General features: G+C 44.7%; 4 protein-coding genes across 5 annotated transcripts in view; all 4 read right to left on the reverse strand.

Annotated features, from left to right (window-relative positions):
* Positions 1 to 5,747: 5,747 nt before the first annotated feature.
* LOC139050011 (uncharacterized) lies at positions 5,748 to 15,459 on the reverse strand. The gene is made up of 4 exons (XM_070526082.1): positions 15,264 to 15,459; positions 13,324 to 13,400; positions 10,722 to 10,848; positions 5,748 to 5,942 (listed from the first exon to the last, which is right to left on the reverse strand). The coding sequence occupies exons 1-4, from the start codon at positions 15,383 to 15,385 to the stop codon at positions 5,909 to 5,911; spliced, it is 360 nt and encodes a 119-aa protein (XP_070382183.1). The 5' UTR covers positions 15,386 to 15,459; the 3' UTR covers positions 5,748 to 5,908.
* A 16,591-nt stretch (positions 15,460 to 32,050) lies between these two features.
* Positions 32,051 to 40,306, reverse strand: LOC139050010 (uncharacterized). The gene is made up of 5 exons (XM_070526080.1): positions 40,176 to 40,306; positions 38,229 to 38,305; positions 35,587 to 35,713; positions 34,460 to 34,628; positions 32,051 to 32,267 (listed from the first exon to the last, which is right to left on the reverse strand). The coding sequence occupies exons 1-5, from the start codon at positions 40,295 to 40,297 to the stop codon at positions 32,190 to 32,192; spliced, it is 573 nt and encodes a 190-aa protein (XP_070382181.1). The 5' UTR covers positions 40,298 to 40,306; the 3' UTR covers positions 32,051 to 32,189.
* Positions 40,307 to 52,383: 12,077 nt separating this feature from the next.
* Positions 52,384 to 63,068, reverse strand: LOC135921381 (uncharacterized). The gene is made up of 4 exons (XM_070526081.1): positions 62,833 to 63,068; positions 62,333 to 62,409; positions 59,896 to 59,956; positions 52,384 to 52,663 (listed from the first exon to the last, which is right to left on the reverse strand). The coding sequence occupies exons 1-4, from the start codon at positions 62,952 to 62,954 to the stop codon at positions 52,510 to 52,512; spliced, it is 414 nt and encodes a 137-aa protein (XP_070382182.1). The 5' UTR covers positions 62,955 to 63,068; the 3' UTR covers positions 52,384 to 52,509.
* Positions 63,069 to 68,971: 5,903 nt separating this feature from the next.
* LOC135921393 (zinc finger protein 256-like) overlaps positions 68,972 to 71,579 on the reverse strand; it is a 112,878-nt gene continuing 110,270 nt past the window's right edge. For both annotated transcript variants that reach the window (XM_070526026.1, XM_070526027.1), the window contains one exon: positions 68,972 to 70,995. In XM_070526026.1, coding sequence (XP_070382127.1) covers positions 70,497 to 70,995 — 499 coding nt within the window. In that variant the 3' untranslated portion in view covers positions 68,972 to 70,496. The remainder of the gene's footprint in view (positions 70,996 to 71,579) is intronic.

Here is a 71,579-nt window from a genome sequence, read left to right on the forward strand (position 1 = left end):
GTTACGAGAAAGTGTTTGATTCGGTTGAATCCTCAGCACTCATGGAGGCATTGCGGAATCAAGGTGTAGACGAGCCGTACGTAAAAATACTGAAAGATATCTATGGCGGCTCTACAGCCACCGTAGACCTCCATAAAGAAAGCAACAAAATCCCAATAAAGAAAGGCGTCAGGCGGGGAGATACGATCTCTCCAATGCTGTTTACAGGAGGTATTCAGAGACCTGGATTGGGAAGAATTGGGGATAAGAGTTAATGGAGAATACCTTAGTAATTTGAGATTCGCTGATGATATTGCCTTGCTTACTAACTCAGGGGACCAAAAGCATGCTCACTGACCTGAAGAGGCAAAGCAGAAGGGTGGGTGTATAAGCGAAAAGTGTATAACAGCTGTGTCTTACCAGTACTCACGTGCGGGCAGAAGAAACCTGGAGGCTTACGAAAAGGGTTCTGCTGAAATTGAGGACGACGCAACGAGCTATGGAAAGAAGAATGATGGGTGTAACGTTAAGGGATAAGAAAAGAGCAGATTGGGTGAGGACACAAACGCGGGTAAATGACATCATAGTTGAAATCAAGAAAAAGAAATGGGCATGGGCTGGACATGTAATGAGGAGGGAAGATAACCGATGGTCATTAAGGGTTACGAGCTGGATTCCAAGGGAAGGGAAACGTAGCAGGGGGTGGCAGAAAGTTAAGTGGGCGGATGAGGTTAAGAAGTTTGCAGGGACGACATGGCCACAATTTGTACATGAACGGTGCAGTAATAAGTATGAGAGAGGCCTTTGCCCTGCGGTGGGCTTAACCAGGCTGATGATCATGGTGATGATGATTGTAAGCTGGTGATCGGAATACCTCCAAGATTACAAGACTGGTTAGCGTCTCCTACTCCTGTTTGCCAATAAAGAAGAACAGGAGGTCTCCGCTGACCATCTTTAGCACCCCATAGCCCGCGCCTTGGGTGTAAGCCAAAGAATTGCCAGCAACAAAAGGAGAAAGTATTCTAGCTTGGTTTTCACTTTTATTGTATTTTGCGTCATCGAAACGGGGAAACTCTTTCGGTCGATAGACAGAGTTGGTAAGCCTCCATTGGTGCGTCAAGTTATTTGGAGAGTTGCGGTAGTGAAGGAGAAGATGGGGTTCTCATAGCCTTGTATATTGTTTAGATTGCAATGAATATGAGACGTTGGAGGACCTAACATGTAAGAATGCATACGTGAGCCGTACAAACAAATACGAAGATAGGAGTTGTTATGAGTAAAATAAAGCGTGTCAGAAAAATTCCGAAATTAAATAAGGGGAGGTGAAAATGCCAACGCCGAATTTCCTCGGATGGGTCACCCGCGATGTACGGAAAATCCAAGGCAATAACGTGCAGGGCCTCCACCGAAGGGCTTTAAAAGGCCCCGGCACTGTTCTTATCATCTTAACTGTACTAATCACCTTTCTTTCGGACGCGTCTAAGCCGCGCACGATGAGGGAACGAAGGGTCCAACCCCCATCTGCTGGACACTTTGGTGTCACGGCACACCAAACACCTGCCGACAAATGAAACCTGTTGAGGCAACTGTATGAAAATGCAGTGTTATGTAAACACAGCGGAAAGGAGATTGCAATGTAATGTAATGGAACACTTTTCCTAGTTCTTGAATACTTTCGAGGTGAGGTGACTGCGTGCCATTTGACTATTCATAATTCCAGCTTTCCAAGATGCCATCAGGGAATTTACCTCGCGGTTGCTTTACATGATTCGCCGACGAAGGAATATGCATATTTTCTGGCGCATTTTTTAACACTTGGAGGCATTTCGTGAACATGCGCAATTGCCATGGTATTAATTTTTGTGAACTGATGGTCTGCTACTCGCCTCTTTATCTTATATCGCACAAATAGATAGCACGTCTGGGAACGCCTACTTCCTGTTAGTTGAGGAGGCGATTAACTTTACTGTCCTGTCCTTTATAGCATCTTTTTATGGTGCTTTGAAGTAACCTACCCAGTGAGGCCCAATCAATAAGCAATGGTCATTTGTTGGTACTTTTTATAGCTTTCACTAGAAAAAAAATTATTTCTTGATATCAACGCCCCTAAATAGTAACGTAACGATTCACATACCGAAGCGAAATCCCGTTTCGTGCGTTATTACGAGATTGAATATGCTTGCCACATCTCCTTGCGTAGTGCAGAAAACTGCACAAAACCTACGTAACCACCTCCTTTCCTTCCTTGTCTCCCTCCCCCCCCATATTGCCTCTTGCCACAGTGCGCTAAAGTGTTCTGCTGTCGGTGCCAAATGAGACGTGAACAGCCGAGCGCGTTTCCGAAGCGTAACTCAAAGTTCAGTGTTGACCCGCCGTGGTTGCTCAGTGGCTATGGTGTTGGGCTGCTGAGCACGAGGTCGCGGGATTGAATCCCGGCCACGGCGGCTGCATTTCGATGGAGGCGAAATGCGAAAACACCCGTGTACTTGGATTTAGGTGCACATTAAAGAACCCCAGGTGGTCGAAATTTCCGGAGTCCTCCACTACGGCATGCCTCATAATCAGGAAGTGATTTTGGCACGTAAAACCCCATAATTTAATTTTGTAAAGTTCAGTGTGCACGAACTGCCAATCATGAGCATTGACAGATACATTAGGTTTGACCTCAACAGGCGATGATGCTCGCTTTATGTCGCGATATTTTCTCTTCTGTTTAGTTCCTCTTTAATTTCAAACACAGGAAACACAAATCAAAGAAACCAGATGCGAAAATATCGAGGTATAGGGCGAGCACCATCGCATAGTCCAGTAATACCGGTTGTTCGAGCCTGTCGATGGTGATAACTATCCGACAGCGCCAGCATTACCTTTAGTTATGCTTCGGTCATGGGATCCACTGCTCGTATTTCGTTTGATAGAGATAGTACATCGGCAAGTAATGTAATGCGAGTCAGCACACATACAGTTCACCTAAATAAGAGGTTTTTACAATGGAACTGTTACCAGCTCGCTGGTTTTTCTTGACGTTCTCAGCTTCGCCGAGCTGGGGGAGTGATTGCTGAGAGAGAGTGAAAGCAGAGTATAAGAAATAGCTTCGTGCAGCATAGCGACGCGACGAAGGTCGGTGGAGTCTAGAGAGGGCGAAGGAGCTGGTGCGGTGGGGAGACAGGTGGCGTGACGTCTTTGCTCTTAGATTTAAAGAAAACGAAAAAAAAAAAACCGCGCGCTCGCTTCGGTTCCACGCTTCGCCGTGCTCCCTCACGGGTCGCAGAGTCAAGCGTTTTTCCTTTCTTTCGATCACTATTATCATCGCTTCGGCTGATTTCAAAAAGCTACCAGGTACACGGCGTCGGCGCTAGCATGCATCAGAGCTAAGGGGCGGCGCTGCAGCGTCTGGCAGACGACACCGACGCATATGGCGTCTCAACAAATCGCTTCTGTTGTGGCGGGAGCCTGAAATGGCGCGCCGTCCCAACCGAAACCTCCAACAGAGGAAGACGGCATCAATTTTTCTGCAGCCTTACCTTCCCTCCGCTTGGCTGGTCTTTGATGCTTGCAATAGCAAAGCTACGCACAAGTTTTGTGTACTGTCGACAAAAGTTCCGCTAAGACGCGGTTTATTCTTTGATATTTCAACGTTGAAGTGACGGTGAAAAACACAGTAGCAAGAACGGCGAGTGACGAGACCAACTCTTTATTGAGCGAAACGATGCACACAAAAGTTACACTCGGGCGGAATGATAGCAGCGAGCGCATGCATCAACCATCGGAAAACTCATCTGCGGCTCAAGCGAGTTGGTTATTCATAAATGTTTAGTCGAAGATTCCAGGCTAATCGCATGGGCTCAAGCGCCTTACAATATGTGTAACGCTATTCTGGTCACTGGCAGTGGCAACAGTCCATACACTGGCAATTGTCGTAGCAATGATTAGTCGTAGGTAGGAGTTATCCGGTCTTCACGAAACACCTCTACCAGATGTCACGTTGTAGTGATGATGAACAACAGTCAGAAGAAGCGTGAGTCATTAAGAACTTTTTATTGGGCAAACCGGAACCAACAAAACAAGTTACATTCGGGCAGAAAAATAGTGCCGGCACATGAGTCGATCGTTGAACAAATGATTTGCGATTAACGCGAGTATCGGCTATTCTCACTTTTTTCGTAAAGGATTCCATCCTTATCATTGGCGCTCGCGTGTCTTCCAGAATGCACAACTGTATTCGCGTTGTGCGTGCAATATTACAAAGCGCTCCACTATTGCAGAATGTTGCGATACATGCTGGTGCCTCATGCCCTGAGCTGTAATTTAACAATTGTTATCTCAATTGTCCTGTCATTGCTCGCAGGGATACGTTTGTCACATCAGGCTAAAAAATTCCACAGCCATAACTAGAGTGGAGCGCAAGTCGAAACAGACGACGTTTGAGTGAATAACAAGCTGCACTTTAAAACTGACGGAAGTTCTACTTCAATACAACAATAATTAATATATTAGGAGTGAAAGAACATATATAGTTGAGCTCAACATGATTTGAGTCTAATACACTCTCACTGTTGTCATCAGCATGATAAAGAACTAAAATCTTCGGTATGAATACATGAGCCAGAGAACCAAAACATTACCTGCATTCAACAATTTCTAAGGGAAATAAATTGTCCCGCGCCTGTATCCATTACTGTAAGAGCAGTATCTGGAAGGCAGCAGGGCCTAAGGAACTCAATTCTTAGCAGAGATTCGGTGTTAGTTGACAAGAACACACTGCCTCCTTTTTAACATGGTTCCTCATGTGTGGTACTCCCTTCTATTCGCCCAACAGAATCATTAAAAGGAAGATTCGATAAAGCTTGTTTACTTGTACAGTGTGAAAACACTTGCACAAAACTAAACGAGGTGTCAAGGATGTTGTGCGCACATTCAACCCTATAGTTACAAAAAACAAATTTGCAGCCGATTAGGATTTGTCTAGAAATGAGTTTGCTAAAGCTACGTTTTCGAACAACACAGTTCTGCAAACAGTGAGCTCTAGCCAGAATCTGCAGTATACTTCGACGTTCATGCGTCCCCAATTCTGCTGGAGACGACGTTTTGTCTCGTAATTTTGAAAACATCAAGCGGCATCCTTTACTTGCATTTCACTCAGCAGTTTTAAACGTACAAAGAAGCCGTATCTCCACACGACGCGTTCGGTTAGTTTCTCGCCCCTGTGGGAGAATGTCAGCATTATTTTCTTGCGCAGCTTCAATGTAACGTTTCCATGCAAAACACGTGGGTGATTTACTTCTCTTGCGCGCTAGTCACACTGTTATGACTGCCCACCCGTATGCGTTACGAGATGTGCAATAAGTTGAGATGCATCTATAAACAGATCTCTGCACAATTTGCACCTAATATTCTTGCAGAGATGTGCGTCGAGGTTTTCTTTCATTGGGGACCGAAATCCACACTGCTTGCAATTGTACACCATTTTACCCTCGTGAACGCTTTTGTGGTGTCTTAGGAGATTTGAGCGGCGCTTGTAGGAGAGATTACATATCTCGCAAACATGAGGTCTGTCGTTACTGTGTGATTGGATATGACTCTTAAGGTCCTCTTTGCGTGTGAATTGTTTATTACAATTTTGGCAGATGTGGGGTTTCACTCCTGTGTGAATCTGTTGATGTTTATAGAAACTCCCCCTATGCGCGAATGATTTCTTGCATATTTCGCATTTGAAGGGTCTCTCGCCTGTATGCGTGCGGTAATGTTCAGTTAGACTAAAAGCTCCGCTTAGCAATTTACCACATGTTTCGCATTTGTGGCTCGACCTCTTGACAGATGATGGATCACGTGCTCCGAAAATAGGTGCTGTATCGCGCGTGTGTTCGTCGGGTTGCCCGTGTGATATGTCCCGTCTGCTGGAAACCTTCCCGCTGACACCGCAGGACACTCACTGTCCCCTTTCTCCAGTTCCCGTAGCATTCCTGCAAGGATATGGACAAATTAGCTCAAAATGGCCGACTCTTTTTAGAGGACGACAAAAACACATTTTGACCGATTGAGAGTTTCACAAAATAAATGGCGCGTTCACGGTAAGGCCACTCGCTCGATTTTAGCGCTAAGTAGCCGAATTGATATTTAACGCTTTATCTGGGCTCTGGACTGTCGGAAATTGATCACTGGTGCTTTCGGTGGCCTGTGATGCTAAATTGGAAATTAAGAACTTTCCTCGTTCGAGATGCAACCATAAAAGAGGCCTTGCATTATCTAATACGTCATGTATATCCTACACGAAACAGGTGCAGTATAGTAGAAATATCTGTCGGTGATGGTAAGTGTAAAAACTAGCTGGTGTAAGTAATAAAAATACAGCTACGTCTTCTACACGCTCACAAGGAGTATTCAGGCAAAAGACCAGAAACGTGCCCTCGGAAGTGAGACATTTGTCATTGAATAAGACTGTTTTGCGTCGGCTAAAATACGTCTCCGTTTCATGGCGCAGCTCTTAATGACCCGCTACTGCGGCGAACGTCGGCGACGTAACCGAGCGAACGAGCACAACAGCGAAAGATGAAAGAGCGAACGCGGATCAGAAGAAGACGCGAACCTTGCACGGTCGAGAAGCGGAGACCAATGATAGCTGCCCCTTCAGCGACACGAGTGCGGAAAACTGGTTTCAAGCGGATCCACCCGACCGCTCGCTTCGTAGTAGCATTTGGTCTCAGCCGGAGCGCTCATTCCGTACTACGATCAGCTCGTGTCAGCTCTCGCTTTCGCTTGTTTCGACTGCTTGGTTCGGTTGTCTTGGTGTGCGATTGTTTTCCAATCGGATTTTAGGCACGACGCGAACTGTTTAGGATTTTATGGAAGCCACACGGCACCAGCTTTTACACTGGATCCTTCGATCAGTCATTTACAAAAGCCGTCGCACTTGACCTCTGATACGTGTCTCTCAACATATTTGCCTCAGTATATCGCGAAATGAAAACACGCACACAGTGGCTCTCAAATTTCGTATTATGAATTATCCTAATGGTCCGTGAATTTCTCAGGATAGATTGTATGCTAGGAAGAATAAAGAAGTTTGGCAGCATGGTACACTCTACTAACACCTGAAGAGGAAAACCTGCTGCACACGTGCTAATGCCTAAAGTTGTAGGATCTGACAGGTCAGACATAATGAGCCGCAGCATGAAGCAAACGTTTGGCACTGTAGGTTGACCTCCTCAACGTCACATGAGAAAACCTAATGCAATACATAAATGTCATTTCATTCTTCTTTTCATTCGCTCTATTTTTCCGTCGCAAATTCGTTCGCATGTACATTCGATGTTTCTTTCTTTCCTTCGTTCATATTCCGCCATTACATCTTTGCTTGCTTACGGAGGTATGATACATTACTGATGATGACATTTTTCTCGCACAGTACTAGAGCAGCTTTTCTCCGGGTATAGGCCATTAAAATTAGTCACTTATGTCTCTCGATTTAAGAAATAGAAATTGCGCAAAGGCGAACTATTCACTTTATTTCTGACACGTGTAGGTGGACCGACTCCCCGTCGGACATCACACGTTTTAACTCAAGCCCTACATATCGAACACGAAGAAAAACTTCCGGGTTCAAGTTTTCCTGCACTGTTTCTATGAAGTCATTTAACATTTGACCTGCATTCGAACTGCACACCTTTCCTGCCGAAGGCACGGAACAGATGACACACACCTCATCTATTCCCCTATACGCAACAAGCAGAGATGCGACAAATACTTCCGTGTTTTGATGTACAACTGATTAAATATGCTGCGGAAGAAGTTAGTATTGTCTTTTCTCTGTAAGTTACTGAACGCTGCAAGCGTTGAGGTTAAGGATTGCTAGTACGACCTCTTTTCTTCCGTTTAGTGAAGAAAAATGCAACGGGCAGTAAGCAGAAACAACGCATACAGTGTATGTATTTTGAAAAGCCAATTGTTCGTTTGAAATGTCTACTCTGAACACAAATGAACATTGGTCGCAGTTCTTGCGGTAATGTGATTTCTACTTTTATACTTTTATTTATTCTTGTTGCATTTGTTCATGTGACTCATGTAATGTTATGGCTTGGTTGGAGTCGCGGTGTTACCTTGTGCGTCCTTTCTAATTATGCCAGCTTCGCCGGCTTAAAGACCGGATTATTTCATGAAGAAATTAGAACTATCACACAATCAAACTGAATCTCATAGGGCCAGGTCATTTCCAGCAAATGTATCCATCAGAACTTTTATTCACGCTTGCAAGTGGGAAGAATTATGAAATCACTAAGCTTAAAAAGAATAGAAGCCTAGAATTTACAAAGTCAACTACATGAAAACAACATATATCGCAGTTATATCTGCTGCATCTTTCCGAGCATCCTAAGCCGACAACATTTCTTATATTCGCTTGCAATTTGCTTGAAATCGATACAATATGCCCTAGGATAGGCGAATAATCTACCCATAAGATAGAAAATTTCAGTGCGCCGCGTACCACATGAACTTTGAGCGCTTTCAATGCGTTATTTGGCCCAGTTGACCGAATTGTGGCGGTGTTTTCAGTGCTGAGTTACAAAGATGTAATCTGGTTACATGAGTTTCTCAACATTTTCTTAAGTATTTGACGAATCTAAAATGCAACTGCTTCATTTATGATATCACATTTCTTTAGATGCCACGAGAGAGAGAGAGAGAGAGAGAGAGAGAGAGAGAATAAACATTTTTTTTCGGTGAATGAAGCTTTGGAGAGGCGTCCTCATTCCAGAATGCCATGAGCTCGGGCCGCATCGTGGGCCCTCGCACTCAGCCGTTGCTGATCCTCGAGGTCGGAGCTGGCCAAGGCTCCCTCCCAAAGCTGGTTAGTGGGGTAAGGGTTCGAAGGATTTAATGGTGCCGCTCTGCAACCCCCCCTACAATGTGCCTGAGGGACCCGGGCTCTGCGCAGAAGCGGCATTGCGGAGAGAATTTTGTAGGGTCTATGAGGTGATTTCTGGTTGGGTTCGGGAATGTATTAACCTGTAGAGCTCGGAGGAATCGCTCCTGCTCTCTAGGTAGTGACTTGTGTGGGGATGCATATGTTCTGCGGGTTAGCTTGTAGTGTTGTGTGATGTCTTGGTAAGAGACTAGAGGGTGCAAGCGCTCGGGTTCAGATTCCTAGGCGTCAGATCGGTGGGTAAGATCTCGAGCCACGTGGTTGGCGACCTCGTTACCAGGAATGCCTTGATGAGCTGGTGCCCAGATGATCATGACTGATCTCGTTGGGGGCTTTTGATTGATGATCCGGAGCGTAGTGGTGTGAATTCTGCCGCTAGCAAAGTTGTGGCACGCCTGTTGGGAGTCGGTCACTATGACTTCAACCTCTGTTTGTGAGAGCGCGAGGGCTATGGCCACTTCCTCGGCTTGGAGGGGATTGTTTCATGTGAGCGAAATTCTGCTCCGATGTTCTGTGTTGACGACTACGGTGGCTGTTGTGGCTGCGCGTCTGGAGTAAGCCGCGTCGGTGTAGGCTGTAGAGGGTAAAGTCCCGTATCGCTTGTGTATGGCCAGGACGCGGGCCTCCCTTCGCTCTGCGTGGTGCACTGGGTGCATATTGCGAGGTAGAGGACATACGGTGATGTTTCTCCGGATGGCATGGGGTAAGCTCACAGTCTGAGGTGGCGGATGGCTCAGAGGGGCAGAGAGCCCCAGGCGTAAGAGAATGGACCTCCCTGCTTCCGTAACCGCCAGCCTTGTTCGCTGACTGGATAAATGTGCCTCGATCAGCTCCTCGGCCGTGTTGTGCACACCTAGTCGTAGTAGGCGTTCTCTGGACGTACTGGCTTCAATACTCATACAGTGTGTTGCCAAGCACATTCATTTCTTTTATCCAATGCAAATAGGTAGTAGATCCTGAGCTAAAGGTATTTGTTTACGCCGACACCTTATTGTCTGAACAGTGGTTGGTATTTGTCATCTAGGTCATCGCAACAGTTATCGCTGGCGGAAGTGCGTCAGTACCAGGGTAATTCTTACAAGAATGTTACAAGAAAACAGCAAAACCCTGCTTCATTTCATGAGAATCGGCGCCGAAGAGCATCTCTCCCTCACAATGTTTACATATTCCATAATGGGGAGTGAGTAAGCAGGCTACAAGCCTACAAGTCTATCACAATAAGCTGAACCTGAATTCCAGTCTCTATTTGAAGCCTCCTGGAAGGCTTTCACCACGAACTAACCACAATTACGCTATAATGCCTTATGTGCCAAGAGTTGATGTCTTTAAGCACTCTTTCATTGTCAAGACAATTGTTGAGTGGAATAACTTGAATTCTTGTATGTTTCCGAGCAATAACCGGGTTGACTGTTTTGAAGAAAATTTGACTGCGTTCTTTGCGTGAACTTTGGGCTCTGTATTCCCACCCTGTAACAGCCCGGCAGGGCTCACAGTATTGGAAATAAAAGATAACGTGTACCGCACATCGCGGCGTGTTAACAGGGTGAAAAATCTGGCGAGCTTGTGTAGCTTCTTCGTTGCGGCATGGGGTGTGGGCGCGTACCGGACACTGATGTCCGGTCGCGCTGTTGGAATCATAATGTTTGTCAAGGCCAGCCACGCCGACCGAGCGCTCTGAACTGCTGATGCAGTACCTGTTTCAGCCATCATAGCTTGCCCTCCCAAAAATAAATTACCGAGTAGATGCATCATTGTTATACCAGGTAACTATACCTCGCCTCTATAAATTGCTTTAATGGAACTTTTGCAAATGTGAACTCACGTGGCGCCGTCTTCAAAATTGGCTGATGCTTTCTCCATGCCAGCGCGACTTGTGCTAGGCCTTATGTTATCGATGCTCCTGATGGGCCACAAGGGATGGCGACTTGTGCTGCCATTATCAGTGACTCCTGTATGGCATAAAAGTATAGTAAACGTGTTCATTCACCATAGTTCAAGCGCAATTCATGGGAAATGAATATATCATGCTTATGGTGCAAGGCAAGAAGATTTTAGTGGTAGGGAAGCTTTACTGATGAGCTTCCATACGCGGTGCTTTTTCCGTGGCGATGGGGAAGCCGAGCGCAATCAAGATTGTGCAGTGTTGCTTTCTTCTGAAGCTTATCACGTTTTTTCGCAAACCATGGGCAGAACACGACAGTGCTCGATGGGAAAAACGACATGTTCGTTTCTTGTGCGTGAAAACCTTGGTCCAATATATTTGCTGCGTTATACAGTAATAAACACACCAGATGCTTCACGAAGTCTTAGCTTATTGTTCATCTATTATGAGCAGCAGACATAGCCAGACGCAGACGAGCACAATGAAAAATCGAGAGGACGCATTTCTACCGAAGGATTTAAAATTTTTATGTGACGTATGCCCTTAATCTATTGACGGTCTATAACACGGGTGCGTCATCTGAATACGCACTCGCCTTTCAGAAAGTGGTTATCCGAAACCCCTTTGGTGACTCGTGTAGCTGAAATTCATAAGCACAGCCAGCAAGCACTGCAGGTTTAGCAGCTCATTACGTGCACTAAAATGGGTGTCCTCGCCAATGTTCCTGTGTGGGCCATCGACAGATTATAGGACAACTTTCAAAATGATTGCTTAGTGCGCATATGTGAGGGTCGTATAGCAGACAGCACATTACCTTGGAAAGGAATGCGGATGTGCTAATAATAATATAATAATATTTGGGGTTTTACGTGCCAAAACCACTTTCTGATTATGAGGCACGCCGTAGTGGAGGACTCCGGAAATTTTGACCACCTGGGGTTCTTTAACGTGCACCTAAATCTAAGCACATGGGTGTTTTCGCATTTCGCCCCCATCGAAATGCGGCCGCCGTGGCCGGGATTCGATCCCGCGACCTCGTGCTCAGCAGCCCAACATCATAGCCACTGAGCAACCACGGCGGGTGCGGATGTGCTAATTCACGAGACAAAGTCGCTAAACTATGCAACAGAAAGCCTCAAAGCACGTTAAAAGTGTGGACAGTATGGATAGCGCTTCAAGTAGTATTGTAGCCAGGTACACATATTCCCTATAACGGCGCAGAAATTGCGTGAAATTGAAAAGAAAACACGAGCCCTAAAAGGCGGAAATTACGGAAGAATCCTCCTCATGGTGACCATCGACGCTACTGATAATAGCATTGAAACTGCAGGGAAACGCCGTATTTTCCAATGCACCTTTTGTTTACAATATGAAGAGGCGGGGGGGGGGTAGTTGCCTAAGAATGTTTACGCCACTACTACTCCCACATGCCTTAGTGTGCCTTCGTAGGCTACAGAAAACATTCAACGCGGATTCCCAGTCACAGGAACTAAAAATTTTAGTTACAGTGTGATAGCATAGGCGTAATTTAAGGAACCCATTTTTTATTGTCTGGCATTCTCAACTTCATTAGCTTCGCCGTTAAAGTCACAACGTTCGTCAGGCCAGCGATGCAGGTTGTGCGCATAGTGGCAGAAGGAAAAATGCCTGACGCATCCGAGGAAAGCTAATCACCTTACAAAAAAGAACATTCAGTTTTAAGGCCGGTGTTTCAGCATGGCGTAGATTTTCTCGTTTACAGGGCGTTACAATTTTGAAGTAGTGACACACTCATCAGAAATCGTTGGGTACTGTGATTGTTACTCATTCAATACGAATAGTGCTTACGTTTCAGAAGAATATGGTTGGGTTATTTGGCAAAATTTAATGGTAACAGAGCGCAAACAACCACCTAACAATTTTGTTTCTCCTTGCGTTGTGTTTTCATTAACTTTTTAAGGTTGTTTATGCTGTGCTTGTCGCTTCGCATGCTTGCTATGAAAGAACCGAGAGCTCGAATATAAACTGTTTTGGGGTGCCCCAAATTGTAGTCTAACTTCTGCATTCGGCCGAAGCAGGTATGTCTGCTGCGCGTAGCATGCTATTAATGAGCAATTTTCACACTCTGCCTCCTTGTCAACCAGCTCAGTTTAAGGAAAACATCACCATGTTAGCAGGTCAAACCCACTGAGATTCAGCTTGGCAAATAAAATTGTAGACGAATGGTCAATCAATCATTCCATCTACGAGCGAGTTAATCACTGCATGGAATGTACAGTCTCGGCCTTTGTCCTCATCATCCAGGAGCGTCCTTTGCCAGCCCACCGATGCGAGAACAAATTCATTCAAAAACTTCTACTGCATAGATAATGTATGATTTTGCATATATTCAGATACGCACAAATCTCTCAGTAAGGACAGCTATCATATGGCTCATGCGGAAACCGTCTTGGCCGTGCTGGTAAAGTGCATCTTTACACGCAATAAATTTACCGCTACCAGGGTAACCGTAGGGAATATCTGCCATGTTTGTGGTGAAGGCGAGTGGCAATCGCCTACGTACCGTCGACGTTGCAAATCCCGTCTGTTAGTGACCTTGGCTGTGTGTTCCGTTGGTCACGCAAGGCGTTGTCAGAAATCCTACAAATAATGAAGTATTGGTCAGCCAGTTACTAGCTGTGACAAAAAGAAGTTGACTTATGTTTTAATAAAGCAAAGTTTGGAAAAAGCAAAGTCGTGCTTTGTAAACGCGCTGGTGGGAGTGGTTGGTTCTCTTTAAATACCGACTATGCTGACTGGCATAGCACGAACGGCACAGTCACGGCAATACATCGTGCAGAGCACTCATCTGCCATAGACGAAATGGCACAATGACTTGCACGAATACTGTCAGTGTCTTACAAAGTATTTACAACGTGTTCTATGTGGTTTGCTATATAAAATTCTTGTTCCACTTGCTACAGTGACAGAATCCTAACAATAATTTCGCGATAAAATATTTTATAGCATGAAACATGTTTTTCCATCAATAAAACATGTTGACGTATAAGAATGACACTGTGCAGATGGGTTCTGCAATTATGATGCAAACCAGCGTTGATGTTAGAATAATTAGTATTTAGGCCTCCCTCATGTGATGAGGCAACGCCCTGGTGAATGTGGCGTTTTCACGCCAATTACAATCATGACTCATAGATCCGGCAGCTATGAGGGATATATAGACTTTCAGGTAGTATTTGAAATTATGGGCTGAAATGTCTTGCACTGAGGAATACAAGCAGATTTCAGCCTCTTAGCCAAGTGTTAAGTGGAATACTTACGAAGAAAATGACGAGTTCGAATGAAATAATGATGAACTAGAATGCAATTCTTAAAGGTTTCTTTTCAAGCGATGATAAGTTTACTTCTATGTCACTCGCTGGACCCTATAAAAGAAATCTTGGAAGGATAACAATTATTGTGAGAACGCATGAAAAATACCCTAAGACTGATGCAATGCTTAGCAAGAAAATAGCTGAAATGCCACGTGCAACTGCATTCGTTCACAAATGGTAAAGGGTACCGCAGTATTAATACCAGCAGTTCCCACTTCTTTACCGCTGTGGTATTAACTCACCCCAGTTTGCTATTTAAAAAATAACTTAGAAATAAGTAATCTAAATATAAGTTGAAAAAAACATTAAAAACAAAACCAAATACCTTCTTTGGCCGCACAACTTCAAGCGGCAAAAGCGGGTTTGCATGCGCACTTGTGTTAAGCAACCCATGCAAACGGAAGAACAATTGTTTTAAACCAATTTATGGCTTTTCATACACGGAGCTTACTTTTTAACAAAGTAACGCATTAAGCGGGCTCTACCCACTTCGTCACGTTTTTGTTTGTTAATTGGCAAATGACAGTATTGCTGCGCACTTTGACGAGTTGTCTAGAAAACACTTATGGTTCGGCACACCAGTTGATCACTGCGTTTAAAACTAATTCCGTGGTTTTTCGTGCAAGAGCCATGACTTGATATAACGCATAACAAATTTAGGGTCGCTGGGCATACATTTCGACCATTGGGGTTCTGTAACGAGTACTTAAATGCAAGAAATCGAGAGACTTGCTACAGAGCGCTTTCATCGAAATACTGTTGTGCCATCCGGAATTGTACCCGGGACCTCGAGCTATGGCAACCCATGGCGTTTGTGCAGTGAAACAATTATACATCAATGAAAAATATTTTGTTCTGTAACTATACGTTCGCTCGTTCGCTTCATCTTCTGAAAAATCTTATCCTGAGCGATAAACAGCCGACTTGCGCTGATCATGGCAATATTTTCGCACCGCCCCTGCATCGAAGCGTCTTGATCTAAGAAGGCCTCCGATTTCAAAGCTCAAGCTGGCTGTAAAAAAGACCTGTTTTAGGTGGGAACAAATGTACAGATGGTAAAGCCTATTATGTAGGTTGTGTCTGAGGGTAAAAGTACTCAAGGAAAAAATTTACAAGTGGTAGAACTCACGTTGTACAGGGGCGCAAAGTAGATGAAGTGCCCTGGGTACCATCGCGGCTTGTACTTGGCGTTGCTTTGTCCTTCATGCTTAAGTCAAGAGGCGTGTATTCGTTACTGCTTTCTTCAGCCATGTCTGATGTTTCAATGTCCTATAACTGGCGTGTATTGTCGACTGCGCGTTGTTGATTCACCGCGCTTGCGCACTCAATGCGAAGAAAGAACGGAAACTAATAAAATTTTTGTCACTTCGGAGTTTCGATTAAAATGATACCGCATATCTGGAAAAAAAAAACGAGGCGTTTGAGTCCGCCACTAGCTTGACACTAATGTTCATATTTTTGTACGCCAGCGGAGGCGCCCTGATTACCCGTGCTATCTATCCGCCAAGGCATCTTTCTAAACCTCACTTACTCCGAAAAAAGTACGGTTATCGGATGATATCGCTACTTTTATTTCATGCTCCTCTCAAAGTGAAGTGCACGTCTTGCTCCAAAAAAGTTGTTGCTCGTGTAAGCACTCGTGGAAGCGCAGGAGGTATACAAGCTCAGTTAGCCCTAACTATAGCGTATGATTACCAGATCTATGGTGTTGGGCTGCTGAGGATGAGGTCGCAGCATCGAACCCAGGCCGTGGCGGCGGCATTTGGACGGGTGCGAATTGCGAAAACACCCGTGTACATAGAGTTAGGCACACGTTAAGGAAGCCCACCTGGTCTAAATTTCCGGAGACCTCCACTACGGCGTGCCTCATAATAAGAAAGTGCTCTTGGAAAGTAAAAGCCCATAATTTTTTATTATTACCAGGTGCTACTATTCTGCTGACTGCTGTGGCATTCTCTGGCTCAGTTGAAATGAAGCAGGTATTTCTTTATCGCCTGACGAGTGGCGCTAACTTTGTTCTGTTCCCCACAAATTCCAGTGCTGTCTTCACTAACCCCTAGCAATACAGAACTGCAACTGCTTCACACTTGCCGCGGTTCTTCGGTAACGAACGCTCATGCACCGTGCATAGTCGTATCTCAATTGGGCCCCTGACATTGGATAACATTTTCTGCGATTGCTCCACAGTCGTACATTGCGTTTCACACCCAGCATGACGAGTGGTGCTGTCGTTAAACGAAATACGCTGCTTCCCACTGCGCACCTCACAGATTTGTGTTTTACAAGCTGTAATGAAATATGGATGAAAAAGAACGAAGTTCGAAACCGTTACAACAGTTGCGAGTATGGACCCACAACAAATAAGTGGGCCTAGCAGAGACAAGCCGAGTCAGCAGTCGAGTCAGTTTCCCCTGTGCTCTCGCCTTGAGCTGATTCACCCTCCTGGTTTCACCATCGTATGAAGTACAATGGGGACAGTTGCCATAACCTCCTGCTTCCATTGCTTCGTGCAAATGGTTGCTATACAAAAGGTTCCGCCACTGCAGCACGACTAATACTGAGAAAAAATCGCGGAAAGTTATATCGTCGATGGTTTTTGAGCTTGTTCTACACCGAGCAGGCCTCAGTGAGCTATGTGTATTTGCTGTAGGTGCGCCAGTTGAAAATACATTATGCTGAGCATCACCAGGCGATGTTAACCCACTAGTGTCTCAGGCAACGTCAATTTATTGAAGTAAATTATGTGGGTTTTTGTTGCGTAAGCAAGAGCGAAAAGTCTCGCCAACAGGGTGATTGCAGCGCAGGAGCAAAAGCAGTCTCTCAGAAGGGTCGCAGTCTACATACGCAATGCATTCACGTCACATGGAAAGCCCACAAATGCTCATTAGGTGATACAAACGGAGTGAAGTAATTGATTTCTTCTAGAAAACAGAGAAGTGGGCTAGTTGGTACTGTATAACCTCAGGCAAAGCGCAAGAGGGCACGTAGGACAACAGAAGTGAAGCGTTCTGTCTTTGTCCACTTCTGTTGTCCTACGTGCCTTTCTTCGCGTTGCCTCAAGTAATTTATTTTACGCTACTAGCAGATACCGGTTATATTTTTGGTTTCTCATACCTTTCGGAAACGACACACGTCACAGTGTGTAGCCTTCGTAGAGGAATATGTGCTCCAAATGCTAAACGCAAGGGACCTTATTTCCGTGTTTAATATACTCAATGCTTTCTAAATAAATCTGTCAGTAAACAATGATATCAAGTGCTAGCATAGCTGGACATTGTTCCCGTAATTACGTAATTCCCATGAGTACATTTTTAACTCAGTTTACGCAAGACTTCTCCCACTGTGTGACACTGGCTGGCAAACACTTTTATTTATATATTATATGACTCGAAATATGATTGATAACCGTGCGTCTACATGTTTGCCACAATGCTGATGCTTGCTAAGCGTGTTAAACACAGTTTATACAAACCTAGGTGAACAAATAATTAGTTATCAAGAAAAGACGCACCGCACCCAAAGTTTCCATTACGACGACCGGCCCGCGAATAAACGAAAATATATAATGCGATAAACCTTGAGGTTCGAAACTTTCGCCAGCTTGCTATTCAGCCTGGCACCGTGTCGGGTGCTGTATGTCTTACGTTTTTCATTAGACAAAATTTTTCTAAGTTTTTAAGTTGTGTTGAAAACACTTACGGTTCATCACAGCAAGTGTTCGCAGCGGTTAAAACTAATTCAGAGGTTTTTCGTGCAAGAGGCACGACTTGATAAAACGCATGCCACAGTAGGGAATTTAACAAACATTTTAACCACCACAGCTTGCGCAACGAGCACGTAAATGCAAGTGAACAGCAGCCTTTTTGCAGTGTGCTTTCATCGAAATTCGGCCGTCCCACCTGGGGTTGAACCCGGGATTTCCAGCTATATCGCATGCCGTAGTGTCTGTGTAGTACACTATCCATACATAAACGAAACATACTTTCTTTTGTAAGTACGTTCGCTTCCCTTCGAATCTTGTCCTGGGCGCTAAACAGCCGACTTTGCGCTGAACTTGGCAATATTTTCGCACCGCCGTTGCATCGATACGTCTTGATCTAAGAAAGACTCCGATTTAAAAGCTCAAGCTGGCTGTCAATAAACTCGTTTTAGGTGGGAACAAATGTAGAGATATTAAAGCGTGCTGTATTGGTCATGTCTAAGGGTAAAAATATTCATTGAAAAACGGAGAAGCGGTAAAGCTCACGTTTTGTAGGGACCCCAAAGTAGATGAAGCATCCGGGGTACCATCACGGCTTGTACTTGGGGTTGCTTCGTCCGTCATACTAAAGACAGGAATCGTGCTATCGTTGCTTCTTTCCCTAGCTTTGCCTGATGTTTCGATGTCCTATAACTGGCGTGTATTCTCGATTGCGCGTTGTTGAATCACCGCGCATGCGCACTCAATGCCAAGAAAGAACGGAATATAATAAAGCTTTTGTCACTTTGGGGTTTCCAATAATCTGATGTCGTATACCCGGGAGAAAAACGAGACCTTTGAGTCCGCCACTCACTTGACGCTGATGTGCAAATTTTTTGAACGCAAACAGGGGGTGCCCCGATTACCCGTGCTCTCTTTCCGCCAAATGATTTAACCAAACTAAACCTCACTTACAACAAGGAAGTACATTAATCGGATGATATCGGTATCTTTCCTTCATGCTCCTCCCAAAGCTAAGTGCCCATCTTGCTGGCAAGAAATTGTTGCTCGATGAAGCGCTCGTAGGAGATCAGGAGGTATACAAACTTCCATTGCTTCATGAAAATGATGGCGGTACAAGTTTCCTCCGCTGCAAACGCGAATGAATATTGAGAACAAATCGAGGCAAGTTAGGATGTCGACGTTTTTTTTGAGCTTGTTCTACATTGTGAAGGCTTCAGTGTGCTATTTATATTTGCTGTAGCTGCGCCACTTCAATATTTATTGTACTGAGCGTCACCAGACAATATTAACACGCTAATGGTTCAAACAACGTTAATTTAATGAAATTAATTATGTCTGTTTTTATTGCCTGAGCAACATTGAAAAGTCTCGCCAACAGGGTGGTTGCTGCGCAAGAGCACATGCAACCTCTCAGAAGGACAGCAGTCTACACACGCAATTCATTCACGTCACATATATAGCCCACAGCTGCTCATTAGGTTTTACATACGCCGTGCAGTAATATAATTCTTCAAGAAAAGATACAGGTGGGCTAGTTGGTACAGCATAATTCAGGCAAAGCGCAAAAAGGCGCGCATAGGACAACAGAAGTGAAGCGTTCTCTCTTTGTTCACTTCTGCTGTCCTGCGTGCCATTCTGCGCGTTGCCTCAAGTAATTTATTTCTTGCTACTACCAGGTACCGCTTATGTTTTTGGTTTTTCATACCTTTCGGAAACGGCACACGTGACAGTGTGTAGCCTTCGCAGAGGAATATGTGCTTCAAATGCTGACCGGAAGGGCATTTAGTTCCGCGCTTAGTATATTCAAAGCTTTCTGAGTAAACTCTCAATAAGCATTGACATCAGATGCAAGCACAGCTGGACACTTCTCACGCAACTGCGTAAAGCTCATAAGTAAATTTTGTCTCAACTTAACACTTTTGACGTCGCGTGATACAGTCTAGTAAACACTTTTATGTATACAATATCTGAACCGAAAATGAATTATTACAGTGTTTCTACATTTTTGCTACAAAGTTGATTCTGGCTAAGCTTGTTAAACACAGCAAGTTAATAGAAATCTAGCTAAAAATTATTGATTGCTAAGAAAAATTGTACCCTAGCCAAAGTTGCCATTAGGATGACCTGCTTGAGTCAACTCAAAATGAATTACAAGAAACCTTCACTTTTGAAACTTTCCCCAGCTTGCTCACCAGAATGCAATTTTCTTGGCCTAGTCTGAGGCTTAGTTTTTTAAATTTTGTGCAATCCTCATTCAACCAGTCTTCTGCATGTATTGCCATTCGTTTGCGAAAAGAAGGTTTTTAATACGATAGGATCGAGGGTCCCGTGTCGAAGAAAATGGGGTGTCTGCTTCCGACGCAGGCATCCCCTAAAGAGAAACTTCCCGCACTTACATTAATGCATATGTATATGCCACGCCTTCCTTATGACAAGCTGTATATACGGGATATATTGCATAACAATTTCATCCCTAAAGTATCTCATACCTTGTGTTACATTCATCACAAAGGATTTCCACAAAATTTTAGGAATGACAGTCCAGAAACAAATGTCATGAATCAAAACACCGACAGCGCATGTGTTTTATGTTAAATCTTCTTGCACTGAAATATCAAAAGTGCCGAACAATAACAAAAACATAATAATTTGTTATTTCTTTCGCGTGGCTGTGCACAACCTCCGAGATGCAAGAGGCCGCGTTCCTACCACAAAACTCGCCTAGGTGCATAGTGTTCATCGACAGCGTTTCCAGGTAAACATTGTGATTGCGTAAGCTGTAGTTGCCGTGAAGCGTGAGAACCAGTCAGGGATCTTCGAGTGCTATCGCGTTCCACTCATAAAGGTAAAGCTAAAGCGTCCTGCTAGTTTTTGCTGAGTCAATTATGAAAGCGCTAACGTAACTGCATCGCCCATGCTAAGTTCGCTTGTATAATATCGTGTTAGATATGGTGGTTCTTTAAATATTCGAGGCCACCTAAGTCGTTGTAAGTTGTGAATAGGAAAGGCATTAATGTCAAATTGAACGCTGTGCCGGGTGTCCCTTGAAGTTATGAACCCCTCGTTTGAAATCGAGTACGTTAAGACGCTTGGCCGACGCATCTGAGATAGCCGAAGACCGAAGCAGTTCGTTCCGTGACGTCATGTTACCTCGCCCTGCTACCATAGAATCTGAAGTGGATACCATCGAGTAAGCAGCAGTGATTTTCACGTCCCCGCATTACTCACGCCGGGCTTGGAAATGAAAATTTCGATCCAAGTAGCCTGATGTCAAAATGCAGAGTGCACAGGCCTGCTATCTTTGAGGCGCTGGTTTAACCCACTGGGTAAGACAGTCGGTTTCGGAGCTTGGGGTCGTAGTTTAGAAACTCACTATCTCGAACGTTTTTTTCCGAATTTTTCTTTCAGTTTTTTATACATTACTCTATTTGTAGCGATTACCCTGCCGAAGTTAGGACGCAGGAAAGAACCTGATCTCGAAGGACGCCGGAACCCGAAAACGAGAGTGACGTGGCATTGCGCCGATGTCCTCAGCCATCACGCAACACCTGGTGTGCCAGCGCTGCAGCAAGGGAGGTATTGTGTAAGGGTCCACCTAGCGCACTGTGCATTTCAGGCGCTCCTGATTGGCTAGGACCACTCGTCTCCTCCTCTCTCATAGACCTGCATCCAATCAGCAGTGGCCGAAATGGACAGTCCACTAGGCGGACTGTTCCTTTACACTTACAGAATACCACCCACCTTCACCCTCTCTGCTCAGTCGAGGCGCGCACGTGACGTGATGTCGCAGCAAATGGGAATATAGGAGTCGTTTCGCTGCTACAGACGCCGTCTACTTTGGTCAATGGACCAGTTGATGCTTTCGCATCAAAATGCGACCATTCGTCTGAAACTACTTATAACATAGCGACGTGCGGAAAAGAGGCGAGTTGCTGCGTTAAAGTAAATGCTACTTGGAAGGGGGTCGTTTCTAAAAGAATGTAATAACATTCCACTCCATGTTGGGGAGAAGCGTGGCTTGACAATCGCTAAATCCAGGAAAGAATATGAATTGTTTGATACATTGAAATAGGTGGCCTCTTTCTTATCTAATGAGCATGCACCGGAAGTTACAATGGCGTGTTACATGAGCCGACCTGTCTCATCGCACCGAAATTCCCCCTATAATTTGTGCATCACTGAACCCATCGACCACGAAATCCAATTTTTTGTAATATGGAATTAATATTGTTATGGGGTTGTTGGGAGAACAGCAGATTATATATACAATATATATGCAAAATCAATCTGACTAGTTAAGATGGCTGACCACCAACCCACAGCAGCCAGTGTCTCGCGATTTTCTTCTTCATGGCTTCGTTCATCTTTCCGTAACAATGTGAAGAGATGAAATTTTAACGAATCATCGATCAATTAGATTTACTCGCATATTAACTGCCTCGAGGGGCATTTTAAGTTGTAGATGTTAAGTGACAGACTTGTCTATACAGTGAGTGTCACACTACCGAAAGAGGTAACGCCGTCTTCACGGTGTTTTCAGAAGATGGCATATCACCGGAGGAAGTCTGATTGCTCTCAGTTTAAATGCCTCTGCAGGACTCAAAAAACCTAAGGTTTATATTGAGATAATAGCTTTTGTAAGTCGATGAAGGTTGCGAATTATTTCTATTGATTTGAATACATTATCAATTACACCATATTAGTACTAATAAAATAAAATTGCTCCATGTACCAGTGAGAAATTGAAGTTTGTGTTCACTTTCCTTTGCCGTGAGCGATAATATATATTTTTCTTTGTTGCTGCGATGAAGTGAACAATGCTGAACACCTTCCTGATACGGGCTTTCTTAATGAGATATTATTCTTGAACTTTGGGTGGATGATTTATTTTTCGCTTTTTTTCCAGTTTGCAGATCACCGCGAATGTGGAGCGTAGTCGCCATCGCAGTTCACGTCTTTCAACGGGCTGTCGCAGCGCATTGGTCCGAGGGGTGGCCTTGGACAGCACGTTTTGCACCGGTGAGCTAGCCAGGGCACCTCTGAGCGTGATGGTCATAGGTTTGACTTTGGAAGCATAGTGTACTGTTTGGAATACTTTCCTCTTCTATGGTCCGTGGCAAAAAGCTAGATGCAAAGGCCAGCATAAAAGCTCCGTGGACATTTCTTATTTTTTGTCACGCCGGATGTTGATTCGATGAGCATTGGTCACCTTCTATTCTTTTCAGCCCTCGAGGAGCACAATTTCGGTCAGATCGATGAGATTAGCCTCAGATATTGCTTCGAGCAGGCTATTCATGTATCAGTGGAGTATGAGGTTGATCGGAATATCTTCTTATTAAACAAGACTGATTGGCTCTTCGTACTGCTGTTTGTCACGAACCTCGAGCAGGAGGTCTCTACTTACCATTTTTATTACGTTATTGCCCACGCCTATATCGTCAGACAAAGAATTGCGGATAAAGGATAAAGTTTTCTAGCTTGGTTTTCAGTTTGCTCACAGCGTGCTACATGGAAACCGTGGGAAGCCTTTCTGTCAAGTGAAGGAGTTGGTAAGTCTTCATCGGTGCGTCTCCTTTTTTGGAGACCGACGATCAGGTAGTCAAGGAAAAGATAGGGTTCTCATACCCTTCCATTTCATTTAAATAGGAATGACAGTCTCCCAGCACGGTGTCCAACTAAGGGATGCTGCAGGACTTGACATGTAAGAGTGCATACACGGGCAGTACATTGACAGTGGGACTCGATTAATTATACCGAAGACTGGACACGCTATGGAATGGTGAACTAAGTCGTCTGAGAATTACAAAACAATCTGGAAGAGAGGAAGTGAGAGGAGAGAAAGGAAAGACGAAAAAAGAAATAGCAATCGAAGAGGAGGACAGGGAAAGGCAACCACACAATTTTTACGAATGGGTGAGTCCAGGGCATACGTGAGGCCCAAGACAAAAGCGCGTGATGCCTCCACCAACGAGCCTTAAAAAGCCTTGGCACTCTACATGGGCTCCACTGCACTCAAAGACTTTCTCCTGCACACGACTAAGTCACGTACGATGAGGCACCAAAGAGTCCAATCCCCATGTCCTGCAGTCTTTGGTGTCACAGCAAACCAAACAACTGATGACGCATAAGCACTTGCGGCGTCAACTCTGTGGAAACGGCAGCGTCCTTTACAATGTTGAAAGGACAATAAAACGTGACCCTAAATTAATGAGAACTTTTCTGGTTGTCGAAGAGCAGCGAGAGTCGACGACTGCGTGGCCGTTGGCGCTGCTCTTTATAATTGCAGCTTTCCAAGACGTCCTCAGTCAACGGTCCTACTTCCGGTCGCTTTACATGGTTCGCCGACGAACAAAATTGCACATCTTTTGAGTCATTCTTTTTACACTTATATGTATTTTGTATGCATGCGGAATTGTCACAGTTTTAGTTTTTGAGCAGAGGTGTCAGTCAGCTACTAGCCTTTCTATCTTATTGCGGACAACTGGAAAGCACATGTCATGTGGCACAAGGTTCCTTTCAGATTGAGACTCAATTTACTTTACGGATTTGTTCTTTAAACAATATTTTATGGTGTTTCCTAGTAATTAAGTTTGCACGTCCCAAGTGACAAGCATTTGTTATTCCTATAGTTATATTTGAACGCTTTGGTTAGCCCAGAAACATGCACTTCGACGATCGCAGGCAAGACTACAAGATTAAGTGGGTGCCGCGTAGTTCGGTATCCAGAGGCAGCTTTTGTTTTTGTTGGCAACTTGTCTTGGAGTCTCCAACTTATACTGTTCTTCCTGATACACGTCAAGACGTTATGCATTTGGGTGGAATTATGTTGACTGTTAGTCTTGTAATTTAAAATCGATCAAAATTCCTCAAGCACATAACGGTGGCCCTACATCATGGCAACTTCCCAACTCCCACTCGCAGCAATTCTCCGATTCATCTTTCCATGCTTTTGTCTATTCGTTATTCACATGATTTCTCGGGGCAATGTTTAAGTGGTCAGTTATGTATTCCCCTCGGTTTGGATCCACTCCATGACCTCGTAAATATATTAATGTAGGGAACTAAATAAACGAGTAGAATACGTGTTCATCATTGAAACGAAATTGTCTGTCTGTCTGCATACCATTCCGAGCTCTGCTGGTGCTGTTGCATGTTCGATGATATACTAAAGTATGCATTTCGCCGCGCATTGATTTCGCTGTAAAATGGGCGACCGTCACAGAATCGCGGACATACAATGCGCATGTTGTACAGAATAAGGTCCGTTAACCGTGAAATTCGGTGTGAACAGTAGTCAGAAAGCGTTTTTTTCTTTATCAATGCTTCTAAATAGCAACATACCGATTCTCATATCCGAGGAAACGGTCTCGTGTCCTGCTTTACTACTTTATTGAACACGCTTTCCACATCTCCATGTGCAGTCTAGCAACTGAACAAAGCCTAGTTACGCATGTCGTTGCCTTTCATTCCGTGTCCCCTTTTCTCCGTTGCAATAATGCGCTAATATATTGTGCTATAGGCGTCAAATGAGACGCGAACAGTGGACAGCGCGTTCGAACCATAACTGTAAGTTTAGTGCGCGCCGTCGGCCAGTCACCGCCTTTGACAGATGTGCACACCCAGTTGCACCGCACTGCGTGATGACGCTCGCCCTATACTGCAATATTGTCGCTTCTGTTTTCTTTCTTCGACGTTTGCTTTCTCGCTTTCAAATAAAAGCGAACACGCGCCCCGCCATTACAGTTCAATTTGACGCCGGTAGTGCCTCTGCAATCTGAGCACTGCGACTGCATGCAGGCGCCTTCCAGCTACATGAAAGGTCTTTACGCGTAAGCGTACAAGTTCACTTCCAGAAATCAGCGAGGTCAAGTCGCAGGCAGCTGAGCTGGGAGAGGGAACCAAGCGCAGGTAGGGAAGGGCGCTTGGAGGTTGACAGGAGTGCGAGGCGGCGTGGCGAGGTAGAAGGAGGCGGAGCGCCGCGGAGGATGAGGGTATGTGGAGGCGCGCTGGGTTCATATCCCCTGGCAGTTGTTCCGGGCTCTGCTTGCGCTATGGACGTTCGTGTCTCGATCGGGAGGCCCAGCGCCAAGAGTGGAGCAGCAACGCAAGTGGCGGCGGGCCGAGCGTGAGTCGACCGACCCTGAAGGGGTCGGAAGACGCACGGCACGCGCGATCCAAAAAAGACAGGCAAGAGGTTGGGGCTAGGCGTGCCAATGAGAATCCCCCAAACAAGCCAACTTGGTATGTCTCGCAAGGCTTCATAGCCTAGAAGCTGCGAATAAACCAAAAAAAGTTACGCTATGATAATCGTTATTCATTCATATTCTCACGTTGTAGGGATGGTGAGGAACACAGTAGCAATAAGCCTGAGTCGGAGAACCAACTGTTTATTGGGCAAACATGCGTCCAAAATAAAGTCACACTCTTGCAATATGCAAGCGCCGAGCACATGCGTCGATCTTCGTGAAGCTGATTCGCGTCTCAAGCGCGTCAGCGATTTGTAAAGGACTAGTCGAAGATTCCAACGTTATCGCATACGATCGTGTGTCTTCCAGAATGTACAAAAATATTCGCGTCACGCATGCAATCTAATTAGAATAGATCCCACTACATCATAGGCGGCAGACACAATCACTGAAAATGACCGAGAATGTTCCGATACATGCGAGCGCTTCATAGCTTTTCACTCAGTCAGCGGTGGTGTATTGGGGTCCAAACCCAGACACGAACGCTGGGCTGCTGCTCCTCATACCTTCGTCGAAGGCTGTAGCTTCCGCTGTCCGTCCTTGGCTAGTACTTCATGGATAGGGAAGCAGGTTGTCGTGCATCTTCGGCACGCTGCAATAAGGTGGCGACGTCGAGATTTTCTTTCGCGGTGACGTGCGGTAGCATTGCAGTCGCTGTTATCAGCTCACATCCAGCTGCCTGGATTCGGACGCCTTAACGATGTAGTCATAACCTGCACCGAAGGCACGGTGAAGGATACACTCATGACGGAGTAGTCAGCTCCTGTGTCCACTAAAGCGGCGACTGTGTGGACATCGAGGAACACTACGAGGTTGCTAGTTATTGCGGCGATGGTTATTTCGTGGCGTTGAATGAAGTCTGGATGGCATTGCCTCGCAGTTATGTCGCATCCACAGTAGGCGGCGTGTTTTTCCTTCGGAGGTTCCTCGAAATTGCAGCGTGTCTGCGACGTCGTGCAGATTGTTACGTCGTGCAGTTTACCGAATATGGGTTCCTGAAAATACTGGCCGTGTATTGGGCCAGTGTGCTGTGAGCGCTGCAGTGAGAGGTAGTGGCGCGACCAGGGTGATCGGGAAAGTCGCCGGGCTCTCCCCCGAGTTGTAGTCAGGTATTTGGGAATTTAACCTTGTCGCTCGCCCCGCTTTGGACCTGGAGATTTAGCGCGCGATACATGATGGTCCTATCTCACGGTATGGTTATCGACAGAAGACCGTGGCCTCGATTTCCGTTGTGACAGCAGAGCGGGTGGTGGTCGGGTGCACACCATACGCGTGTCTTCTCGGGGAGTTGAGTGACCAGGTGGGCGGCTGGGTTGGTGGCGGCAAATGGCGACGGAATTAAAGAGTTCCAGCACTTTGGTGCGAGCTCGGAGGAGGACGCTGATGGCGGATTACAGCGACGTCGACCATAACTTCCTGCTTGAGCTGCGAAGAGCCAGGGACTCATAATGACTTCTGGATAATATCCTTTAAAAAGTGAGTCTTCGTATGAATGACGTGGCGGAGGTGTATCCGAAGTGTCTCCTGCGAACATAGCATTTCCAGAGGCAGGCATCCAGCTTCTGCTACAGTCCCTGAGCGGGAAGACCCCTTCGGAAGGCCAAGACATACGCGAAGGCAGTTGTTTCGTGCTGCCTCGAGTTTTCTCTTGCTTGTGGGAGATATTTTGTGCAGGATCGGGAGGTAATATCGGAGTGTTCCATCGACGTAGGCCTTATGGAGGAGCACCATTGATCGACAGGTGCTGCCCCACTGTGATCCGGCTAGAAATCGGAATACGTGCGACGCCGAGGAAATGTTCTCACTCAGTTTTTTCACTTGGGGCGACCATGTGAGGTTCCTGTCGATCGTCATTCCAAGAAACCTTTTTAAAGGATATTTCCAGAACCCGTGCTACATCTAGCTTTGGGCAGGCCATCGGAAGCATATCTATTTCGATTCCTGATCAGGCGTCACAAATTATGCCGCGAAACATTTCACCATGGACACTGTCCCCAAAGGAAATCGTGCCATACATACCTGGAATCAGTGCGAAAAGGAAAATGCCTCAAGCAGCGACTTATCAGATAGCTTTAGAATATATGCACAAAGAATACGCAGCTGCAACGCACATTTTCACAGATGGATCTACAACTCCACATCGTTCATCATGCGGACTTTTTGTTCCCTCTACAGGACAACGATTCTCGTTTCGTCTTGAGCGAGCGGAGCTATATGGCATTAAGGAGGCCCTTGTGTATATACTTCGACAGCAGCTGCCAAAGACATGGGCGATATTCACAGACTCAAAAGCAGCCCTACAAAGTATGTGGAACAGGCACAAGCGTTGCAATAATCAACCAGCAGCATTTGACATTGCTTATCTTCACCAGAGGGCTAAGATTGCTGGACATTGCAGAAAGTTCCAGTGGATACCTGGCCATGCCGGCATTTCGGGAAATGAAAGAGCAGACGAAGCTGCCAGAAATGGACTCCAATACCGCAAGTTCAGAAGAACATATTTTACAAAAGCCGACGCTTCAACCATGGCAAAAAATATGCCTATCAAGAAAAAACCGCATCTTGAATCTGCCGCTTCACCAAGATAACTTCCTACGTTACATTGACCCAGAAATGAGACCGAAAATTCCACGACCACTTCCTCGACACTTAGAGATATTGTACCATTGTCTCCGACTGAACGTGGCATATACGAACAATTATCTGTACCGCATAGGACTTACCACTAACCCATACTGTGATAACTGTCGCAACTTAGAGACAATTGAGCACATATTACTAGAATGCCCCGCGTACCGCGACGAGAGAATTTTTTTAGCACCAAATGGACATGATTCGCCACGAACCGTTAACGTTACCGAGCATCTTAGGTCCAATGCCCGGCCCTTCAAAACAGCGACGGGTTTTGAATTTATTGTTCAAATACCTGACAGAAATTGGTCAAATAGGAAAACTTTGAAAATTGCATCCTTCCTATACAAAAGCCTAAATTTACCCGCCATGTCACGTGTAAAAATTAGTATCAGGTCGACTCGGACATTTCATATTTATTTTTATGCTTTTTTTTCTCCCACTCTTTTCTGGAATCTTTTAATCCCATTCCCCATCCCTATACCGAGTAGCATGCCAGCGGTTATATACGCGCCGGCAAAATTCTCTGTTCTTCTAATAAAGAGCCCTCTCTCTCTTCTGGATACGCCTACAGATGATGTCGGCAAATTAAGCCTATTTGAGGCCGCGTCGAAAAGAACATCCTACGCCCTTATTCGCGTACAGTGGCTCCGACGGGCTTTGTGAGCTTTTCGTAGCCTTGTGCCTGTATTTTTCACTTCAGCGAAATCACTAGGTGGCTATGTTGCCGAGTGAGCATTTCCAGCGTCTTGTCGATGTGGCTTCTGTTAGAAATTTCGTGTCGGTCTTGGCTGGTATTTTTTTTTCTCCCCGTAATAATCATAATCTTTTACTTTGGGATGATGGAGGAGGTTGTGGATTAAAGCTGATCGTAAACGGCGGCTTGACAAAGGCGCACACCCCCTCTACAGCGTAACAGCAAAGCAGGGAAGGACACACAGAAGTATTCATATAATCTCTTCGCAAATTCGCAGAGCCAAAAATAACAGGACCATTTCATAAATAAAATAAAATAGAAAGAAATAAAGGAGAACAATGATCAATAGAATAAATACAAAGGGTATAAATCAGTACAATAAACACAGGTACAAGTATACTGATGATAGGAATACAGGTGGAGTTTTTAAGAATGTGTTCAGTGAAGCTGTCGTAATGCATGTTTAACTAGGTTAAGTATGTCAGTCCCGGATTTTTTATAGTTGTTTAGTAGAGTTGGAAGTGTGAAGGATAATTTTTCCATTGCGTAGTTGGTTCTCGTAGTTAATACAATCCATTCCTTTTTATGGCGGGTGGGGTAACGCGCAGTGCTCTATTCCAGCGATGACAAATGCAGAAATTCAAGATGATATTTTAGTTGGCGCTGGGATGAAACTGCTAGCTTATAATTGTAAATATTGAATACTGGCATTATGTATGTTTTGGAGAAGTGACCTTGCGCGTGGCTGTTGTAATGTACATGAAAAGTATTCTGATAAGCACATGTACGAGATGACACTTTGTAGTGACGGTAAACAATACTATAACAACAACCTTGTGTCACGCAACTATTTCACCGGTGAATGGGAAGGCACAAAACGAGTTACACTCGGGCAGAAAGGTGATTGCGATAGTAGGCGTCAATCGTCGAATAAGTGATTGAGGGCTAACGTTTGTCAGATATTCATGCATGATTCGTTGAACATCGTAGCGTAATCGTCGGTGCATGCAAGCCTTCAAGAATGCACATTTGTATTCGTATTGAGCATGCTGTTTGATTACGAAAGGCTCGACTACAGCATAGAAAAAAATTTATAATTGGTGAGAAAGATCGAGAAGTTTCTGATACACGCAGGCGCGTCTTGCGCTGAGCGGTGACCGAACATTTGTTAGCCGGTGAAACGTGTTCACAGGAAAAATATAAGTGTGTAAACATATATGAAAACTTACTTGTCATGTCAAACCTTTGTCATTTTTGCACAGAAAAAGTTTTGTCACATCAGGCTACAAGATTTCACAGCTGCAGCTAGATAGCTGATAGATAGTCCGACTAAAAACAGATGACTTCAAAGTGGATAAAAACTATCCAATAAACTTAAAATTTCCGCAGCAATAAAACATAACTAAAAATTTTCCTATCGGGAGACCATATATATACTGAAGCTCCAAATGATCTGGATCTTGTACAGTCTCCCTACCGTCATCAGCTTATTTGATGGTATAGAACAAACGTCTGCGTTATGAATACACGCGCCAAAGAACAGTTAATTTCAAGCAAATAATTTTCATACGGTTACAATGTAGTTATGAATTGTCGTGAAAGCATCTGCATGTGCTTTCTCTCGAAGGCAACTTGGCCTTTGGACTTCATATAATGGCAGAAATTCCTTCTTGACAAGAATGCAGTAGCTGCTTTCTCAAGTGCTTCCTAAAGAGAGATATTCCATTCTGCTTATGCTGCTAAATGACTATGAATATAGTTCATTAAAGCTTGTTTGCTGGCACACTGTCAAAAGACCTGCACAAGAAGTTTCTCTAATCAAATGTAGGGGGCGGGGTCAAGGATCCTTTGTGGACATTGCAAACATGTAGTTAGAGAAAGCATGATCTTGCAGGCCATTAGGGTTTGTCTTGAAATGAGTTCGATAAAGCAACGTTCACCAACAACATAGTTCACGGAACAGTGAGCGCTGGCCAGAACCTGCAGTGTTTTTTGATATTGAGGCACCCAAAATACTTCTGGCGTCGAGGTCTTGTCGCGCAATTTCGAAAAACCAGACGGCATCGTTCACATCCTGCGTTCCTTCTGGCACACATGCCTATCGTGTGTTTCTTTGTCTGCAAAACGACATCCGCACTGCGTGCACTCATACGGTGTTTTATCCACGTGCTTTGTTCGGTGGTGACGAAGAAGACTTGAATTGTACATAAAGAATTGATCACAGATTTTGCAAATGAAAGCACTGTTTCCACAATGCGAGTCTACGTGTCTGTTGAGATTATATTTGTTATTGAATGATTTAGCACATTTGTGGCATACATGATGTTTCTCCTCTGCGTGAATTGACTTATGTTTACGGAGAGTCGACGCATGGGCGTATGATTTACCGCATGTTTTGCAAATGTAGGGTTTCTCACCTGTGTGTGTGCGCTTGTGCTCTTCTAGATTACCAGACCGCTGGAACGATTTATTACATATTTCACATTTGTAGGGTCTGTCGTCTGTATGCGTGCGCTTATGATTATCTAGATGACAAGACTGCCGGAATGACTTATCACACATATTGCATTTGTAGGGTCTCTCGTCTGTGTGCGTGCGGTTATGTTGAACTAGGTGGTGGGAACGGTGGAACTGTTTACCACAGGTTTCGCATTTGTGTTTTTGTCAGCATGGTTGCGCCAATGTTCTACTAACTTAGACCACTTCACAGATGATTGATCACATGCTTTGCAAATGTGGGCTGTGTCATCAGTGCGTTCCTTGGCGCGCCCATGTAAGTCATCCCATCTGCTCGAAACATTTCCACAGACACAGCATAACTCTCGCTGTTCCCTTCCTCCGGTTCCAGGAGCATTCCTGCAAGAACACATACAAAGGAGCTCAAAACGGCCGGCTCTTGTAACGGGAAGACAAAAACGCATCTTGCCAGTTGAAAGGTTGACAAAATAAATCGTGCGTTAACTATAACGCGACATTCCGAACCCTTGCGCTAACTTGCAGCATTTAATATTGGTGCTCGATCGGGGCACTGGTTTGTCGTAAATTCAGCACTGTTGCCTTTGATGGTATGCGTGGCTAAACTTGAATGTAGCAAAGACCAGTACCTGGCTCACATAGGCTATAGAGAACGCAATAAGTAAATCGCGTAAAGTAAAACTCTTGCTTGGGCTAGTTGGTTCATGCTTGCATTAGTAAAGGCAAGGCGCCGAAGACCAGGACTCAAGAATACAAATGACAGGACCGGCGCTACCCACAAGTAAGTTTATTTTTTCAACAAGCCCGCCTTATGTAGGTTAATCAAGCCGAATCACACACGAAACTTTAGAAGCAAAATACAGCAATCTATCGACCACTCAGGAATCATATCTGGCACAAAATATCAAATGAGCAAACAAGAACCTCGCGTGGAGCAGCACGGGAAGCAATTAAACGAGCATAGTCTTTTCCAAGCCAACGGGGAGAAAAAACGAGACATAACAAGTACCGTCTACGCTCACTATCAAACTATCTACAACATAACACACTTCAAAGGCCTAAGGCCAGTCAGTGATAAAACCGCGCATGACTATAGGAATAATGACCAACGAATAACGCGGAAAAAACATGAAGCAAGGCGTCTAATTACAGCGTCTGCGTCTAAACTAAAATCTGTAATAGTCGCTCACCTAAAAAAATGATAAAACATGTGACTGCGCGAAAAATGAACCATGCGACAAACAATGAAATGGACAGCACACTTGAGCAATAAAGGGTCAAAAAACAGTGTCTGCATCATAACGAAAAAAAAAGAACGCAACAAAAGCTTAAGAGCAACTAGAAAGTCGTCAACAAAATAAAAATTAGATAAATAAAAGGACGACAGACGGAAAAAACCTAAATGAAATCACTCCAACCTGACGCCTAAATGAAACCTAAAAAAGTAGTCTCCTTGTCACTAAGCACAATGGATGGCCTGCTGACGCATTTGTTTCCCTCTTTCTTGATGAAATAGGATTCCAGTCTCCCACTCGAACCTGTCTTTTCCAAATTTCAAAAGTTTAGTTATGTCCAACTGAGGGTGGCAATTAGTGCAGTCTCTAGAATGCTCTGCAAGGAACCTCCCTTCATTGTTGCGCAGATTACGATAATGTTCCATTGCACGCTCATTGACACAGCGACCTGTTTGTCCGATATAGCTGCGACCACAGCTTAGAGGAATTTGATAGATGACACGTGTTCTGCATTCAGTGAACTTCTGATGCTGAATTGAACAAGCCGGGCGTTACTCTCGGTTCATGGCACAAAGCTTAGACAACTTGCAAGGTGCCGTGAAGCCAACCTGAACATTATGCCTGCTCGCCACTTTCTTAATGTTGTGCAAAACCTAATGAAGGTACGGAATTACCGCAACAGAACTGCGTGAAAATGGCTCCCTGATAAGAAGCGGGTGCTTGAGTTTTTGGAGCATCGTTTCGCAGACAGCTGAAATCCGACATGGCGGGAAGCCTACCTGTTGTAGTCGTTGCACTTGAGCGCTAAAGCTACTTGACACCAAATGGATACAAGGTTTAGTTAAAGCCGTTTGCAGAGAATTGGTAGCAATTACACGCTTTACAATCTTGGAATGGGCGCTCTCCAATGGTAGCAGGCGTTTCAAAGAAAGCGGATTGTACATCCAACAGATGCCTTCCTTTGGAAACACAAGCCTGATATCCAAAAACTGGAGTTGACCACTGTTCGGCACTTCCTTGGTAAACCTGAGACCGTGAATGTGGTTCGCGAAGATAGTCATGGTTCTTTCAACGGTAGAATCTAATTTGTGATCAGGGACATCCTTCAGAATGACCAAGAAATCATCAACATATCTTTAAATGGACGCTACATGAGGATCACGAAGATTAGTACTGATCTCAGCTCCTACAACAGATAGGAAGATAGCGCAAAAGACAGGAGCTACAGAAGAACCGATGCATATCCCTTTCTTCTACACATAAAACTTTCCTTTAAACAAAATGGCGGTTGAGTTCATTGTAGAACTCTAACAAGAAAATGGAATTGTCCGGGCTTACACCTGCAGGATTCTCGAAGCGGACTTCACCAGTTGATTGGATCTTGTCCCTGACCGCCGCTAAGAGACCTTGGTGAGGGACCGAACAGAAGAGATCTTCAATGTCAATGGAAAATGCGTTGTTTTGATGATGCGGCAACTTGTCCAGATCCTTCAGCGCTTTCAGAGAACTATGCACCAGGAAAGGGTCATCGATCACCACGTTTCCCAGGTTTGTTTGAAGGTATCGGCTTACATGACGTAAGCAGACAACTTTCTTTATATTAATTTGCACTTTCCTTGAAATCTATACAACGTGTCCGAATACTGGCGAATGATTTACCCATAAAACCAAAATTTCGGAGCGCTGTGTAATACATGAATACTGATCGCTTTAACTGTGTTTTGGTACAGTTAATTGAATCGTGGGGGTGGTTTCATTGAGTTATCAAGAGGTAATTTTGTTACATGGGTTTCCCAACGTTTTCTTAAGTATTTGACGAATCTAAAATTCAAGTCATTTAGTTACGGTATTATCACACTTCTTTAAATGCCACAAGCTTCAATACTCGCAGTTTGTTGCTAAGCACATTCATTGTTCTATTCCAATGCACGTAGGTAGCACATCCTTAGGTAAAGCTATTTGTTCACGCCGACACCATATTGTCTGAACAGCAGTTGATATTTGTCATTTAAGTCATCGCAAAATTTTTTCCCTCGCGCAAGTGCGTCAGTATCTTGTTTCATTGCATGAGCCTCAGTTCTGATGAGCGTCTCTCCTTCACAGCCTTTACATATTCCATAATGGGGAGTGAGTAAGCAGGCCACAAACCTGCAAGTGTACTGCACCTTGCGCCGCGTTAACAGAATGGAAAATCGGGCGAGCTTGTGCAGCTTCGTGTTTGCGGCATGCGGTGGGTATACACACTGCCGTGTTGTGTCCAGTCGCAGTGTTGGAACTATGAAGTTTGGCAAGGCTGGCTGTACTGGCGTAAAGATCTAAACTGCTGATGCAGTACCTGTTTCAGCCATCAGAGCTAGCCCTCCCGAGGAGAAATCACCGAGTAGAGGCATGATTGGTATAACTAGTAACCATGCCTCGCCTCTCTGAGTTGCTCTTTGATGGAACTTTTCTAAATGTCAACTTACGTGGCGCCGTCTTCAAAATGGCCTGATGCTTCCTCCATGCCAGAGCGACTTGTGCCTGGCATTGCGTTATCGATGCTCCTGATGGACCACAGTGTCTGGCAAATTGTGCTGCCATTGTCAGTGACACCTGTATGACATAGAAGTATAGTAAAGGTGTTCATTCGTAGTAGTGCAAGGGCAATTCGTGGGGAATGGACATTTCATGCTTATAGTGCGAGGCAAGAAGCTTTTAATAGTACGAAATATTACGGCTGTGCTTCCATGCGCAGTGCGTTTTCTTTCTGCAAGTATGTCTTTAATGTAAGCAAGAACTTCGTGGCGATGGGGAAGCCGAGCACGATCAAGATTCTGCAGTGTTGGATTCTTCTAAAGCTTATCACGTTTTATCTCAAACCGTGGGCAGAATACGACAGTGCTCGAATTGAAAAACGATAGTTCGGTTACTTCTGCGTGAAACCCTTGACCCAATATATTTGCTGTGTTATCCAGTTATAAGCACACTACATGCCTCATGAAGTTGTTGCTTATTAATAACATATAACGAGCAGCAGACATAGCCCGACGTAGACGACGACAATAAAAAAGTGAGAGAATGCATTTCTATCGAGGGATTTAAAATTTGTGTTTGACGTATGCCCTTAATTTATTGACCTTCTACGACACATAGGTGTGTCATCGAAGTACGTACTGAACTTTCAGAAACTGGTTATCTGAACCCCATTTGGTGGCTCATGCAGCTGAAGTGTTGAATTACGGTGCAATATTACTAGCCTAAGCAACGGAACGCCGCAAAGCACGTTAAAAGTGTGGAGTGTATGGATAGCGCTGCAAGTATTCTAGCTAGTTGTGCATCTTCCCTATAACGGCGCTGAAATTGCGTGAAACTGAAAAGAAAACGCGAGAGACCTGAAAGGCGGAAATTACGGCTGAACCCTCCTCATGATGACCATGGACGCTACGGAAATTAGCATTAAACCTGCAGGGAACCCCCGTATTTTTGAATGCACCTTTATTTACATTATGAAGGGGGCGGAGCAGTTGGCTAAGAACTATGCCTCCGTGCGCTACAGAAAACACTCAACGCAGATTCACAACCACAGGAACTCAAGATATTAGTTTCATCTCTGACTTCGGATAATTACAGTCTCATAGCACAGGCGTAACTTAAGGAACTCATTTTTTAATTCTCTAGCATTCTGAACTTTACAAGCCTCGCCGTTGTAGACGCAACTTCGTCAGGCCCGTGAAAGATGTTGTGCAGATACTAGCAGAACAAATAATGCTTGACGTATCCAAGGAAAGCTAATCACCTTATAAAAAAGAACATTCAGTTTGAAGGCCGGTGTTTCAGTATGGCGTACATTTTCTCGTTAACAAAGCATTACAATTTCGGAGTAGTGGCACACTCACTGGAAATCGTTAGGTACTGTGATTGTTACTCATTGAATAAGAATATAGTTTACCTTTGAGAAGCGCATAGTTGGGATGCTTATTAAATATTTATGGCGACAGATCGCCAACAACTTCCCAACAATTCTGTTTCTCCTTGCGTTGCATTTCCATTAACATTGCAAGGCTGTTTAAGCTGCGCATGCGGCTTGGCATGTTTGGCATGAAAGAACCAAGAGCTCCAATATAAACTGTGTTGGGGTTCCCCAAATTGTAGTCTAACTTCTGCATTCGGCCGTAGCAGGTTATTTCTACTGCTCGTAACATACTATTTGTGAGCAATTCTCACACACTGCCTAAAACGTAAGAGCACCGTTAAGATACTCCGCCATAGACATCTGAAGCGCCGCTCTAATTGCACAAGTTACTCTGTCACTACGAATAGTGTTTAGGCTTGAGGTGCCCATAGCTTAGCTATTTGGTAAAGATTTGTTGCAACAGAGCGCAAACAACTACCCAACAATTTTCTGTCTCCTTGCATTGCATTTTCATTATATATTTGGTATTGCTTATGCTGCCGCTGTGGCTTGCTTTATATGGAAGAACGAAGAGCTTCCAAATAAGCTGTCTTGGGGTGCATGCCCCAAATTGTACGCTGTAACGTCTACATTCGGCCGCAGCCGGATATGTCTGCAGCTCCTAACATGCTATTCATGAGGAATTTTCGCACTCTGCCTAAAAGGTACCAGCACTGCTAAAACATTTGAAACGTCCAAATAATTGCACATTACCCACGGAATTCGGATCAAGGCACTTGCTTTGTCAACTAGCGTGATCGGCTTAAAGGAAAGATTATCACGATGTTAGTAGGTCAAACGCACTCAGATTCTGCATGGAAAATTAAATTTTAGACCAATGGTCGAGCGATGATTCCATTTACGAGTAAAATTATCACTGGATGGGATGTACAGTCTCGGTTCCTGCCCTCTTATCTTGGAACATGCTTTACCAGCCCACCTATTCAAGAGGAAATTCAGTTAAACCTTCTACTGCATACAATATGTATGAATTTGTATATATTCAGATAAGCTCAAATTTCTTAGTAAGGGCACGTTTAAGTTCGTTTATGTGGAATCCTTCTTGGTCGTTCTAGTAAAGTGCATCTTTACACGCAATAGATGTACCGCTACCGCGGTAACGGTAAGTGATATCTATCACGTTTATGCAAAGGCGAGTGACAATCGCTTACGTACCGTCGACGTTGCAAGTCTCGTCTCTCATCGGTGTGTGCTGCGTATTCCTCTGGTAACGCAAGGCATTGTCCCAAACCCTACAATTAATAAAGTATTGGTAAGACAGCTACTAGCTGGGACAATAGAAAAATGGGGAAATGAGGTTTTATAAAAGCAAATTTCGCAAGAATCAAAGCCTTGCGTTATAAATGCGCTACTCGCAATGGTTCGTTCTCATAATACCGACTATGCTGGCTGGCATAGCACGAACGGCACACTCGGGGTAATATATGCAGAAGAGCACTTATCCACCGTACACGAAATGGCGCTTTGACTTGCACGAATACTGCCAGTTTAAGTGTTGAAGTACTTCCAACATGACCTAAGTAGTTTGATATATACAAGTCTTCCTCTACTTCCTACAGTGACAGAATCCCAAGAATAAATTCGGAATAAAACATTTAGAGCGTGGAACATGTTTTTGCATCAATAATACAGGTTGAAGTATAACAATGACACTGCCTAAGTAGGTTCTGCAATTATGAGGCAAACATGCGCTGATATTAGAATAATTAGTGTTTGTGCTTCCCTGATCTGGATTGGCGACGCCGTGGTGAATGTAGCGTTTTCACGCCAGTTATAATTATGACTCATAGACCCGGCAGCTATGAAGAATATATCGAATTTAAGGTAATATTTGAAATATGGGCTCAAATGTCTTGCTCTGAGGAGTGCAAGCAGATTTCAGCCTCTTAGCCAAGTATTAATTTGAACACTTACGAACAAAATCATGAGTTTGAATGAAATAATGATGGACTAGAATGCAGTTCTTAAACGTTTGTTTTCAAGCGATGCTAAGTTTGCTTCTATGTCACTTGCTGGAGCCTATATAAGAATCCTTCGAAGGATAAAGATTATTGTGACAACGCATGTAAAATATCCTAAGAAGGATGCATGCAATGCTCAGCAAGAAAACTGCTGGAATGCGATGTTTAACCGCATTCGTTGACAAAAGCTAAAGGGTACCATATAATACCATGACTTGCCACTTCTTTATTCCTGCCGTATTATCTCACCCGAGTTTCCTTTTTTAATAGAAAACGTTTTAGATCTAAGTAATCTAAATTTAGGTTGTCAAGCAACTTTTAAAACAGAAACAAGTACCTTCTTTGGCCACACAACTCCAAGCGGCAAACGTTTGGTTTCTTCTAATGCGCCTTTATTACCCTTAAGCAACGCATGCAAACGGAAGAACAATTCTTTTAAACGAAGTTGCAGCTTTTCATGCAAGGGGTTTACTTTTTTCAAAAGTAAAGCTTTAAGCGGGCAGTACCCACTTGGTCACATTTTTTGTTATTTGCAAATGACAGTATAGCTGCGCACTGTGACGAGTTGTCTAGAAAACACTTATAGTACGGCACACCAGTTGATCACTGCGGTTAAAACTAATTCCGAGGTTTTTCGTGCAAGAGCCACGACCTGATAAAAAGCATAGCGAATTCAGGAGGACAGCACATATATTTTGATCATCGTAGCTTCTGTAACGAGCCCCTACACGCAAGTAAACAAGAGCCTTTTTACAGTGCGATTTCATCGAAATATGGTGGTGCCATCCGGAATTGTACCCGAGACTTGAAACTATAGCACGCCATCGCGTACATCCAGTGAAAGAATTATGCATCAATGAAAAATGTTTTTGTCTGTAAGTGTACGTTCGCTTCATGTTCTGAAAAATCTTATCCTGAGCCCTAAGCAGCCGACATTGCGCTGAACATGGCATTATTTTCGCACCGCCTTGCGTCGACGCGTTTTGGTCTAAGAAGGCCTTAGATTTCAAAGCTCAAGCTCGCTGTCAGAAAGACCCGTTTTAGGTGGGAACAAATGTAGTACAGATGGTAAAGCCTATCATATGGGTCGTGTCTAAGGGTAAGAGTATTCAATGAAAAAATTGACCATGGTAAAGCTCACGTTGTGTAGTAGCCCGAAGGACAGGAAGCGCCCTGGGTACCGTCACGGCTTGTACTTGGTGTTGCTTCGGCCTTCATGCTTAAGTCGATAGGCGTGCATTCGTCACTGCTTTCTTCAGCCATGGCTGATGTTTCGATGTCCTATAACTGGCGTGTATTGTCAACTGCGCGTTCTTGAATCACCGCGCATGCGCGCTCAATGCCAAAAAAAAAAGAACGGAAACTAATAAAACTCTTGTCACTTCCATGTTTCGATTAAAATGATACCGCATATCTGAAAAAAAACAAGGCGTTTTAGTCCACCACAAGCTTGACGCTAATGTAGAAATTTTTGAACGCCAATAGAGGCGCCTCGATTACCCATGCTATCTATCCGCCAGATCATCTACCTAAACCTCACTTACTACGAAAAGGAAAATACACTTATCCGATGACATCGCTACTTTTCTTTCATTCTTTCATTTCTAAAAGTGAAGTGCACATCTTGCTGGAAAGAAATTGCTGGTCGTGTAAACGCTCGCGCAAGCACAGGAGGTATACAAACTAAGTTAGCCCTAACTAGCGTATGGTAACAAGATCTATGTTGTTAGGCTGCTGAGCACATGGTCGCGGAATCGAATCCGGGCCATGGCGGCCGCATTCGGATGGATGCAAAATGCGAAAACAACAGTTTACTTAGATTTCGCTGCATGTTAAGGAAGCCCGTGTGGTCTAAATTTCCGGCGTCTTTCACTGTGGTGTGCTTCATAATCAGAAATTGGTCTTGACACACGAAACCCCTTAGTTTTCTTTGATTACCAGAGGCTACGATTCTGCTGACTGATGTGGCATTCTCTGGATCAGTTGAAACGAATCAGGTAGATCTTATCACCTGACGTGTATCGCTTGCTTTGTTCTGTTGCCCACAAATTCCAGTGCTGCCTTCGCTGACCCCTTGCAGTACAGAACTGCTACTGCTTCGAACTTGCCACGGTTCTTCGGTAGCGAACCTTCATGCCCCGTGCAAAGCCGTATTTCAGTCAGACCCCACACATTCGGGGGACCGTTTTGTGTGATTGCTCCAAATTGGTCAATTGCGTTTCACGCCCAGCACGACGAGTGGTGCTGTCGTTCAACAAGATACGCTGCTGCGCACTCCGCACCTCATGCATTTGTGCTTTGCATGCTTTAATCAAATGTGGATTGAAAAGGACGAAGTTCGAAACCTTTATAACAGTTGCGAGTATGGAGCCACAACAAATACAGGGCGCGAGCAGAAAGAAACCGAGTCGACAGTAGAGTCAGTTCTCCTGTGCTCTTGCCGCTAGCCGATCCACGCTCCTGTTTTCGCCATCATTCGAATCAAAAGCCATTTACATGTGCTTCCGTTGCTTCATGAAAATATTTGCGGTACAAAAGTTTCCGCCGCTGCAAACACGTATGAATATGGAGAACAAATCGAGGAAACTTAAGACGTCGATGGTTTTCGAGCTTGTTATACATCGTGCAGGTCTACGTATCTGTATCTGCTGTAGCTGCGCCAGTCGAAATTGCATTACACAGAGCTTACCAGGCGATTTTAACCCGCTAGTGGACAACGTTATTTTATTGAAGTAAATTATGTCTGCTTTTTTTTTAGTAAGCAAGAGTGAAAAGTCTCGCCGACGGGTTGAGTCAGCTCAAGAGCAAAAGCAGTCTCTCAGAAGGGTAGCAGTCAACATGCGCAATGTACTCACTTCATATAGAAAGCCCGCATATGCTCATTAGGTGATACACACGCCGCAATGGAGTATTTGATTTCTTCAAGAAAACAGACAGGTGGGCTAGTTGGTACAGCATACCTTCAGGCAAACCACATACAGGCATGTAGGACAACAGAAGTGAAGCGTTGTGTCTTTGTTCAGTTCTGCAGCCCTACGTGCCTTTCTCCTCGTTACCTCAAGTAATTTAGTTCTTGCTGCTAACAGATACCGGTTATATATTTGGTTTTTCATACATTTCCGAAACGACACACATGACAGTGTTTAGCCTTCGTAGAGGAATATGTGCTCCAAGTGCTGAATGGTGGGGCATTTACTACCGTGTTTAGTACATTCAGTATTTTCTAAGTAAATCTGTCAATAAACAATGATATAATAAACAATGACCCCCATGAGTAATTTTTAATTCAATTTACGCAAGACTTTTCCCACTGCGTGACACTGACTAGCAAATGCTTTTTTTATGCAATATCTTATTTGAAAAGTAATGATAACAGTGTTCCTATATGTTTGCCACATTGTTGATGCTTGCTTACCCTGTTAAGCACAGTTTATAGACACCTAGAGGTGTGTATAAACTGTGTTCAACAGGGTAAGCAAAGTACTTTTTTTATTCCGCCTTCAATTCCATTATTTAGCATTTCCTTAATTCAATTGGTCAGCAGAAGATTCCGGGAAAGAATCCGGGTGTGTGCGTGTGTTTGTCAGCAACAGCTTCCTTTCAATCCTTTCCCCCTTTTCTTCCTTGTCACAGTATGCTGAAATGTTCTGCTATCGGCACCAAATGGGACGCAAACAGCGCAGCGCGTTTCCGTGCGGAGCACAAAAGTTTAGCGTACACCGTCTGCCAGTCATCAGCACTGAGAGGCGGACACTTCTGTTATGACCTCACCGGTCAATGTTGCTGGCCCTTCACTGCGACATTTTGGCCTCTATTTTGTTTCTCTTTACTTTCAAAGTGAGAAAACAGAAAATCAAAGAAAGCAGATGCGAAAATATCGCAGTATAAGACGAGCATCTTCGCCCGGTGCAGCAAGACTATCCGACGGCGCCCACATTTCATTCAGTTATGATTTGGACACGGGCTCAGCTGTTCGCGTTTAATTTGCCACAGATGGTAAATCTGCAACTGAATCAATGCGAAACATCACATATACCTTCCACCTGGATAAGAGGTTGGTCTTTTAATATAGACTAATACCGCTGAGATGCGAGTAAATCGTCGGTATTTTCAACTTGCAGTGACGGTGAGGAAGATAGTAGAAAGAACTGAGAGTCACGAAACCAACTCTTTATTGAGGTACACTGTGCCCACAAAACAAGTTTCACTCGGGCTGAATGATAGCCTGGAACATATGCCTCGACAGTCGGAAAGCTCATCAGCGACCGAAGCATGTCGGTTAGACATCAATGTTTACTGAAGATTCCAGCATTATATCATGTGCTCAAGCGCCTTACAGAATGTGGAACACTATTCTCGTCACGGATTCAATCTGATAACGCAAGGTACCACTACAACATAGACAGGAGATAAAATCAGCGAGGTAGACCCGCAATGTTCTCATAAATGCAAGCGCGCCACACGCCGAGCGATAACTTTACCGCTGAAACGCTTACACCGAAGAAATATAAACAGTACCGGTGTCACTGCGCCCATCTTAAAAGGTATCGTCCGATTGCTATGAGCACCACACGAGAGCGAAAAACAAAAGTCATAGTAAAGAAAAATAGCGAAATCACAAAGTTTGTGAGTTACAGGCCTGAGCTTCACTTGACTTGACTATGGGCGTCACTTAAGGGCCTGAGCGGCACCGCTGTGATTGCGCACCACCCAGCAGATTGCGTGCCGTGCGCACCTTCATTTTCAAGTAGAGTCCGTAATAACATCGAAGTAGCTTTTTCCTCAGTTAATGTCGGCTTAGTGGGGTGGAAACCCAAACGCGGTCTCTACGCTGGTGTCGTCGTCGAAGATTATAGCGTCGGCTGTCCGTCATTGGCTGGGGTTTATGACTATAGACGGCTGAGTTAATGCGGTTCTTTGGAGCACCACTGAAAGCTGGCGTAGTCGTTACTTTCTTCGGCGGGGACGTTTGGTAGCGTGGGGTTGAGAGCCGCAGTTATGTTCTTCTCCCTGAACTAGCTTGAACGCCGTGATCTCGATTGATTCTTTCACTGCTGTGTGGTAAGTGCCGGTTACGTACACAAGGGTGACACCGCAGGGTTTGCGTTCGGCCTAGGTGCAACATTCCAGTCATCTTTATGAGGTGCTCACCAGCTGCTCGCATTTGTGAGTTGCCACGCAGTTGTAACTTTACCCCACTGGGCTGTTAAGGATTCGCTCATGACGGAGATGTCGGTTCCTGTGCCCAATAAAGCGGCGATCCCATGACCATAGAAAAGCACGTTGAGGTTGGTGGTTGGTGGTCTTGCCTTAGTTATTGCAGGGCGTCGGATGATGACTGTACTGTATTGTCCCGCTGTTACGTCATGTCTTCGGTTATTCTTTAGGCAGCGTGGTTTTTTTCTTCGGAGCTTCGTCGAAATGGCAGCGTGTCGTTGCTTCGCCGTGGAGGCTGATCTGGCGTCGGCAGTGGATCGTTTTCGGCATTTCGGCGAACTGCGAACACACACATCCATCGGTTGTTGTTTCTACTTTACCAGATATGGGCTCAGATACCGTCCACACATCGGCCTAGCCTACTCTCGGCACTGCAGTGTGCACTGCAGTGTGAGGCAGTGTCCCGGTGACGGCTGACGGCGATCGGCAAAGTCATAGGAGTCTCCGCAGAGTTGCAGCCAAACACTGAGCGATTTCAAGGGGTCGTTCACTTTGTTGTGGATGCAGAGAATTGGTGGCGAAACCATAGAGAAACATACCTACGTAAGAGCTAACAATCGAGCCATTTCGCGGACGAAGGAAGTAAGGATGTCACCAGCCACCAGGCAGCGTAGTGATGTCTGCTTCCACTTGACCTCAAAGGTTGACAGCTTATCATATGTCTACGGGGTAACGGCAACCCATCCCGTTTCTACAGAGACGTTGATGATGCGCCGGTCATTGGCCGCTGGTTACGCCCACTCCACCGCGTTTTTTGGTGTGTCGCCTCGCTCATACGGTCAAGTGTTTTGTATGGAGATATAGTTTTGCTGTTTCTGGGTAAAAGAACATTGTTAGAAGGGCGTTTGTTATGCTGGGTGAGCGTATTTTGCACTGGTAGCATAAGAGCTGAGCCATGGAAGCTGTTCACCGCGCCGCCACCCATTCGTTTCTGCACCAGTCTTTTCTAGAATAGCATACTCATTATTTCCATCGCGTAATTTTCCAAAAGGCACTAGCAAGACCTTCGGTTGAAATTACAGAATTTGTTATCTGTGGCTCACCTGTACCATTACACAACCGTTTCGTTTGGCGCGGCTCGAGCAGTTTAATGCGCATTTTGGGATCGTTTTGCGAAGGGTGCTTGCCTGATCGTACGTGCAGGCTGCATGCGCCTGACCCGGTTAGCAAGTGCCACGTTTACTTGACGCGTTGCTTGTCATCGCTTAAAAATTATTCTTGTAGTGTGCGTCTATCTGTGTCTTTGTTTATCTGTGCTTGTATTTGTTTGGGCCAAGCGCTTAATCAGTACAACAATATTAATTGTGTGATACATTACAATAGATGGCCTCCTCTTTATTAACCGCTCACCGGAGGCTACAAGATCTTGCTCCATGTGCTTAGATTCAGCATCGCACCCAGAGTCTCACTACGAATTGTTGAGAATTCACCACCAGCATTCACTCGCCAGCCATAAAATCATGTTTTTATTGATACGCAATTAGATCGATGATAAACAGAAGGAATCGTAAGCAATCTGTCATTCAGAATTACTTGTACAGACACTGACTCGAGGGGCGTTTTAAGTTGTGGATTATAGGTGACAGACTAGTCTGCACAATTATTGCCATACGAGCCAATGAGGCAATGCCGTCGTGGTTGTAACATCACAAAATGGCCGACCGCCGCAAGTTTAATTGGTCAGAGTTTAAGTGCTTCTCCTGGACTCAAAAACGCCTTAGGATTATGGTAAGCTAATGGTTCACTAAGGGCATCAAGGTTTCAATTAGCCCTTTCGCATTGTAATACATTATCTGCAACACAATAGTAGTAATACTAAAAGGAAAGTGTTCCAAGATGTGTCCCTTGTCCTCTGGAAGGCGCTGGATGCCCGCGCTTTCAGGCTCTTCGTACCTATTTCTGGCGTCGCCTCGTGATGGGAGCCGATGTAGCCCGACGGTGCCGGAGTCGCCCAGCTCTCGTAGTGAGTGAAGCTGTAACTATTGCGGCAGGTGGCTAGCCGCGCAGAGGTCGGGCAGGTGAAGTTGCCTTGAGCGGCACTCCCCCTCCTCCCGCCCCCGCTGCTTACGATTCCTATCAGCAAAGGCTGTGTAGTGAAAAACTGAGCCCCTCTTATGGGCTTACTCAAGCGTGGTATTCTCTTTCACATTGAGGGCGACGACTTTTTTCCTTCTTTTTCATTTTGCACGTGATCCTGGTTATGCTGCGTGGTCACCATCGCATATCACTTCTTGCAATGGGGTGTGTCAGCACACTGGTCCGAGGCGTAATTTTGGACACCACGTTTTGCTCAGGTGAGCTGGACAGTGCAGAAATATTTATCCGCACGCGCTTTTTATGTATCAGTATTGTAAGCTGGTGATCGGAATATCTCCAAGTATTACAAGACTGGTTAGCATCTCGTACTCTTGTTTTTCACGAAACAAAAGCAGGAGGTATCCGCTGAGCATTTTTAGCACCTTCTAGCCCGTGCCTAGGGTGTAAGCAAAAGAACTGCCAGCAACACAAGGAGAAAGTATTCTTGCTTGGTTTTGAGTTTTATCACACTTTGCTACATAGAAACGGGGGAAAGTCTTTCTACCGAGTGAGAGTTGGTAAGCCTCCATCGGTGCGTGAAGTTATTTGGAGAGATACGCTAGTGAAGCAGAAGATAGGGTTCTCATAGCCTTGTATGTTGTATAGATTTCAATGGCTATGAGATGTTGCAGGACTTTACATGTAAGATTGCATACGTGAGCCGTACAAACAAATTGGAAGGTAGGAAAAATTGGAAAACGCTATTGAAGGAAGGGAGAGGAAAACGCGAACGCAGAATTTTCTCGGATGGGTGACTCGGGGTGTACGCAGAATCCAACCCAATAACTTGGAGGGCGTCCTCCGAATAACCTTAAAAGACATTGCCACTGTCCAAATCGTCCTAACTGTCCTAATCGTCTTTTCTTCTAACACGGCTAAGCGCACACGGTGAGGTAACGAAGGATCCAACCTCCATCTTGGACCCCAACTGCGTGGAAACTGCAGCGCCATGTAAACACAGAGGAATGGGTATTGAAATGTAATGTAATGGAACACTTTTTCTATTTCTTGAATTGTATCGAGATGCGATGACTGAGTGGCTTTTGGCTAATCATAATCCCAGCTTTCCAAGATGTCCTCAGGGAATGCTCCACCTTGCGGTTGCCTTACATAATACGGCGACGAGGGAATATGCATATCTTCTACACTTAAAGGTATTTCGTGAACATGTGCAATTGCCATGGTTTTCGTTTTTGTGAACTGACGGTCTGCTACTCGCCTCTTTATCTTATATCGCACAACTTGAAAGCACATGTCTGGGAACGCCTACTACCCAGTGAGGTCCAATTGGCAAGCAATGGTCATTTCTCGCTACCTTATAATGCGTTGATTAGAAAAAAAATCTTGATATCGACGCCTCTAAGTGGCGACGTAACGATTCACATACCCAAGCAAACCACGTTTCGAGCGTTATCTCGAGGTTGAACATTCTTGCCACATCTCTGTGCGTAGTGCAGAAAGCTGTACAAAACCTACGCAAACGCCTCCTTTCCTTTCTTGTCTCCCTCACCCCATATTGTGTCTTGTCATAATGCGCTAAAGTGTTCTGCCATCGGTGCCAAACCAGACGTGAACAGCGGAGTGCGTTTCCGAAGCGCGACTGGAAGTTTAGTGTGCACAAACTGCCAGTTATCAGCATTGACAGATACATCTGGTTTTACCTCACCAGGCAATGATGCTCGCCTTACACTGCGATATTTTGCCTTTTGCTTTCTTTCTTTTTATTTCAAAAGGAGAAATCCAAAATCACAGACAACAGATGCAAAAATATCGCGGTATAGGGTGAGCACCGTCGCATATTCCAGTAATCCCACGGCGTGCACATTACCTTCAGTTATGCTTCAGCCACGTGATCCGCTGCTCGTGTTTCGTTTGGTACAGATAGTACATCGGCAAGGAGAGTAATGCGAGTCAACACAGATACAGTCCACCTGAATAAGAGGTTTTTACAGTGCAGCTGTAACCGCCTCGCTGGTTTTCTGTTGACGTTCGCAGCTTCGCCAAGCTGGGGGAGAGATTTCTGAGAGAGAGAGAAAGCAGAGTATAAGAAATAGCTTCGTGCAGCATAGCGACGCGGCGAGGGTCGGTAGAGTCTAGAGAGGGAGAAGGAGCTGGTGCGGCGGGGAGACGGGTGGCGTGACGTCTTTGCTCTCAGATTTAAAGAAAACCAAAACGAAAAATCACGCACTCGTTTGGTTCGACGCTTCGCCGTTGTCCCTCACGGGTTGCAGAATCAAGCGTCTTCCCTTTTTTTTAGATCAACATTATCCTAGCTACGCCGGATTTCAGAAAGCTACCAGGTACACGGCGTCGGAGCTAGCATGCAGCAGAGCTAAGGGTCGGCAGTGCAGCGCCTGGCAGAAGACGCCCACGCATATGGCGTCTCAACAAATCGCTTCTGTTGCGGTAGGCGCCTGCAATGGCGCACCGTCCCAAGCGAAACCTCCCACAGAAGAACGTGGCATCAATTTTTATGTATCCGTAGCTTCGCTCAGCTTCGCTGGTCCGCGATGTTTGCGATAAGAGAGCCACGCACAATTTTCTTTTACTGTCGACGAAAGTTTCACTAGGACGCGGTTTAACATTCGATATTTCCACGTTGAAGTGACAGTGAAAAACACAGTAGCATGAACCGCTAGTCAAGATACCAAAACTTTATTGAGCGAAACTATGCCCACAAAACAAGTTACACTCGGGCTGAATGATAGCAGCGAGCACATGCCTAAACCGTCGGAAAACTCATCTGCGGCTCAAGCGAGTCTGTTATTTATAACTGCTTAGGCGAAGATTCCAGACTAATCGCATGGGCTCAAGCGCCTTACAGTACGTGGAACACTATTCTTGTCACATTTTCAATCTGATTACAGAAGGTTCCACTATAACAATAGACAGCAGACAAAATCAGAGGATGACCCAGAAGGTTCTGATACATGCAAGCACGTCATGCGCGGAGTGATAACACTTTAGGCGCTGAAACGCGTTCACCGGAAAAAGATAAAAAGCACAAGTGTCAATGCGCCCACCTAAAAAAGCATCGGGCCCGGGCAACGAGCACCAAACGATAGCGAAGACCAAAAGAACACGTAAGTAAAATTAAAGCAACGAAATCATAGGTGGTTAGCTAAAGTAAAACCGCCTACTGACACAAAAGTTAGACTAATTACAGACATGTTACAGTCTTACGGGCCGTGCTCACATTCGCTCAATTTTCGTGTAGATTCCGAAATGACGTAGCTTCTCACTCAGTCCACGTCGGCTTATAAGGCTGCAAACCCAATCATAGTTTCCGGCCTGGTATTCGACGAAGCGTGGTCGAAGATGAAGATTGTTGCATTGTCTAACCGTCCTTGGCTGGTGCTTGATACGCAGACGGGCGAGCTGTCCTGATCCTGCGACACAAGGGTAATTCTGCGACGCAAGCGTGTCTAGCAACTCTTGTATTCGACGTACGTGCTCATTCCAGTCGTGCTTGTCAGGCGGCCTCCAGATGCTCGGACTTCGGTTGCTTGCCATGTAGACATAACTGTCATTGACTGTGCGGTTAAGGATTCATTAATGACGGAGTAGTCAGGTCCTCTGTCCACTAAAGCCGCCACTGCGCGGCGACACCGACGATGTTGATTGTTCATAGTCTTACCTTAGTTATTTCGACGTCTCTGAGTATGGCTCCGTGACACTGTCCCACTGCTTCGTGGCGTCGTCAGGCATCCTTTAGGGAGCGTGGTCTTTTTCTTCGAAGCTTCGTCAAAATTGCAACGCTTCGTTGCTTCGTCGTGAAGACTGATTTTGTGTTAGCGGCGGAGGACCTTCGACACTTCAGTAGACAGAAACCGCACCTCCGCAAGTAGCTGTGTTTGGTTTAACGGATACGGATCCACATATCGGCCACGTATAGCCGCAGTTTGTCCTCGGTGCTCCAGTGAGAGGTAGTGCCTTGTCGACAGCGGTCGAGAAAGTCGTCGGTGTTTCCATTCAGTTAAAGCAAAATAGTGAGCAATTTTACGCGGCTGTTCGTCTTCCTCTGAATGCAAAGAATTCACTGCACAACCTTTTAGTAGCATCTCACGGTATGGGTATAAGCAACTGACGTGTCCAGCTTTTAACGCAGTTTGAGCAGAGCGAGCAGTTCCAAGGTGCGGGCGCGAAGGGGGACCGAGACGCCTGAAGACGGTGACGTAGGCCATCACTCCAGTCTTCAGCTGCGCCAATTCAGTAACCGCGCATGGCTGCTGGAACTCCACGCAGACGACGTCAACAATTAAGGCGACTTCAGGCTGCGTCGAAGAGAACATTTAAAGTAGTCCTTCGCGTGCAAATGTTTTGGTGGTCTTTTGGAGTTCGTCGGAGCCTAACGCTTGAATTTTTCACCTCGGCGAGGGCACTAGTCAACAATGTTGCGAATGCGCTTTTCCAACGTCTTTTCAATGCCCGTTGCTTCCGCTAGGAATTTCGCAATGGTCTTGGGCGGTTTACATATCCGACGTAAATCACTTGCTCCGAAACCGCAGATGAGGAAAAACTCTAATCTCTGCCATGTGCGGGTCGACGTGGCTGAATTAAGGGTTGATTTCTGCTCCGAAATCACGGTGCTCTCATTAAACTTAGGCCCGCTCCTTAAGCATGACGCTCGCGAATGTTTGTAGAAATGTAATTGGTGAAATGGTGTAAAAACTTGAGCTGTGAAACGGCAGCTTTTCACGGTTTCAATTGTTAAACATAGCGGTTCTTGAGTAGGTTTCTGGCCAGCTTTTCAGATTTCTAAACAGTGATCCGCGAATGATCGGTGGCTTCCTTGGCTTCTGCAGCCCACGTCGCTGCAGGTGACATGGGCACTCTCATTAGGCCAGTTATCTGGGCCACCATGTTCCTAGTCTTCTCGAGCAGAGGTCAAGTACTCGGGCGGTAGTCGTAGACTGCGGCTATCTCCCTCGCCGCTAACGACATTCATGTTTTTTCCATGGTAGGGTTTATTCTGTTTCCATGAAGCCCCTCCACCAGATGTCACGTTGTACTGACGGTGAACAACGCAGTCAGGAGAGCCGTGAGTTATGAAATAATCTTTATTGGGCGTACTTCTGAACCAACAAAACAAGTTACAGTCGGGCAGAATGATAGTCCCGGGCACATGAGTCGATCGTTGAACCACTGATTTGCGGTTAACGAGTATCGGCTATTCTCACTTTTTTTTCATTATAGATTCCAGCCTTATCATTGGCGCTCGCGTGTATTCCAGAATGCACAACTGTATTCGCCTTACGCGTGCAATTTGATTAGAAAACGCTCCACTATTGTAGAATGTTTTGATACATGTTGTCTCATGCCCTCAGCTGTAACTTAACATTTGTTATTCCGTGAGACGCGTACATTGGAAAAAGATATAGAAGTACGTGGGTCAATAATACTAACTAAAACTATCTGAGTTGTCTTATCATCGCTCGCAGGGTCACGTTTGTCAGATCAGGCTAAAAAATTCCACTGCGGTAGTTAGAGCGCAGGGCAAGTCAAAAGAGATGACTTCCGAGTGAATAAGAAACTGCACATTAAAACTGATGTAGGTTACACCTGAATACCACAATACTTAAAATATTCGCTCTGGAAGAAGATATATGGTTAAGGTTCAAATGATTTGAGTCGAATAAAGCCTCCCATTTGTCAGCAGTATGATAAAAAATAAAAATTTTCGGTAAGAATACAAGAGCCAAAGAGAGAACCAAAACATCACGCGCATTGAATAATTTGTAAGCGAAACAAATTTTCCCATGGCTGTGTCCGTACATTGTAAAAGCTGCCCCAGAAAGGCAGCAAGACCGAAATGCACACTGCTAAGAATCGTACGGCTATTTACCCTCGTGAATTGTTCTGCGGTGTTTTCTCAAAGTTGAGTCATACTTAAAGGAGCGATTACATATGTCGCAAATGAATGGTCTGTCGTTACTGTGCGATATAAGATGAACTTTAAGTGCCACTTTGCTTTTGAATGCTTTAGTACAAGTTTGGCAGATATGGGGTTTCAATCCTTTGTGAATCAGTTGATGCCTACGGAAATTCATCTTGTCCGAGAACAATTTATCGCATGTTTCACATTTGTAGGGTCTTTCGCCGGTATGCGTGCGGTAATGTGCAGTTAGAGTAGCAGCGCTACATAGAAATTTACCACATGTCTCGCATTTGTAGTTTGAGTGCTACATATGCGATCGATCGCGTGCTCTTAAAATGGGCGCTGTGCCTCCCGTAGGTTCGTTGGGTTGCCCGTGTGAGGCGTCCCGTCTGCTGGAAACCTTCCCACTGACACCGCTGGACACTTGCTGTTCTCTTCCTCCGGTTTCAGTAGCAATCCTGCAAGGATATGGACAATTTAGCTCAAGATATGGCCGACTTTTTTTGTGGGATGGCAAAAGCAGATTTTGACCCAATGAGAGTTTGACAAAGTAAGCGGTACCATAATGGTAAGGTGACTCGCCCAATTTGACCGCTATGTTCCTGCATTGGTATTTAGCGCTCGATTTGGGCTCCAGATTGTCAGAAATTGAACACTGGTGCTTTCAGTGCCCTGTGATGCTGAACTGTAAATTAAGAATTTTTCTCGTTCGAGATTCAAGCATAACAGAAGCCTTGCATTACCTAATACATCATGTACATACTACATGAAACAGGTGCAGGAGAGTAGAAATATCTCTCAGTGATGGTAAGTTAGAAAGCTAGCTGGTCCGAGTATTGAAAATGCAACTCCGCCTTCAACACGCTCACAAGGAGTATTCAGGCAATGGTCCAGAAACGTGCGCTCGGAAGTGAGACATTTGTCCTTGAAAAGACCGTTTTGCGTCGGCTAAAATAAGTCTCCGTTTCATGGCGCAGCTCTTAATGACCCGCTCCTGCGGCGAGCGTCGGCGGCGTAACCAAGCCAACGAGCACAACAGCGAAAGATGAAAGATTGAACGCGGAGAGGCAGAAGACGCGAGGCTTGAACGGTGGAGAGGCGGAGACCAATGACAGCTGCCCCTTCTGTGATACGAGCGCGCAAAACTGGTTTTTTTGTTGACCTGCCCGACTGCTCGTTTCGTACTAGCATCTGATCTCAGCCAGAGGGCTTATTTCGTGCGTGCTATAATCAGCTCGTCAGTTCGCGTCGGCTCTCGCTCAAGCTTGATTGGTTTGCTTCGTTTGATTGTCTTGGTTTGCGATTGTTTTGTAATTGGATTCTAAGCGCAACGCGAATTTTGTAGTATTTTATGTAAGCCAAGCAGCACCAGCTATTACACTGGGTCCGTCGATCAGTCACTTACAAAATCCATCGTGATTTACCTCTGCTATGTGTCTCTCACAAAATGTTTGACTCCATATATCGCGAAAGAAAAACACGTACAATGCTGCTCTGAAATTTTGCATTATGGGGTTTCCAAATTATCAGATAATTTTTCAGAGTCAAAGAGTAAAACAGTTCGGCAGCATGTTACACTCTTCTAACACCTGAAGACTAAGGCCTGCTGTACACGTGTTAATGTTTAAAGTTGTACAATCTCACGGGTCGGACATAGTGGGCCACAGTACGAAGTATATGTTTGGCACTGTAGGTTGACCTCCTCAACGTTGCATGAGAGAACCTAATGCAATACCTAAAGGTTGTTTTGTTTCTGTTTTCATTGACACATTTTTTTCGTCGTTTGTTTATTCGTTCGATGCTTCTTTCCTTCGTTCATATACATATATTCATCATTGCTCGCTTACGGAGGTATGAGACATTCCTGATTATGACATTTCTTTCTCACAGCACTAGAGCCGCATTTCCCGGGTATACGCCATTGCAATTAGTCACTTGAATATTTCGCTTTAAAATAAAGGCGAACTATTTGCTTTATTTCCGACATGGACTGACTGCCCGTCGGACATCACACGTCTTAACTGAAGTCCCACATTACGAATACGAAGAAAAACTCCTGTGTGCATATTTTCCTGCAGTGTTTGTATGGAGTCAATTGGTATTTGTCTTGCATTCGAACTGCACACCGTTGCGGCCGAATTTGCTACGTACAGGTACAGGAGAGAACTAATTTGCTACGTACAGGTACAGGAGAGAACTTGCCATTGCATTGCAAAAAGCACGAATGCCGACCTTTTTTTCCTAGTGTATCGATAGTGGGTAGAGAGCGCAGCAAATTGGAAAGAGAAATTAGCGAAGCGTTCCACATGAAAAAGTTGGGTCCGCATACTTGTGTGAGTGAACCTTCGGTTCATATCAATGATGAAGAACTGCAATTTCGAAATTTATCATGTCAATCCACTTATTGTCGCCTTTGTCGGGAAGGGGTGTGACTTCGCTTTTGCATACGCGTAGAGATTTTGTGGATAATTGACTACAAATCTTGTTATTGTTCTTGGGTGTATACACATGCGTGGCAGTGATTTGTGGAATGTTTTCACAATAAACTTCAATTGTAAGTCCAGCGTTGTCCTGTCTGTTTCTACTCCTTGTGCTCGCGTCCGTACTTGCTGGAAACCATTATACGTCCACAAATATGTAACTTTGTTCCTTGAGTTTCTCAACGCCTTCTTAAGTATATGACGAATCTTAAATGCAACAGCTTCGGTTCTGATATTATGACATTCCTTTAAATTCCACAAGCTTCAAAAGTGGTACAGGGTGTTGCCGAGCACATCCATTTCTCTCCAAATTTACCTAGGTAACGATAGCAATAGGGGCTTGTTGGTACGGCATATCTTATTTTGTTATAGCGCAAGCTTGACAAGGACAAAAGAAGGCACATCTGACACACACAGCGCTACTTTCAACAACAGGTTTATTTCTCGTTCTCGTCGCTATATATACACCCTCGACCCGTCATACACCACGTGTAACATTTTTGGAAAAATAAACAAATGATATAAACTGGGAACCACACGTAGGCAGTTTCTTGATTCACATATTCAAAGACATGTACACGTTCAACGCGAACAAAGATAATTCAGCTCTTTTGATGATAATGATATGGAAGTTTTACTGACGCATGCATCGCCGAATGTTGCTATGTGTCTGGCTTCTATTATCAAGCGCGTCATTTCACACCTGCTTCTACTCATGATCACTGTTTCTTTGAATCTTGGTTTGCACTTGCATCTCTGGCAATGGATGGCAAGAAAGCCGTCAGCGGCCACGTTGTTAAGTTTGTTACTATGTTCTCGTAGCCTGTCATTTATGCATCTACCTGTTTGACCGATGTAGGATTCTCCACAGCTGAGAGGAATACGGTATACCACGGCGGCGATACAATCAACGAATTTGTTTTTATGTTCTTTTTCGCATGCGCTACATGAGATTCTTTCCGGCCTTGTGGTTTTACAGAGGCTGACCAATTTATTAGGTGCCGAAAACACAACGTTAATGCCGCTCCTTCCAGCAATCTTCTTTATTCTATGGGAGAATCCGTGTATGTAGGGGATGACGGCAACCTTTCCTTTGTTCATGTCAGTGCTCGACACGTGCACCTGCTCCGAACTGCTTTGCTGCGCCTTCTTAAGCAGTCCTTCTGCGACTGACACAAGCACGTGGCTCGGGTAACCAGCGCATCTTAAACGCGAGGCTTGCCGTTCGAAGCTATCGTGCATCAGGTGTTGGCATGATTTTTTCAGTGCTTCACTGAAACACATCTTCGCGATTACCCTCTTCACAAGCTTTGTATGCGCGGAATGAAATGGTAGAAGTGGCTTACTTGCCCTAGGTTCGTAACACCAGCAGGTTTCGTTATCGGTGAGCACAAACTTAATGTCGAGGAATCTAATCCTCCCGTCACATGGCATTTCAAAGGTCACTTCTAGTGGATTTAGACAGTCACGAATAGTGGTAAAAACAGGAGCACATTCATTAGTAAAACAAGTAGATGAACAGTCAATTAAAACTAAAAAGTCGTCAACATATCTAAAAACTTTTACAACCTTAGACTCGTGAAGGCGCTGTGACAGGTCTCTGTCAAGTTTGGCTAAAAAGAGATTACTTAGCACTGGTGCTAGGCAAGAACCTATACACACTCCTTGTTTCTGCAGATACAGGGTACCTTTGTTCTCGATAAACGTAGATGACAAATAAAACCTAAGTAATTCTAAAAAATTGTCAATGGATGTACCTGCTTCCGTGCTAAACCTAACGGCACCATATGTATCTATGCAACTGTCAATACAGGTTAATAATTCTGATTGTGGCAGAGAATAATAAAGGTCTTTAACATCGGCAGAGAAGGCCTTTAACCGTTGATTTTCATGAGTTCTTACAAAATTTAAAACCTCCTCAGAACTCTTTGTCAGGAAAGGGTCACTGATGTCTAACAAGTTTAGTTTTTCTTGAAGGTACATGGCGACAGATTTCTGCCACGTGTCCCTCTCAGAAACTATCACCCTGAACGGTACACCTTCTTTGTGAGTCTTGGCGCTGAAAAATACTTCCAGACAATCCTTCTTGCTTTTTTTGATGCTGTTCATCACGCCTTGCAAATTCATCTTTTTACACAATTGTTTTGCTTTTGCTCTGACCTTATTGCAAGAGACGTCATTTCTTTCATTCAAAACTGCCGATATAGCATTTATAGCTTTCTCATTGAATTCTTCATGCGAAAAAACTGCGAAGCCACCTTCTTTATCAGCTGGCAACACACACAGATCATGCTGTAACAAGTATGATTCTACGTGTTTCACAGGTAATTTCTGACGTGGAGGCTTACAGCTTTTTAAGGCGTCGACACCTTCGGAGTTGATCCTCGTGCCCTCGTCCTCTGGAGCACGTCGGGAAACTTGACGCACAATGGATAAAAGTTCAGGTTTTTTCTTCGAGGGTTGCAGCGCAAACTTTGCCTCCCTGAACCTGTACGTGATGTCTTGGGGCTCGGACCAAAGTTTGCGCTGCAACCCTCGAAGAAAAAACCTGAACTTTTATCCATTGTGCGTCAAGTTTCCCGACGTGCTCCAGAGGACGAGGGCACGAGGATCAACTCCGAAGGTGTCGACGCCTTAAAAAGCTGTAAGCCTCCACGTCAGAAATTACCTGTGAAACACGTAGAATCATACTTGTTACAGCATGGTCTGTGTGTGTTGCCAGCTGATAAAGAAGGTGGCTTCGCAGTTTTTTCGCATGAAGAATTCAATGAGAAAACTATAAATGCTATATCGGCAGTTTTTAATGAAAGAAATGACGTCTCTTGCAATAAGGTCAGAGCAAAAGCAAAACAATTGTGTAAAAAGATGAATTTGCAAGGCATGATGAACAGCATCAAAAAAAGCAAGGATTGTCTGGAAGTATTTTTCAGCGCCAAGACTCACAAAGAAGGTGTACCGTTTAGGGTGATAGTTTGAGAGGGACACGTGGCAGAAATCTGTCGCCATGTACCTTCAAGAAAAACTAAACTTGTTAGACATCAGTGACCCTTTCCTGACAAAGAGTTCTGAGGAGGTTTTAAATTTTGTAAGAACTCATGAAAATCAACGGTTAAAAGCCTTCTCTGCCGATGTTAAAGACTTTTATTATTCTCTGCCACAATCAGAATTATTAACCTGTATTGACAGTTGCATAGATACATATGGTGCCGTTAGGTTTAGCACGGAAGCAGGTACATCCATTGACAATGTTTTAGAATTACTTAGCTTTTATTTGTCATCTACGTTTATCGAGAACAAAGGTACCCTGTATCTGCAGAAACAAGGAGTGTGTATAGGTTCTTGCCTAGCACCAGTGCTAAGTAATCTCTTTTTAGCCCAACTTGACAGAGACATGTCACAGCGCATTCACGAGTCTAAGGTTGTAAAAGTTTTTAGATATGTTGACGACATTTTAGTTTTAATTGACTGTTCATCTACTTGTTTTACTAATGAATGTGCTCCTGTTTTTACCACTATTCGTGACTGTCTAAATCCACTAGAGGTGACCTTTGAAATGCCATGTGACGGGAGGATTAGATTCCTCGACATTAAGTTTGTGCTCACCGATAACGAAACCTGCTGGTGTTACGAACCTAGGGCAAGTAAGCCACTTCTACCATTTCATTCCGCGCATACAAAGCTTGTGAAGAGGGGAATCGCGAAGATGTGTTTCAGTGAAGCACTGAAAAAATCATGCCAACACCTGATGCACGATAGCTTCGAACGGCAAGCCTCGCGTTTAAGATGCGCTGGTTACCCGAGCCACGTGCTTGTGTCAGTCGCAGAAGGACTGCTTAAGAAGGCGCAGCAAAGCAGTTCGGAGCAGGTGCACGTGTCGAGCACTGACATGAACAAAGGAAAGGTTGCAGTCATCCCCTACATACACGGATTCTCCCATAGAATAAAGAAGATTGCTGGAAGGAGCGGCATTAACGTTGTGTTTTCGGCACCTAATAAATTGGTCAGCCTCTGTAAAACCACAAGGCCGGAAAGAATCTCATGTAGCGCATGCGAAAAAGAACATAAAAACAAATTCGTTGATTGTATCGCCGCCGTGGTATACCGTATTCCTCTCAGCTGTGGAGAATCCTACATCGGTCAAACAGGTAGATGCATAAATGACAGGCTACGAGAACATAGTAACAAACTTAACAACGTGGCCGCTGACGGCTTTCTTGCCATCCATTGCCAGAGATGCAAGTGCAAACCAAGATTCAAAGAAACAGTGATCATGAGTAGAAGCAGGTGTGAAATGACGCGCTTGATAATAGAAGCCAGACACATAGCAACATTCGGCGATGCATGCGTCAGTAAAACTTCCATATCATTATCATCAAAAGAGCTGAATTCTCTTTGTTCGCGTTGAACGTGTACATGTCTTTGAATATGTGAATCAAGAAACTGCCTACGTGTGGTTCCCAGTTTATATCTTTTGTTTATTTTTCCAAAAATGTTACACGTGATGTATGACGGGTCGAGGGTGTATATATAGCGACGAGAACGAGAAATAAACCTGTTGTTGAAAGTAGCGCTGTGTGTGTTAGATGTGCCTTCTTTTGTCCTTGTCAAGCTTGCGCTATAACAAAATAAGATTTACCTCGGTAGTAGACCCTCAAGTAAAGGCTTTTGTTTACGCCGACAGCATATTGTCTAAACACCAGGTAATATTTGGCATTTAAGTCATCGGGACGTTTAGCCCTCGTGCAAATGCATCAGTGCAAGCCTAATTCTTGCAGTAATTTTACAGGAAAACAGGTAAACCCTGTTTCATTCATTTTATGAGCCTCGACTTTTATGAGCCTCGACTTTTATGAGCCTCGACTTTTACAATCTTTACATATTCCATAATGGGGAGCACACCTGCAAGTGTACCGCACATTGCGGCATGTTAACAGGACGGAAAATCGGGTGAGCCTGTATACCGTTGTGGTTGAGGCATCGGGTGTGCACACTTCCGTGTGGTGTCCGGTCGCGCGGTTGGAATCGTGAAGTTAGTCAAGGCCAGCCGCTCCGGCCGTACGCTCAAAACTGCTGATGCAGTACCTGTTTCAGCCATCACAGCTAGGCCTTCCAAGGAGAAATTACCGAGTAGGGGCATATTATTACACAGGTAGCCATCGCTGCCGTCTCCGAGTTGTTTTGCAACGGAACTTTTCTAAATGTGAACTTACCTGGCGCCATCTTCAAAACTGGCTGATGCTTCCTCCATGCCAGCGCGGCTTGTGTTGGGGCCTGCGTGATCAATGTTGCCGTTGAACCCCAGGTACTGGTAACATGTGCTCCCATTTTCAGTGACACCTTTATGGCATAAAATTATAGTTAAGGTGTTCATTCGCCGTTGTGCAAGGGTAATTCGTGGGAATGGATTTTCCATGCTTATGGTGCAAGGCAAGAAGCTTTTAGTGGTAGAGAAACTTTAATGCGGTGCTTTCATACGCAGTGCTTTATCTATGTCTCGAATGCATGCAAGAACTTCGTGCTGATGGGTAAACCATGCACGATCAAGCTTGTGTAGTGTTGGATTCTTCTAACGCTTATCACGCTTTACCTCAAACCACGGGCAGAACACGAGTGTGGTAAAAGTAAATAACAACATCTCGGTCCCTTGTGCGTGAAACCCTTGATCCTATATTTGCTGTGCTATCTAGTAATAAGCACATTAGATGCCTCAGAAAGTTCTTAGTTATTCTTTATCTTTTACGAGCAGCAGGCATAGCTCGACGCCGACGATGACCATGCAAAAGTGAGAGGACGCATTTCTACCGAGGGATTTAACATTGTTGTTTGGCGTATGCCCTTAATTTATTGGCCTTCAATGACCCAGGTGCGTAATCCAAATACGTACTCGTCTTTCAGAAAGTGGTCATCCGAACCCCTTTTGGCGAGTCTTGTATAGTGACGAACATAAGTACCGCTTGTAAGCACTGCAGGTTTCCCTGCTCATGACGAGCGCTAATTCGGCTGTCTTTAACAATGTTCCTGTGGTGGTCATCAATGGACTATAGAGCAGCTTTCAAAAAGTCGACTCACTGCGCATATATAAGAGTCGTATTGCAGAAAGTGCATTTGCTTGGAAGGAAATGAAGAATTAATTCATGGGGCAACATTTAACTAAACTATGCAACGGAAAGCCTCGAAGGAAGTTAGAAGTGTTGACTGTATGGATAGCGCTGCAAGTATCGTAGCTAGGTGCACGTATCCTATATAACGGCGCAGCAATTGCGTGAAACCTAAAGGAACACGCGAGAGACCTAAGAGGCGGAAATTACGGCATAAACTCTCAGGATGACCATCTACGCTACTGCAATTAGCATTGAAACTCCGTGGACACGTCGTACTTTTGGATGCACTTTTGTTTACGATATGAAGGGGGGGAGGGTTGAGGACGCTAAGAATGTTTATGGCATCATTGCACCCACATGTCTTAGTGCCTATGCCTTCGTATGCCTAAGAAAACATTAAACGCGGATTCCCAACCACCGGAACTAAAGATTCTAGTTGCATCTTTGACATCGAATGAACTACAGTGTGGTAGCAAAGGCGTAAATTAAAGAACTAATTTTTATTGTCTGTCATTCTCAACTTTATTAGTCGCACCATTAAAGTCGCACCGTTCGTGTCGCCTGCGAAATAGGTTGTGCGGATACTGGCTGTACGAATAATGGATGACGTATCCAAGGAAAGCCAATCACCTTACAAAAAAGTACATTCAATTTGGAAGACCGGTGTTCGGCATGGCGTAGATTTTCTTCATAACAAAGCTTTACAATATTGAAGTAGTGGCCCACTGGTTGTAAATCGTTCGGTAAAGTGATTGTTACTCTGCCATTACGAATAGTGTTTATGCTTCAGGTGCCCATAGCTGGGATATTTGGTATAGATTTATTGCAACACCGCAAACAAATACCCAACAATTGCATTTCATTATATATTTATAATTGCTTATGCTGCGGCTGTGGCTTGCTTCGTATGAAAGAACGAAGAGTTTCAATATAAGCTGTTGTGTGCTATAACGTCTACATTCGGCCGCAGCGGGATATGTCTGCTGCTCGTAACATGCTATTCATGAGCAATTTTCACACTCTGCCTAAAAAGTTCCAGCACTGTTAAAACATCTGAAACGCCGAAATAATTGCACACCACCCATGGCATTTGGATCAAAGCACTTGCTTTGTAAGCCATCGTTATCGGTTTAAGGGAAACATTTTCCTGATGTTACTAGGTCAAACCCACCGAGATCCAGCTTGGCAAATAGAATTGTAGACCAATAGTCACGCTATGATTCAATTTACGAGCTACTTATTCATTGCATGGAATGTACAGTCTCGGCTTCTGCCCTCATCATCTAGGAGCGTGCTTTATCTGCGCCCCGATACAAGAACACATTCATTGAAAAACTTCTACGGCATAGGTTATGTATGAATTTGGATATATTCAGATGAGCACGCATTTCTTACTGAGGACAGTTATCAGCTGGTTCATGCGGAAACAGTCTTGGCCGCGCAGGTAAAATGCATCTCTATACGCAATAAATGTACCGATTCCATTGTAACCGTAAGGGCTATTTGCCATGTTTGAGGGAAAGGCGAGGGACAATCGCCTACGTACCGTCGATGTTGCAAGTCTCATCGGTCGTGGGCGTGTGCTGCGTGTTCCTCGGGTAGCGCAAGGCGTCTTCGGAAATCCTACAAATAATAAAAAAAGTTGTCATACAGTTACTAGCTGTCACAAGGAAAAAAAGGGGTGGAATTGTATTTAATTTCTACCCGGGACTTCAAGCTATAGCACCCCATCGCGTGTGTGGAGTACAAGACTTATACATCAATGAAAAGTATTTTCTTCTGTAAGGATACGTTCGCTTCGTGTTCTGAAAAATTTTATCCTGAGGACTCAGTAGCTTACTTTGCGATGAACGTGGCAATATTTTCGCACCGACCTTGCTTAGACGCATCTTGACCTAAGAATGCCTTCGATTTCAAAGCTCAAGCTGGCTGTAAAAAAGACCCATTTTAGGTGGGAACAAATATACACCTGGTAAAGCCTATTATATGGTTCGTGTCTAAGGGTAACAGTATTCAATGAAAAAAATGACAAGTGGTAAAGCTCACGTTCTGTAGGCGCCCAATGTAGATGAAGCGCCCTGGGTACCGTCATGGGCAGTACTTGGTGTTGCTTTGGCCTTCATGCTTAAGTCAAGAGGCATGCATTCGTTGCTGCTTTCTTCAGCCATGGCTGATGTCTCGATGTCCTGTAACTGGCGTGTATTGTCGACTGCACGTTGTTGAATCACCGCGCATGCGCGCTCAATGCCAAAAAAAAAAGAACGGAAACTAATAAAACTTTTGTCACTTCGGTGTTTCGAGAAAAATGATACCGCATATCTGGAAAAAAACGAGACGTTTGAGCCCGCCACTAGCTTTACTCTAATGCACAAATTTTGGAATGGCAGCAGAGGGGCCCCGATTACCCATGCTATCTATCTGTCAAATCATTTAATAAAGCTCCCATACTACGAAAAAAAGTACGGTTATCGGATAATATCGCCACTTTTCTTTCATGCTGCTCTCAAAGTGGAATGCGCGTCTTGTTGGGAAGAAATTGTTGCTCGTGTAAGGGTTCGCAGAAACGCAAGAGGTATAGAAACTAAGGTAGCCCTAACTAGCGTATAATTACCAGATCTATGATGTTGGGCTGCTGAATACGGGGTCGCGGCATCGAATCCGTGTCATGGCGGCCGCGTTTGCATGTGTCCGAGATGCGGAAACACACGCGTACATAGATTTAGGAGCACGTTAGGGAAGTCCAGGTTGTCTAAATTAGAAAATAGTCTTGGCAGGTAAAACCCTTTAATTTTTTTTATAACCAGAGGCAACGATTCTGCAAACTGATGTGGCACTCTCTGGCTCGGTTTAAATGAAGCAGGTAGTTCTTCTCACCTGACGAGTGGCGCATGCTTTGTTCTGTTGCGCACAGATTCCAGTGCTGTCTTCGCTAACCGCTAGCAATGCAGAAATGAAACTGCTTCGCACTTGCCGCGGTTCTTTGCTAGCGAACAATCATGCGTCGTGCATAATCGTATCTCAGTACTCAGTACTCGTACTCAGTACTCGTATCTCAGTCATTGGATCCAGTTTTGTGTGATTTCTCTACAGTCGTAAATTACGTTTCACGCCCAGCATGCCGAGTGGTTGCTGTCATTAAACAAAATGCACTGTTTCCCACTCCGCACCTCGTACATTTGTGTTTTACAAGCCTTAATCAAATGTGGATGAAAAAGAACCAACTTCGAAACCTTTATAGCAGTTGCGAGTATGTAGCCCCAACAGGTAAGTAGAGTCAGCTTTCCCTGTGCTCTCGCTATGAGCTGATTCACTCTGCTGTTTTCGCCATCGTATGAAGTACAAGGGGGACAGTTGCCATAACCTCCTGCTTTCATTCGTTCGTGAAAATGGTTGCGGTACGAAAGGTTCCGCCGCTGAATACACGACTGCATACTGAGAAGAACTCGCAGAAAAGTAAAATTAAATTATGGGGTTTTACGTGCCAAAACCACTCTCTGATTATGAGGCGCGCCGTAGTGGAGGACTCTGGAAATTTAGACCACCAGGGGTTCTTTAACATGCACCTAAATACACGGCTGTTTTCGCATTTCGCCCACTTCGAAATGCGGCCGCCGTGGTCAGGATTCAATCCCGCGACCTCAGCAGGCTAACACTATAGCCACTGAGCAACCACGGCGAGTCGCAGAAAGATATGGCGTCGATGGTTTGTGAGCTTGTTCTACATCGCGCAGGCCTGAGTGTGCTATCTGTATTTGTTGTGGCTGTGCTAGTTGAAAATAGGGTATGCTGAGCATAACCAGGCGATGTTAACCCGCTGGTGGCTCAGACAACGTTAATTTATTGAAGTTAATTATGTGGGTTTTTGTTGCGTAAGCAAAGGTGAAACGTCTCGCCAACGGGGTGATTCAGCGCAATTGCAACATCAGTCTCTCAGAAGAGTAGCAGTCTACATACGCAATGCACTCAGTTCACAAAGAAAGCCCACAGATGCTCATTTGGTGACACATACAGAGTGCAGTAATTGATTTCTTCAAGAAAACAGACAGGTGGGCTAGTTAGTGGTGCCTAACTTCAGGCAAACCGCATAAAGGCATGTAGGACAACAAAGGTGGAGCGTTGTGTCTTTGTTCACTTCTGATGTCCTACTTGCCTTTCTGCGCGTTGCCTCAAGTAATTTATTCCTTGCTACTAGCACATACCTGTTATACTTCTGGTTTTTCATAGCTTTGGGAACCGACACACATGAGAGTGTGTAGCCTTCGTAGAGGAATATGTGCTCCAAATGCTAAACGGAAGGCCATATATTTCCGCGCCTATAATATTCAATGCTTTCTAAATTAATCTGTCAATAAACAATAATATCAAGTGCTAGCATGGCTGGACATTGTTCAGGTAATTACGCAATTCTAAGAAGTAAGTTTTTAACCTTTCGGACAACCAACAACGAATGAAATAAACGAATGAATTTCTTTTTTCCACATGACCAGAAATCAAACAAGTATAAATAAAGAAACATACATTCCCCCCATTAAAACGCAGCGCGCGTTTAAGCCACAGTGCTAGTGTACAGCCTTAGGAAACACGCCTTGATGGTTTTAAATACCCGTTCTTTCCTTCGTGTATTAATATATGGAATGGCCTTCCGCACTGCACTGTAACAGCACAACATGCTAGCCAATTATATACTCTATTATAATTGTATTACAGGCAACGGGATAATAAAGAAGTGATCATGCTTACTCTAATTCTGCGTATACGTGTTCATCCTCCCTGTAAATTGCTTTGTATTGTACAGTAAATTGTGTTGTAATTGTATTGCCGGTGTTAAATTTATCTTTTTACGTTTTTTCTTCTCCTGCAATGGTCCTCAAGTGAGGGCTGCAGTATCCCGATATAAAAATAAAAATAAAATAAAATAAAAACCTAATTTACGAAAGACATTTCCCACTGCGTGACACTGACTTGCATATACATTTATTTATACACTATCTTGCTCGAATAATGAAGGATAACAGTGTTTCTACATGTTTGCCACAATGTTTATGCTTGCTAAACGTGTTACACACAGTTTATGCAAACCTAGTTGACAAAATTTATTCGTTAACAAAGACAAACGCACTGCACCCAAAGTTGCCATTACGATGACCTGCCCGAAGCTAATAAAATATATAATGCGATAAACTTTCCCCAGCTTGCTCTTCAGGCTGCCACCATGCCAGGTACTGTATATCTGTCGTTTCTGATCAGAAAAAATTTTCCGTGCTTGGGTGTCGACAAAGTCTGCCCAGTACTTTGCGGTGTTTTTCCCCGTCTTGCTGCAATCATCATTCCTCGATGTCAAAGGTCTTTTGCGTCTATTGAATATCGATCATGGACCGATAACATTTAACACGAAAGCGTTAAGGGTGCCGTACATATGACAGAAAATCCGGTGTCGGCGTCCTGCGCCGGCGTCCCCGAGAGCTAAAATTATGGTATGGCGTAGAGCGTCGCAGGCGCATTGCGAAGACGTGGGATACTGCCCCACCTGCGGGAAGTCGTTTTTTTTTGCGCCACTTTCAATTTAAATAATTTATCATTTCTTTAATTCAAATAGTGCGCGAAATTTCTGGGAAAGATTCTGCGTGTGTGCGTATGTTTGTCAGCAACATTTGCCTTTCATTCCTTTCCCCCTTTTCTTCCTTGTCACAACATGCTGAAATATTATGCTATCGGCAACGTATGAGACGCCAACAGCGGAGTGCGTTTCCGAAGCTGAACATAAAAGTCTAGTGCGCGCCATCGGCCAGTCATCAGCATTGAGAAGAGGACACGTCTGGGTTGACCTCACCGGTCTATCATGCTGGTACTTCACTGCAAAATTTTCTCCACAACAGTTTCTTTTTAATTTCAAAGTGAGAAAACAGAAAATGAAAGAAAGCAGATGCAAAAATATAGCAGTTTAAGGCTAGCATCATCGCCTAATGCAGCAAGACTATGCGACGGCGCCCACATTTGTTTCAGTTGTGATTGGAACACGGGCTCAGCTGTTCGTGTTTCATTTGGCACAGATAGTACAGCAGCAACTAAAACAATGTGAGACAACACAGAAACCTTCCTCTTGGATAAGAGGTTTTCTTTTATTATTGACTAAGGTTCCGCTAAGGTGCAGGTAAATCGTAGGTATTTTCACCTTGCAGTGAGGGTAAGGAACACAATAGTAAGAACCGGGGGTCACGAATCCAACTCTCTATTGATCGAAACTGTGCCTACAAAACAAGTTTCACTTGGGCTGAATGATAGCACCGAGCGTATACGTCGATCGACTGAAAACTAATCTGCGGCTCAAGCGAGTCGGATATTTATAATTATTTGGTCGAAGATTCCAGACTAATCGAATGCAATCGAGCGCTTTCCAGTATGTGGAACACTATTCTCGTCACGCATGCGATCGGATTACACAAGGTTCTACTCCAACATAGACAGTAGACAAAATCAGTGAGGATGATCCAGAAGGTTCTGATATTTTAGCGTCATCTGGCCGTCCTTGGCTGCATCGTCATGCGTAGTTGGGCGAGTGGTCCTGATCCTGCGACAGAAGGGTGATTTTGCGATGCAAGCGTGTCCTAACACGTCTTGTGTTCAACGTACGTGCTCATTCCAGTCGTCCTTGCCCGCTGACCTCCAGCTTCCCGGAGTTGGGGTTCTTGCCACGTAGTCGTAACTGTCATCGACTGCGAAGTTCAGGATTCATTCAAGACGGAGTAGTTGAGTCTTTCCACTAAAGCCGCCATTGCACGGCTACAGCGCTGATCTTGGTGGTTTATTGTCACACTTATTTCAAGGTGTCCGATGATCGCTTCATGCACTGTCCCATTGTTCCGCGGCATCGTCAGGTATGCTTTAGGAAGCGTGATTTTACCTTGGGAGCTTCGTCGAAATGGCAGTGTGTGCTTCCTTCTTCATGTGTCCTGATCTTGCGTTGGCAGCGGAGGACATGCGGCACTGCAACGAGAAACAACCGCACCTCCATAGGTTGCTGTGTTTTGTTTGCCGGATACGGACCACATATCGGCCATGTATTGGCCCGGTGTACACTTGGTACTGTAGCTAGAGGCAGTGCCTTCGCGACAGCGATGGAGTTAGTCATTGGCGTCTCCGCCAAATCGCAGCCAAGCACTTCAGCAGTCAGCATTTTCACGGTGTCATTCGCCTTGCTGAGCGTGCAGAGAGTTGAAGCCAAAACATCTTAGTGCCATCTCACTGTATGGGTATAGGCAACAGACGTGTCTGGTTTCTCCGCAGTGGCAGCAGAGCGAGCAGTCGGCAGGTGCTGGCGCGAAGGGGATGCAGACGGCTGAAGACGGTGACGTAGGCCATCACTCCAGCATTCAGCTACGGCAATTCCGTCACGGCGATGTGGCTGCATGAACGCCTCAGTCACTGACAAATATTAAGGCTGCTTGAGGCTGCGTCGAAGAGAACATCTGAAGTACTTCTTCACGTGCAACTGTTCAATTGGTCTTTCGGAGTTCATCGGAGCCTAGTTCTTGAATTTTCCCCCTCGGTGAGAGCACTAGTCAACAATGTTGCGAGTGCGCTCTTCCAACATCTTTCCGATGCGCGTTGCTTCCGCTAGGAATTTTGTAATGGTCTTGGGTTGGTTACATGTCCGACGTAAATCTCTTGCTTCAAAACCGCAGATGAGGAAAAAGTCATCTCTGCCTTGTGCGGGTTGACGTGGCTGAATTAAGAGTTGATGTCTGCTCCGAAATCATGCTCTCATTGAACGTAGGCCCGCTCCTGAAGCATGACGCTCGCGAATGTTTCTGGAAATGAAATTGGTGAAATGGTGTAAAATTGTAAGCTTTGAAACGGCAGCTTTTCACAGTTTCAATTGTTAAACATAGCGGTTGTTGCGTAGGTTTCAGGCCAGCTTCTCAGATTTCTAAACAGTAAACCACGAATGATCAGTGGCTTCCTTTGCTTTTGCAGCACACGTCGCATTAGGCCAGTTATCTGGGCCACCATGTTCCTTGTCTTGTCGAGCAGAGGTCAAGTACTCGGGCGGAAGTCGTAGCCTGCGGCTATCCCCCTCGCTCCTAACGACGTTCACGTTTTTTCCACAGCAAGGTTTATTCTGTTTCCACGAAGCACCTTTACCAGATGTCACGTTGTAGAGACGGTGAACAACACAGTCAGAAAAACCGTGAGTCATGAAAGAATCTTTATTGGGCGTACCTCTGAACCAACAAAACAAGTTACAGTAGGGCAGAACGATAGTCCCGGGCACATGAGTCGATCGTTGAACAAATGATTTGCGAGTAAGAAGTATCGGCTATTCGCACTTTTTTTCGTAATAGATTGCAGCCTTATCATTGGCGCTCGCGTTTCTTCCAGAATGCACAACTGTATTCGCCTTACGCCTGCAATTTGATTACAAAACGCTCCACTATTGCAGAATGTTCTGATACACGCTGGTGTCTCATACCCTGAGCTGTAACTTAACCTTTGTTATTCGGTGAGTCGCGTACATTGGAAAAAGATATAAAAGTACGTGGGTCAGTAATAAGAACTAAAAACTATCTGAGTTGTCCATCATTGCTCGCAGGGTCACGTTTGTCAGATCAGGCTAAAAAATTCCACTGCTGTCGTTAGAGCGCAGGGCAAGTCAAAAGAGATGACCTCGGAGTGAATAAGAAACTGCATATTAAAAGGGATGGAGGTTACACCTGAATACCACAATACATAAAATATTCGCTCTTGAAGAAAATATATGATTAAGTTCCAAATTATTTTAGTCGAATAAAGTCTCCCTGTTGTAATCAGAATGATAAGGAATAAAATTTTCGGTAAGCATAGAAGAGCGAAGGAGAAAATAGAAACATTACCCGCATTGAATAATTTGTAAACTAAACAAATTTTCCCATGGCTGTGTCCATATATCTTAAAAGCTGTCCCAGAAAGACAGCAAGGTCGAAGGGCTTCAGTTATTAGAGATTAGTTTTGAGTTGACAACAACGAAGTGCCTCCTTTTTGAATGGGTTCCTCATGTGAAGTACTCCTACTATTCAAACTGCAGAATCCTTAAAGCATGGGTAGCTAAACCTTAATTACTAGTACACTGTCAAAACGCTTGCAGAAAACTGAACGAGGTTTCAAGGATCCTGGACAAACATTCAACCTTCTATTTACGCAAACACAAAGCTGCAGCCCATTATGGTTTGTCTAGAAATGAGTTTGCTAAAGTTATGTTAGCGATAACAACATAGTTTTGCAAACAGTGAGCTCTACCCAGGATCTGCAGTATAGATCGACATGGAAGCATGCCAAATTATGGTGGAGATGACGTTCTGTCACGTAATTTAGAAAAATACAGTGGCATCATTTACGTCTTGCATTTCACTCTGCAATTTTAAACGCCAAAAGAAGCCCCAGTCGCCACGATGCGGTCAGTTAGTTTCTCATCAGTGTGGGAGAATGCCAGCGTGATTTTCCTGCACGGCTTCCCGGTCACGTTCCTATGCAAAACACGTGGGCGATCTACTTCCCTTGTGCACTAGTCACACTGTTACGACTGCCCACCCGTATGCGTCACGTGATCTGCAACCAGTTGAGCTGCACATCTAAACGAATCTCCACGCAATTCGAAACCAAATATTCTTGCAGAGGTGGGCGTGTAGGTTTTCTTTCATTGCGAACCGAAATCCACACTGCTAGGACTCGTATGGCTATTTACCCTCGTGAATTCTTTTGCGGTGTCTGCTCAAAGATGAGTTGTACTTAAATGACTGATTACATATGTCGCAAATAAAAGGTCTGTCGTCACTGTGCGACATAAGATGAGTTTTAAGGTCCGCTTTCCTTTTGAATGGTCTAGTACAATTTTGGCAGATATGGGGTTTCAATCCTGTGTGAATCAGTTGATGCGTATAGAAACTGCCCCTGTTCGCGAACGATTTATGACATATTCGGCATTTGTAAGGTCTTTCTCCTGTGTGCGTGCGGTGATGTGCAGTTAGAGCAGCAGCGCTACTTAGCAATTTACCGCATGTTTCGCATTTGTGGTTCGGCTTGTTGACAGGCGATTGATCGCGTGCTCTGAGCATGGGCGCTGTGCCTCCCGTACGTTCGTTGGGCTGCCCGTGTGAGGCATCCCGTCTGCTGGAAACCTTCCTACTGGCATCGCAGGACACTTGCTGCTCTCTTCCTCCGGCTTCAGTAGCATTCCTGCAAGGATATGGACAATTTAACTCAAGATATGGCCGAATTTTTTTGTGGGATGGCAAAAACAGATTTTGACCCAATGAGCGCTTGACAAAGTAAACGGTACCATAATGAAAAGGTGACTCGCTCAATTTGAGCGCTAAGTTACTGTATTGGCATTTAGCGCTCGATTTGGCCTCCAGATTGTCAGAAATTGAACACTGGTGCTTTCTGTGCCCTGTGATGCTGAACCGTAAATTAAGAACTTTTCTCGTTCGAGATTCAAGCATAACAAAAGCCTTGCAATAACTAATACATCATGTACATACTACATGAAACAGGTGCAGGAGAGTAGAAATATCTCTCAGTGATGGTAAGTTAGAAAGCTAGCTGGTCTGAGTATTGAAAATGCAACTCCGCCTTCAACACGCTCACAAGCAGTATTCAGGAAACGGTCCAGAAACGTGCCCTCGGAAGCGATACATTTGTCATTGAAAAAGACTATTTTGCCTCGGCTAAAATACGTCACAGTTTCATGGCGCAGCTCTTAATGACTCGCTAATGCGGCGAGTGTCGGCGGCGTAAGCGAGCGAACGAGCACAACAGCG

This window comes from Dermacentor albipictus, chromosome 9 (genome assembly GCF_038994185.2).
Source record: "Dermacentor albipictus isolate Rhodes 1998 colony chromosome 9, USDA_Dalb.pri_finalv2, whole genome shotgun sequence".
Lineage (NCBI taxonomy): Eukaryota > Metazoa > Arthropoda > Arachnida > Ixodida > Ixodidae > Dermacentor > Dermacentor albipictus.

Bases quoted from the DNA above. Each gene is read 5' to 3' on its own strand.
- LOC139050010 (XM_070526080.1), bottom strand. From the start codon at position 40,297: ATGGCTGAAGAAAGCAGTGACGAATGCACGCCTATCGACTTAAGCATG. The intron at 38,306-40,175 runs GTGAGCTTTACC...TATTAATTGTAG, and splicing joins CCTTCGGGCTACTACACAAC to GGTTTGGGACAATGCCTTGC. The intron at 32,268-34,459 runs GTAAGCCCGGAC...GTGTTCTTGCAG, and splicing joins GCTTCGAGAATCCTGCAGGT to GAATGCTCCTGGAACCGGAG.
- LOC135921381 (XM_070526081.1), bottom strand. From the start codon at position 62,954: ATGGCTGAAGAAAGCAGCAACGAATGCATGCCTCTTGACTTAAGCATG. The intron at 59,957-62,332 runs GTACGTAGGCGA...TTGATCACGCAG, and splicing joins TGAGACTTGCAACATCGACG to GCCCCAACACAAGCCGCGCT. The intron at 52,664-59,895 runs GTAAGTTCACAT...ATATCCTTGCAG, and splicing joins AGTTTTGAAGATGGCGCCAG to GATTGCTACTGAAACCGGAG.
- LOC139050011 (XM_070526082.1), bottom strand. From the start codon at position 15,385: ATGGCTGAAGAAAGCAGTAACGAATACACGCCTCTTGACTTAAGCATG. The intron at 13,401-15,263 runs GTGAGTTCTACC...CATTATTTGTAG, and splicing joins ACTTTGCGCCCCTGTACAAC to GATTTCTGACAACGCCTTGC. The intron at 5,943-10,721 runs GTGAGTTCACAT...ATATCCTTGCAG, and splicing joins AATTTTGAAGACGGCGCCAC to GAATGCTACGGGAACTGGAG.